This window comes from Olea europaea, chromosome 3 (genome assembly GCF_002742605.1).
Source record: "Olea europaea var. sylvestris chromosome 3, O_europaea_v1, whole genome shotgun sequence".
NCBI lineage: Eukaryota > Viridiplantae > Streptophyta > Magnoliopsida > Lamiales > Oleaceae > Olea > Olea europaea.
Window position 1 is genome coordinate 3,945,764 of NC_036239.1, and position 72,089 is coordinate 4,017,852.

Genomic DNA, 72,089 nt, shown 5'->3' on the forward strand with positions numbered 1-72,089 from the left:
AAATCAATTTCCATTTGTTGTGTCAATGTTATAGTTAAATTCTCTATATCAAGAGTCTAAAAAAAAAAATATTGTTCATCCGTATCATCTACTGTTCAGGGATATTTTTTAAAAAAAATTTATCAAAAAAAAAAAAGATTTGCTGACTATTCCTTTAAATCAAATTCTATTTTGGTCGGGTCAAATTCCAATTCAAGAACCACTTTCTTGAATTTATAAAAGTTTTAATCAAAGTTGTCCAGTTCAAATTCTTTTTGAGTCCCTAAGTCAAACAACCCAATTAGAAAAAATGTATGGAAGGTTGTTTTGGCAGTTGGAGAGATTGCTGGAGGATATGGGGGATAGGATGGAGAGGATTGAAGGGCGATGTAGAAATTTGGTTGGAAACAGTGTTAATTGGAGATTGGGACATGAAAGGATGACAATTCCACAATTTAAGGATAGGAACGATCTCGAGGCATACTTGGCATGGGAAGAACGGGTAGAATTAGTGTTTGATTGCCATAATTACTCCGAGGAGACAAAATTAAAGTTAGCCGTGAACACGTTTGTGGATTATGCAATTACTTGGGGGAATCAATTGACAAAATCTAAGTGGAGGAACGGAGAGAGGCGTATTGAAACTTGGGATGAATTGAGGACTATAATGAGGAAGCGATATGCGCCTAATTACTTTTATAAGCGGGATCGGCGTGAGCGGGAATCTAGAGAGGAGCCTAGAAGATATAGCGAAGTTAGGTATTCAAGGGAAGAGAAAACATCGTTTGTGAAGCATGTTGATCATACATCCAGCAGGAGGACTGGGTTGGATTATAAGCTTGAACTCTCAGAGATTCGTGACCTCATTAACTCTTAAAAAACTCACATGGAAGAACAAAAGGGTAAGGGAGAAAATTGTGAAGTGGTTAGTTGTGAGGTAAAAGGAGAAAGACGACAAGAGAGTGAAAATCCAAAAGAGGAAGTGGATCTGCATAAAGAAAATGAAAAAGAGTCTTCGAAAGGGAAGGAAGAGTTGGAAGTGAGTTTAATTGAAAGGAAGCCTGAAGTTGAGGAGGTCGTGGTGAAAATTAACAATTCCCTCTCTAGTTTGGTTAATTATGTTTTGCAGGTTGTCGAAAACTTGATTCCAGAACACAATCCTATTGGAATACCACCCGATCCAGGAATTGAGCTTCAATTGAATTTCTCTTGTTTGCCAGAAATTGACCTTGTGATTCCCGAGGAGACAAAGGAGTTTCAAAGGCATTGAAAAGATTTCATATGCAAAGGGCTGAGTGAAGAAGATGATCGAAAAGGCAACATTGGTACAATTGGAAGTGATATTGTTACAAGTGCATGGGCCAAGTAAAGCAAGGAGAATGCATGGATATTCATCATATAGAGTTGCTATTGGAACATTCCAAACTTGCAAGATCGAGCACTTTAAGGCGAGCACACTTTGATCTGGGTGAAGGTGATTGGGTTTACAATCGAAGGCGGTTCATAAGAAGTCCAAATTGCGTCCGAGAGGAGACGGACCATTTCATGTTCTTGCATTGATTGGAGATAAGAGCTCTAACTTCGGTCTGGATTTAAGGTCAAATCATTTCAAAGAGAGAGGGGATGATGTGATCCAAGGGGGGCAAAATTTTCGTATTCTTGTGAGACTTTTATTTTAGTTAGGATTCTTAATTTTTGGTAATTTCTATATTCTTAGGAATTCTATTTTGTCTAGAATTCTCAATTTTGTTAACTTTTATATTTTTAGAGTTTTATTCCTTTTCAAATTACTTTCTAGGTTTTCTTATAAATAGGTTATTTATTTTCATTGTATTAGGAAAACCGTGGATTATTAATGAAAAATAGAGATTTCTCTCTCGAGGCTTGAAGCTTCAAAATTATTGTTCTAGATGGGACAAACTGAACTTATCAAGAATTAATATTCTTGTGGCTTTCAAAAAAAAGGGGGTTGTGGTTTTATAATTATTTGTAATCAAAAGATCGGCATGTCCATGTGACTGTGTTGGTTCTTTGGTTCGTAATTATTGGGACTGATCCACAAAATCGGGTGAGATTCATCGTGTTGCGTAATCAAGAGGTCCTTCGCAGCGCCGTTCTTGTTGCGTTGCTTGGTTCCAATATTGTAAGTTGAGTCCAAAACCTTATTTTTGGCTTTCTTGAGATCCGATTCAATATCCTATGGGTTCCGTAGTGTTCATTGCTACGCAGGTTCGTATCAAATTCCATGATAGTTTAGATAATTCATTAGTTTTACATAGCGCGAGGCAAGATATAAACTCATTTCTTTTAAAAATATGAATGCCACGGTCACTAACATGTTTATATGGTCTTAGATGAATATAGTTTAGAAGCATGGTAATGAATTTCTTATTAGTTATATGCTACAGAACACTTTTCTGAAAGATAAAAGAATGTATACAATGAAAATATTACACATCATTTTTTCAACAGTATCTACAGTGAATGAGCATTATGGGCTTATCCATTTTTATATGCTATACAGCAACTAAAGCAAGCAAATCTGGCAGGATTTACTACATTTCTATTGTGTCCCAAGTAGCTGTGCTAGTGTTAATTCATCATTCAAACATCCATGGAAAATTCATTATGAAATACACAAATTGGTAAAAATACGATTTACACAAGCTAGCGTCCTAACGTAATGTAGCACGTTCAAGCAGAATAAAGTTAACAATATATGCTAGTATCAGTCAATCAAATACCTTGCACTAGTCCTAAATATCTCCCCTGCATTCTCCAACAAAATCTTGAGTAACTCCAACGCCACAATTTTCCCCTTCATCGCCTGAGGGTCTGCCACTGCATCTTTTGGTGGAGTCTTCATTGAAAGCTTACACAATGCTCGGAAAACCAAAAAAGCATCCCTTCTTAACTTGTTATCGATCTGAACCTCCAGATCATCGTCCCTCTCCATCTCCCTCTCCCTCTCCCTCTCCCCCTCACCATCAACCAGCTCCCCTTTCCTTCCTTCCAAAGCCGTTTTGTACATACTAATCTCCCAGTACTTTGCATCCAACATATCCTTATCCATAGAGTCCAACAAATCTGCAGGGTTTGTGCCTTCCACAGTTGATGTCTTTGTGTCAAAAGCCCCGTCATGAGACCCAATTCCAGACCCCACAATTGGTGTGGTTGGATTAAAAACCCCATCAATGTCCTGCACTACCTTAGTAATAAAACCCTGCACAAACATGGTCATGGAGCCATCCACATCCGCCTTCTCTACTGGCTCCATCAGCTCTGCCACAACAATTGGCTGCAATGGCACAGTTGAGCAATCCGCCTCCATTCTCCGAAATACAATAACCAGCATCTGAATCAATGACGCCTTGGCAGTAGTCTGATTTACCACATTTTTACTGTTCAAGTAAATATCATAACACGTCCTGACCACCTGCAACAGACAATCCCCATGGATTCGTAAGGAGACTGATGTCACCGCTGACAAAAGCGTCTTGATCACCAACAACTCAACAGATTCATCACCCAGATCGTGACATTTGCAGACGGATTCAATCAATCTAGACAATAATTTTGCATCAGGGCCATCATTGGGGTCAGCTTCGCCACGAAGGTAGCCGTGGGCAATTAATTTCTGTACAGCATCAATGGTAGGCTCGGCAACTTTAAGGTAATTGGACGAGAGGGCATTAATTAAGGGGCTTAAGAAGAAGTCAGAATCCAAGAGTGGGAGTTCTAGTAGAACCCCATGGTGGGACGATGCGGTTTCTGCATCTGATTGGGCAGATGGGGAAGCGGGGGAGGCGGGGGAAGTGGGAGAGGAGAGTAGGGGGGTTGGGTTAGCTGAAGTTAGGCGTTCAACAACGTACTTACACTCAGTGGCGAGCTTGGAGTGCTTGCGCCAGGACGCATTCTTGATGATCTTCTCGAGGGCCGGGACTAGAACGAGGTTCAAGCGGGAATCAGCTTCCGAAGAAGCCATCCCGGAATTCGATGGTATTTTAGATCTGAGATGAGAGCTGTATTTTAATAATTTGGATGCGACGGAGATGGTGGCCGCCTGGTGGAATAGATGGTGGCAGATATGGTAGCGAAGACGGGTGCGCTGGTGACGGAGACTCTGGCGGATCTAGTTTGGAAAGCGGATAAATGAGAGCAGGAAGCTGCTTTTGAAGTGCAGCATATGTGGATTTGATAACAGCCCATGGCCCAATTTTTTCTTCAAAATACAATTTTTAATAGTGATTTGATATCATTTTAACAACATAATTTTCAATAAATTAATATTACACGTAAATTCAAATTTTTTTTTTATTTATGAACTATACTTTGGCCATTATAATACTATTTTGAAATACATTTTTTAAAATAAAAAAAGGGGCTCAAACAACCCTGCAATCTAAAGTTTTAAAATTAAATATTTGATTAGTCATTGAACTTTGATAAATGACACGAGTTACTCACTGATCTTTAAAACTTATCACACTAGCCATTCAACTTTACTCTATCCTACTTCATTGGCCACCAGATGAAAACCATCAACAAAGTTGCTTATATGGTTAACGATATAATGACATGGCACGTTAAATTGGTAATAAGTAGCCATGTAAGCAATGTCAAACACGACTTTACAATTTAATTGCATAACACGTTTTTCTTTCCATTCATTTCATTACTCTTTCCCCCTCACGTTTTGCAAATAGAACAAAAATTCTAAGGCGAAACCTAGTGAATCCGACAATCTTTGTCACGTGCCACGTGTTTTATGCAACGTGGTTTAACCACAAGTGTACGGTGTCAAGTTTTGTAATATAGTATTGAAATAACAAGTGTCGAACCCACAGGGATTGTAATTTAAATTTCACTAAGTATTATAATTGTGCAATTTCTACTTTATTTAGACAAATGTATGATTGAATGGATTTAATGTTTTATGAGTGAATAAATTAAACTAATGTAACGTGAATTGGATGCGACAAAATTGGAGAATGCAAATTTATCGAATGAAAAGGCCTAAGGATTGATTTCACCTAACTTTCAATTATGATTCAACGAATTCAAATTATTCCAATTAATTTTCTCATATTTAAAAGCAAGAATCATAATGTATTTCTAACCCCCTCTCTCGAGCACCGATTAGAAATTAACCCTAGATCCCAATTCCAATATCTCTGCTCAAAATTGAAAATCAAGAATTTAATAAAAGTCCGATTCTTTTATGGAGTAAGCTTCACAGATTTATACTTTCTCTCGAAATCTATAAATTCTATGTTGTATCACTCTTATGATCATGCCTAAATTCCCATTCTCTCGAGTGCCGGAATTGACTAGCATCAAATCATCCAATTGTTGATCAGGCAATTGAAAGTATTAAAATCATGATACAATTAAATATATGTGGGAAAATCAAGGAAATAATTATAAAATCATCAAACCATAATCTTGATTCGGTTACATCAAACCCCTAGATAAATTGTTTAATTCATGGTGCAATAAATGAAAATCATACAAATTATAATAAACAACATAAGAAAAATGATAGAAAAAACTAGTCTTTTTGGTAGATCTTCAATCTTCTTCCTTGATATTGTTCCTCCTTCCTTTTGATATCTTCAATTTTTGCATCCTTCAAATTGTGTGATTGAATTCTTCAATCTTGCCCCCCTCCATCCTTCTTGAAAATAGGGTTTTTCAAATGGTATTTATAATATCTTGAAGTTATTGGATGAATTAGGGTTGAGTTGGGCCAAAAAAAGATTTCAAAAATATAAAATCTTGTTTTTCCGCACAGGCGGTGCCTTGGGCACCGCGTTCACTATTTAGTTTCAACATCTTGGGTGTTGCGGCGCCCACTTTGGGTGGAAAATGTAGTTTTCAGCTCCTTCAATATTTTTGTCAAAACTTCTTCGTCCGATGTCTGATTGAGGTCATTCAAGATGCGTTGGAAAGGTAACTCAAAGGGCTATAATTTTTCTTCAAACATCATTTTCCAATTCAATCGTTTACTATGTCAGAAATAGGTCTCAATATGAGACTGAAATTCTAGAGCTTAACTTTTCTATTGAAAATTGATTTGTGATCACATTTTGCCTAAATTTGATCCCTTTGACATCTTTCCTCATCCAATTGACTCCTAACACTCTCGGCTCTTGATGGCAAGGTTCGATACAAGTTTGGATTATTTACATTTTAGTCCCCGAACTTTGAATCTTTTACAATTTGTCTCATTCTCTCCAATTTTGCCAACTTTTGCTTAATTCCTCCAATTTCATCAATCTACATCACAATATCAAAACACATATTAAAACATTCTAAAACACTCTCAAAAGTAGTAAAATAACAAATTAGGTGGCATAAATATCATGAGTGTAGAGCACTCATCATCACGCTAGGAGTTCAACCCGCCTACCATCGCCAGAACTAAAGGAAGAAGACGCTACTAAGTTTTCGATCGTAGATTTCGTTTCTCCATTTAATCAAGTGGATGCCAAAAGGCATGGCAAAGAGCTTAGAAATTCCTTTTATGAAAATCCTTATTTTGAGCATGACAAGCCCTATCTATTGTTGTCTGGCATATCCATACGTCAAATTTTAGCTTATCTACTTTATCTAATTTTATTAATGAAGTTCCTCGATGCAAATCTGTCTCCAGAATTTGGGTTTTTTCATATTTAACAATTCCGTTAACAATTACCATCTATGGCAAGATTGCTTAAAATTTTTCTGAAAATTGGATTATCTATTTGATAACAGGATATCAATTTTAGTTAGAGATAAACCAATGGATTATATTGTGTTTAATGAACTATGTGGATTCTGAAATCATTTAGAATGACAGTAAAGAACAAGGCATTTGTCATAGCTATGGGAAGCCTGAACACTATTTGTCGGATTGCCCATCAAAGCAACGATGTCCAGAATGTGGGTTGACGTTCTTGAAATGTATGGAGGTGGAGAAGAAAACTAAAAATATAGGGTGCTTTATCTTGTGTTGTAATAGAGATTGGTGCAGAAGCATAATGAAATTTTTATAATAAGAATTAAGTAATAAATAAAACGATATTTGAACAATCATATATATATTGAATAATAATTGATTGTTGTTGAAATGTGTATAATACTCCTGTATTTATAGGCAAATTATCTCCTATTCTTAGTAGTATTAGAAAATTGAAATAAGGAAACTAGAAAACTAATAAAATTCTAATCTAATTAAAACTTCTATAAAGAAGCTATAATTCTAATAAAATATAAAAGTCCTATTACAAGATACCTAAATAGAAAATAAACTTCTAAAGAGATAAAACATATTGCGATGTACTATATCAATTTCCTCCACTTGAAGGAAGACTTGTCCTCGAGTTTTGTGTTTGCAAGGAAAATTCATCTAAAGGAAAGTATTCGTAGATTTCGACAACATTAAAAGTATTGGAAATGTTCATATTCGCTGGAAGATCAACTTTAGAAGCATTATCGTCTATCTTTTGAAGAATGCGAAAATGACCAATCTTCTTATCTTTAAGCTTATTATAAGTACCAACAGGAAAATGATTTTTTTCGAGATGGACCATCATTAAACCACCTTCTTTGAATAGCTTAAGGTGCCTACGTTGGTCGGCAGCAGCCTTGTAACAAATATTAGCATCTTCTAGATTTGGTTTTACCTCATGATGAATTCTTTAAATACGTTTAGCAAACTCTTCTGCATTAGAATTTACATTAGGAAGTCGAATCAAATCTACCATATGCCTTGGAACATTAGTGTAAACAACTTCAAAATGAGTATTCTTAGTGGATCAATTAGGCATACTATTAAAAGCAAACTCAATTTGTGGAAGGACAGCAGCCCACTGTTTTAGTTTATCTCCACTAACTACTCAAATCATATTGCCAAGAATTCAATTAGCCACTTCTGTTTGATCATTTGTCTACGGATGACTTATGCTACAAAACTTCAAAGAAGTGTCAAATATTTTTCACAATGTACTCCAAAAGCGAATTAGAAACTTTACATCTCTATCAGAAGTTATAGAACGAGGAATGCCATGTAGGCGAACGATCTCATGAAAAAATAAATTAGCCACGTAAGAAGTATCTGCAGTTTTCTTACAAGAAATGAAGTGAGCTATTTTTGAAAATCGATTAATTACTACCAAAACAAAATTAACTCCCCGTTGAGTTCGTGGGAGACCGAGAACAAATTCCATTGTAAGATCTTGCCGTATTATATCTGGAACAGGCAAAGGGGTATAAAGGCCAATATTTTGAGTTTGTCCCTTAGCTTTCTGACATATTGGGCAACGTTGAACAAAACGACCAACGTCTCTTTTGAGCTGGGGCTAATAAAATCTCTCTTCAACCATGCTGATTGTCTGCTATTGAAAAGTGGGAAAAACTATTACCTTCATATGGAATTAGTTGGCAAAAGTGCACATAATCTGCTGAAAAAGCTACCAGTTAATATGATACATGTTACCAGTTAATACTGTATACTAAAAATATAAGCAAAATGTACAAGAAAAACCCACGTTCCAGTCATCAGCTTCCTAGTGTACTGGTTTCGCGTCTCAATGTAGCTCTGGCCGTGTTTGCAGCTCTTCTGGTGCGTGCCCTGGTTGCTTTGAGCTTCGATCTTTCAGCTTCATCCATATCTTGTAAGCTATCAACCATTTCTTCGAAGTCAACTTCAACGGTCGGCACATTTCTTGCTGCTTCATGATCACGATTAGTTATCATGATTGCTAGACCGAGTGTAACACAATCCATTGCAAATTCTTGAGTAACCGAGGGTGTAGGCATGAAGTGGAACGAATTGTCCGGTGTGTTGCTGAACATGCACCCTTTCCTCTAATGGTAACCATCTTACCCTACACATGGAAATGAATTCCAAAAACATTCTTACAATCGGACATCAAAGCCATCACATTTATTAATCAACCACAATGTTAGCAATGAACACAATATCTATCCACCCATTCACTACACCGTAATTTTTGACCGCCTCTCCGAACTCAGCTGCAGAGCTAAATATCTATCCTACCTCAAACTATGGATTACTCATATTGGACACGGCACAAAATTCAAGAAATCGATATGCACACTCGTCATCTAATGAACACACTGACAATAACCCCTCTTTCAAGGGATATTCGAAGTCATCTACTTTCATGTCGTTATCCAATTGTCGTTCACTGTCCAACCCCATTTTGATACCATTGGTCAGATTTTTATTATATAATGAGTCATCTTCATCTTCCAAATCGTTCTCAGAATCAACATGAAATCATAACCAACTAAAAAATTCTACTTACAAAGCTAAGAAAAGATTATTATCAACACAGCAACTGATGCAAATGCTTACATACTGCAGTGAAAATGCTTAACATTATTTTAATTCAAAATGTTACGGAATTATGAATAAAAGCAAGAGAGAAATGGGGGTCTTAAATATCTTAAATGTGACATAAAGAAACTCAGCATTCTGGCAGCTTCAACATCTCGCATATGATTTAAAAAATTACAAAACCATAAACAAAATGAAAATTTTACTATAACAATGCCACAGGGAATATTACACGCCAATCAGTTTCGCCTAGTTCCTGAGCCCTATCTCTAATTTTTATCAGAAATTTCAGCTTCATAACAAATCATAAGTTAATATATGTTTTTCGTCACTTCCACTACCGGAATAGAGAAGATCTCGACGAATAAAATTAGGAGTCAATTACCCAAATAGTCATTGAACTTTGCAAAGAATTTCCACGAGGTCATTAAACTTTAAAAATCACCCAATTCATCATTAAACTTTGCAAAATGTTTCTACGGGGCCACTAAACTTTAAAAATTATCCCATTCATCACTGAACTTTGCAAAAGATTTTCACATGGTCACTGAACCTTTTGCAAAGTTCAGTGATAAATTATGTGATTTTTAAAATTTAGTAACCTCACGGAAATCTTTTGCAAAGTTCAATGATGAATTTGATGATTTTTAAAGTTCAATGACTCCGTGAAAATCTTTTACAAAGTTCAATGACTATTTGGGTGATTTTCTCCATAAAATTAGTGTAAGAAATTGTTGTTGACTTACCTTCAAGAGGTCCCTTCATGGACAAACCTCACTCGGTCCAACTGATTCGAAAAAAATCCTTCAATTGTATGCAAAATTCTTCGATTAGGGGATTAGCCTCAATTTTCGGGGATTTCGTTCCAATTGTAAATAGGAGGGGAGAGACCGAGAGAGTAATGAAATGAAAGGAAAGGAAAAGCATGTTATACAATTAAATTGTAAAGTCGTGTTTGGCATTGCTTATATGGTGTTGACACCGCTACTTATTACCAATTTAACGTGCCACGTCATTATATCGTCAACCACATAAGCAAGGTTATTGACAGTTTTCATCCGATGGCCAATGGAGTTGGACGGAGTAAAGTTGATTGGCCAGTGAAATAAGTTTCAAAGATCAGTGAGTAAACCATGAAATGTATCAAAATTCAGTGGTTAATCAAACATTTAACTCGTAAAATTTCTCCGTAAGCATGCCTATACATAACTTACAAATTAAAAATTTATGTGACATCTTTAAGACATTACATGATGCTATCTATGTCGGATAACAAACCGTTATATTTGGATATATATTGTGAAAAGAAAATGCAACAATTATGAATATCGTTGTTCCATGTAGGAATTAATAGGAAATTTCTTTAAAGCCCTAAAAAGTACAAAATGCACAAAAGAAGAAAAGGTGAGGTTAAATGAATATTTTTAATTCGTAGAAAATCTGACCATTGATTGAAAAAGTGTTTTTAAAATCAATGTATAAAATCATTCAATTCACGTGATGTCAAATTTGATGTACATGTATCATGATTGTTATATATATGTTTTTGTGTGCGTGTGCGCTTCTAACATACTCAATGACACCTTAGTCAAACATCAATCGGAAAACAAAATAGATCCCAATTCACTCCCATCTATCTAACACTTCTAAAAATTTCACGTTTAGCAACAAATATTTTTATTGTGAAAAGTCCTTTTTTTGGAGAAATCTTTCATTTGCAATTTCTATTACTGGGAGCAACCTCGAAACAAAAGCTCCAAATTTGAAGTGGGTCATAATTGGAATTTGAAAAAAGTCCCAAATAATTACGCAGCAAATCCCACAAAAATATACTCAGTTATTTTTGAAGAAATTGAGAAGTAAATCTCAATTGTTGGCTATGATATAAGGAAATTTTAATGATTGAAACAAACGAAAATTCACAATGTCACTAGCAAAAGAATAAAAGAAGAGAGAGAAATTTGTAACGGATGAACGGGTATTGTTTTTAGTTTACCAAGTACGATGAGATAGATCATAAAGAATATAATCATAAGAGTAAGTTATTCGTTCCAAGTACAAACACTGTGTGTGTCTATTTACTAATAGTTTCCAAGACGATGAATAGCTTAAAATCATTGCTAATTTTAATCAATTACCTGTTGTTGAAAGCAAATAATGAGTGAAATACAACTGTAGACGAGTCTTTAAAGCGAGCTCGAGCCTCGTAACAAATGTTCACTATCGCGTTCAAGCCTCCTTTGCACTGGAATGTGGTGGAGGAGCTTTGACATATTTCTGGATCCAAATATCTTGTGCATGGCTACAAAATAAGCTGCACCTTGATCTTGATCAAAGTAAGGTGCAAATATGCACACAGGTAGAGCCGGACTTGAGAGGCCTGACTCTTGAGGTAGTCAAAAAAAATTATGCTACATTTTTTTTTAAAGCCACTTCTTAACAACCTAAATTAAATTACTCATAAGCCCAAAATAAAAGTCTCAGAAGCCCTACATATTCTTAGTCCTTTACCAAACCAATTAAAATCTCACAGGTCATCCACAATTTTTTAAATCAATTGAACTTTTCCCAGTCCTCCATTACATATTTTGAATTAAAATTGAGGGTTTTAGATCTTGGGTTTCCATTGGTTTTCCTTATTCTCAATCTCTCATCAATCTTCAGTTCACCAAATTTTTTTCACTTTTTGGATATACAAGTGAAATCGGCAAGTAATAATCCTCTTTCTTTGATTGCATATAATTATAATATTCTATGAATCTGTGCACTGTCTCTCTGTCTCTAACCGACTGTATATGTGTATGTATAAATTAATTGTAATTCATATATGTAATTGATTATTAGTTAATTATGTTATTGTCTTATTGACTTATGATTTATGAATTTGCCATTGGTTTATGAGGGATTAAGATTAGTTTACAGTAGCTTTTGATTCTTTGATTGTGGACAGTAGCCTGCCTTTGGTTTATGAATTATGACTTATAACGGATTCATGAATATGGTATTACCAATTGGTTTATTTGTTGATTTTAAGTTAACATATTCCGTTTTATAAAACTCTTAGGCTATATTTGATTGCACCCCAATTTCATGAAAAATGGAAATCAAATTCTATCTTTTCAATTTTTTGTTATTTGATTGGCAAAATTTTCCCTAAAATTCGAATTCCACATTTTTTGCTACCTAAGCTAATTTCCATGTTTTCCTTGAATTCCAATTCTCACCATTTTGGTGAGAATTCTAATTCTCAATTACTGTAGCGCTTTTTTATTTTTTTCGATTTTTTTTATTTTTTATTTTTGGTTGGCAATAAAAACAAATTCTAAAAATTATTGTAAAAAAATATTTCCCTTTAAATAACAATTTTCATGTAAAACAAAGCCAAACGAAGATCAAAAGATAGATGATTTCATCTCCAATACCAGTAAAATCATCCATTTAATTGACAATTTTCATGTAAAACAAAGTCAAACGGAGATCAAAAAACACTTTTATTTCAATATTTTCCACATGGAAAATTATCCCAACAAACACAATAATTTACAATTCTCGGGAAAATAATTTCTAAACAATTCAATTCCATGAAATTCGTTTTCAATTCAATTCAATTCCATCTTTGCAATCAAACGGACCCTTATTGATTAAAAAAAAAACTGATTACTTGCTATGATTTTGGTACTTAAATTCTAAAGCTCGTCATAAGTACTCATGCGAAACATAGGTATGGCCCTTCACCTAGGCACACACTTCTTCCTCAAGAACTTGCATGCTCCACATGGCCCACTACTATCTCCGTGGCAACCTTCGGCACCACCGCAGCCCCTCCTCCAACACTGACGTTATCACAAGAGACTTTTGCACTCATCTTTTTTCTTGAAAATTGGAATAAATCCTATTTTTTGTTATCGGGAAGGGTTTTTAAACACAAAATGAAGTCTTAAAAGCCACGCAGTAAAGCAAACCCTATTAGCTTCTTCCATGAAGCAAACATGCAATAAGCCTATCATTCTTCATCTCATAAGTTTAGTGCGCAAAACTCATGTTTTCGCTGTAATACAAATCACAAGCTACCGCACAGAATTACATGCATGTACATAGACATTAATATGTAAATGTCTAAGACAAAAAAGAAAAATGAATTCTTGAATGTCTATATTTAGCCCCTATTTGGATATCATTTTTTAAAACTCATTCTCAAACCCGCATTTTATGGATACTACAACTTTTATCAGTTTTTCAATCATATGTTTCACCAAATTTTATTAAAATATACTAAAGTCTAATTTTTTTTATACAAATCTAACAAGGGCTTAGTGTTCCAGAATGCTTTAACTTGTGTAAAGAGCAGAAAATCCTAAGCCCCTAATTGGTTTAGTTAAAACTCACATTTTTAGTAGATTTTGATAAGATTGATGAAGCATATGCCCTTGTTCAATAACTATTAAAGAGTTTTATGGGGAAATAAGTTTTGTAATAGTGATTTTTTTGAAAATGTGTGGTTAAAAGTAGGAAAAAGTTTAGTTAATTAACTGATAACAAATCAACGGAGAAAATTTTGAATTTCATGGGACGAAACTTGTGATTCTATTGCGTGGATTCGAGAAGACCGTTGAAATGTAACATTGCATCATTTTTTCTTTATTTTAAGGTTCACAAAACAAGAAAAAATTTGACATTTATGTTTAGGTTTCACCAAATATGTGAATGACCTTGTTCCTTACTTCTTCACGATCATATTTTAGTGTGTTTTATATATAGGTTCAATGCATGATATATTTTATTTGTTCACCAAACCTATTATGTCATATAGTGTATGTAAATATTAGAGAATCAAATCAAACCGAAGGTCTGTGTATTCACAGTTTCCTTGAATCGAATTCGCCGTCTCACCGGAGTGCAAGAGGTTTTGATCGGTGTTCGATTCCAAGGATACAATCGATTGTCGGTTCACGCTACACTACGTTATCCGCCTGCGAACTAGCTGTGATATACTCTATCTCACAAAGAAATTATAAGCACAAGGAACAACTTGAAAGTGAGAAAAAGAATATTGTTGTTTAGAGGAAGAAGCTTGCATTTCACTTGTAATTTTCCAACCTAGAAAGACTCCTTTTATACCAATGGAAGAAAAGCTAGCTCATTAATCAAGGAGTTAAACCGTTAAACCATTTATTGATAAAGGAGTTAAAAACATGAAGGGACTTGAATTACTTATATTACAACATATGAAGAGACTTTTATTCAATATTTTTCATTACTTCTATTCAATATTTTTCATTCAATTCTAACATATAGTTGCTTAGAGTTAGATTTGGCTAAGGAACTATTTAGGTGTTTGTTAGGAGTGCCTAAATTAAAATTTAAGACTTAATATGTAGATAGAATATGGGAAATGAGTTGCGCGTCCATAGAAAGTGAGGATAAAAGTGTGTTCATCTGCTTAAATTATAATTCATGCACTAAAAAATTACATACAATATAACAATTATTTTATACTAAAAGATAAGAAATCAGTCTTTATACGAAGACAATAAATTACTTTGAAAATACTCATAATGTTAACCTTACAAGTAATTGAAAAGCATACAAGATTATTCGTGATATGACTTTCTACATTCTTGGAGTATTCACTAACTAATTGGTGTGCCATGCTACATGCCACAGTTACTTAACATAGGCTAAGTATTGATGCTCATTTAACTTTTTTAAGTTCTCAATTTTAGTTTAGGAGAGAACTGACGTAGCACGAAATAAGGAATTCAAACGAAAATTTTAAGAACACAAATTTGGAATCCATCAAAGAATGAAAAATAAACTCAAGATGTTTTATTATTCATGAACTGCCTAAAAACGAAGAAGTAACCCATTATTTATAAAGATTTACATGAAAATCTAGTTTAAAAGCACTAAAATTGAAAAGATTTTGAAATAAACTAAATGATAAAAATAACACTAAAACTTAAAAAGCAATTTTTGAGTCCTAAACGAACTCAAATGACTAAAATCTATCATATATCACGTTCTCTTTTCGAAAATGTATTATAGGTCTAAATTGGAGTTCGAATACCAAATCTGCAATTTAATGTCTTTTGGTCTTTCCCTTTTCGGTCCAACTGTTCTTCAATCCACTCGTTCTGTTAACAATGAATTTATAAATTTCATATAGAACTACGAATACGTATTTTTTGACATTTTTAATATACTATTATCTAAATTGGTGCATCGTAATGGATAATTTATGGTGTCAAAGTTCGCTATGTTCAAACATGTAATTCGATCTGTCCAAAGTTCAATTAATAAGTCTTCAAAATTCAAGACTGGTTTGCTTAATAAGTTTCCATCTTGCAGGGACGTATTAAAGTTGAAATTCCATATCAGTTAGATATTTTAATTTGGATCTCATAGCCCAATAATAATAAGTGTAGAACAATGCACAAGTAATTACAAACTTGACAAGGCCTCATAGTCCTAAACCTATAAAAGAAGCTCCTCAACCATTCACCAGAGAAAACCATAGATGATACTTTACTGAGGGAATTGGATTCAATTTGCGCTTAATACTAAACCGTTGCACCAATTTAATCTCGAGAATAAGTTATGATCTACTCTTGCAATAAAAGATTCTTTGAAAATAATTTCTTTTTTTTTTTAATTATTTTGCAGCAGGATCACATTGTTATCGTTGCAGAGAAAAGAAAAAGAAAGGTCATTCCCGTCTGATACCATATTACAAATAGTTAATTATAATGTATTTACAACACTTAGAAAGCTAAGTTTTAAATCATACATTTTAAGCTTTACCAAATATACATTGAAAACAACATTCAAATATACAGTAAGAGTTTGGACAATTATTCCAAGTAGAAAGGTAATGTGATGTAGTATAAGATGATTAACACTCCAAAACTTGTTCATTCAATTGAATTTATTCTATTTATTTTATGGTTCAATTATGTTAGAGTATTATTGGTTAGTTTATGGTGTCGTCCCTGGGTTCTTTTTTTTTGTGTTAAGTTGTGAAGTCTAATTATTGTCTATGAGCAGAGTCCCTACTTGTGGGGTAGGAAGCCCCCATCCCGGGAGGGTGCGGTGGACAAAAAATTCATTAAAAAATTAAAGAGGTTAGAGAAAATTTGGTTTACGAGTTTTCTCTTGTAAACTTCTTTTCGTCATGGTGCTTTACAACAATAGTGCAACGACAAAATCTCACATTAAAGTGAGCCTGTATAAATTTTGTGCGTTCTTAGATATCTATTTCCATACTGTGATTTTATTGTTATCGGTGGTATTAAATTAAAGTTTCTAATTATCAATACTTTGTTCATAAAATTCATAGAAAATAGTATTCTCAAAATTCTTCAACCTATTCTCAGAATTTTGCAAAATCAATGAATTTGAGTTCATGTGTTGACTGCTTTTTTCTCGTTTCCCCGCTTTTCATCACATAGGGAGATTTATTTATTAAATTGTGGAATAAGTTTTGAGTGCCAAGAATGAATAATACTAAAGGGTATAAGTGCAAATTACTTCAATGGCGGCATTAACTATATTATTCCCTTCTTGACCAAATTGAAAGGGAGGAGAAAAGAAAAATGATAAAACTAAAAAAAATAAATGTAAAATAATGGAATGAGTTAAGGGAAGGAAAAAGAGACAGTTTGGCATTCAAACCACAATGACAAAGCAAAGCAACCATTACTTTCACTTCGCAAGGACTTGACTCGAAACTGAAGGTGGAGTTGATGGCATCCACACAATTGTTTTTTGTATTACATTGCAGCGACGAATTCAGCATTCTCCTTCGCTACTTCTCCTGTTTATGTCGCTCGTGATTACGCATGTTCAAGTAATTCAACATGTTTAATTGATCTTCATAGTCGAATTTACAGTAAAATATTATTTTTTGACTTATTTTTTATTTTAATTGGCTTTTGCACTTACATTGCGCGCCTTCTGTATACAATAAAATATATTCTAATTTATACCTCTTATATAATTGTTGACACACTAAAAGTGCAGCCCAAACCAAATAGCCCAAAGAGTGAAGCCCAATTGAGGAGTCCAGGATAAAGGTCCAAACAAGATTATTGAGGAATGCGATGGAATCCCACAAACACGGTAACATCATCACCCAAACTTGCAAGACGCCCAGAATCTAAGCGAATGGAGTACCTTACGGTCGCCCAAAGCGATGACCCCGTTCTCGCCCAAACTTTCGAATCGCCCAAGATCTTAACAGGCATAAAACATTATGGTTATCTAGAATAGCAGTTGTTGAAGCAGTTATTGAGTGATCTTATCACATTCCACGATTCAAGGAGCCCAGTTGAAGGCGGTTGAACGACAAAGAGTAATGACAACAGTTAGAGACGGCAGTTCCACGACAAGTTAGCTACCATAAAGAAAGTGGGTAGTTATACAGCAATCAAATAGTTTCCAAGCGGTTTGCCACTAAGAAATAATCAAGGGAATATAAAAGGAAGAGAAGACATAGAGAAAAATACCCCGAATCAAACACTTTCAAATAGAGAATATGTAATTTTAATTTTTTAGCTTAGATTTAAACACTTCTTTTAGTACTCGTGTGCTTGCGCCCCTTGGAGGCACTCTGTTTATTTCCAATTGTAAATCGTCACCAATAAAACAGCCCTTTTTGAGACTTCGCCTCAAGAGGTTTGTTCCTTACACAATCGTCTGATCCCTTTTTAATTATTAGCGACTACCTGCGCGAAACAATAATGGAAATGAAAAAGATACTTAATAAAATTATGTTATTATACAAAATTGACGATTTGAACTTATTTGCTAAACATATTAAAGATAATACTACATATTTATGTCCATATATATGCATGTGCATATACACATTGACATCTTTAATCATATCTTATTGACTTTTGTTAATTTATTGAAGACCTATTGTTGCAGGAAAAGAAATATATGTTAATATTTATTTTCAATCATGTTAAGAATCAAGAATCACCAAATAATAAATTAATAAAACGAATTCATACCTGCGGAAGTCATTGTTGATATGAATAGTAGTTGTAATAGTAGTCAAGATCTCCCCCTCCTTGCTCCTCACAAAATATTGGCTATCAATGGGGCAAGCAATAATAATAATGGAGAGGAGAGGGGATCTAGCCTTTATATAGGAAATAATTGAGCCGTCCCATTATGACTAGAATTCTAATTAAATTTATTTCCGGCCCACATAAAATTATCACATCATATTAATTACAACCCGTAAGATGTAAAAAACCCAATTGATCATTAAATAAATTTGGCTCAAACACAAATATCATTATTAGTCATACATCTAACCTGTAAAATAAATAATCAAATATGAAGCCCATATTAGAAATATTCCAACATTCTCCCACTTGGGCAAACATTTGATTGTTATAACAAAGTTTTAACACCGGGTCAGACTACATAGATGGCCTCAATAGTATAGCTCCAATGATGACACCTTACATAACATGATCCGGTTCAACAAGAATATTAACACCAAACATGGAAGTCATTACACCAATTAAGCGATGTAAGACCATTGCAAAGCTACAAATATCAACATCTTTATCAACATGGATCCCCATCCTCCAACCAATGTGGTAGTATGTGGTATGACCTTAGCACCAAATGTGATAAAAAACTGTGTTAATTCATATCGGTCCTCATAATGTTTTGGATCAAAATGAAGTCACTTGTATCTAAAAGAGACTCATCTTATGTCTTTATATGTCATATTTCGATATCACAATAATATTATAATAAAAAGATATAAGTCAAATGCATATTCAAAATAGTTCATGGATAGGGGAAAAATATTTTATTATCGGAAGGGACTGTACCCGAAAATATATGGGTTGCCTACGTACCCCGTAAAGGGATCAAACTCAAAACGTAGTTCTTTACATAAATAACTCTCACTAACCAAAAACATCAAATGTTTCCACAATATCCATATTAATAACATGTATCTTAAAGACTTTTGGAGCGAGTCCCTTAATCAAAGGGTCTGCAATCATTGCCTCTGTATTGATATGCTCTATTTTCGTCTGCCCTTCCTTGACTCTGTTTCTAACCACCAAATATTTGATGTTAATATGTTCTGACCCACCAGAACATTTATTATTCTTTGAAAAGAATACTGCCGCACTGTTATCACAATAGATGGTGATTGGTCTTGAGATGGAATCAATAACTTTCAAGTCAGAGATGAAATTTCTTAACTAAACGGCTTGGACTGTAGCCTCATAACATGTCACAAATTCAGCTTGCATAGTAGAAGATGCCACTAGAGTCTATTTAGCGCTTTTTCAAGAAATGACACGACCAGCTAATGTAAAAATATAACCTGAGGTTGATTTCAAATCATCTTGACATCCAGCAAAATCAGAATCTGAGTATCCTACCACCTCAAGATGATTTGTACGCTGGAATGTAAGCATCTAACTTTCAGTTTTCTTCGAATATCTCATAACTTTCTTAGCTGCTTTCCAATGCTCTTGTCCTGGATTAGACTAAAATCTGCTAAGGACACTAACTGCATAGGCTATATTCGGCCTATTACAAACTTGAGCATACATTAAGCTCCCCACAGCACTAGCATATGTGATCATCTTCATAGACACCATTTTCAGCTCATTCCTTGCACATTGAGTTTTGTTAAACTTATCTCCTTTTATGATAGGTACATCATCAGGTGCACAGTTCTACATATTAAACCTTTCTAGAACATGTCATAAATAAGCTTTCTGAGAGAGTCCCAATAAGCCACGATTTCTATCACGATGTATTTCAATGCCAAGTACATAGGAAGCTTCTCCAAGATCTTTCATTCAAAATTAGCAGACAACATTTTCTTTGTCTCATGAAGCAACCGTAAGTTACTGCTGACAAGCAGAACGTCATCAACATACAGTACAAGAAAAATAAAATTTCTCCCACTAGTTTTGAGATAAATACATTGGTCAATAGCATTTTCAATAAAACCAAGAGAAGTCACAACCTCGTTAAATTTTAGATACCATTGTTGAAATGCTTGCTTGAGACCATATAAAGACTTGTTTAACTTACACACCAAGTTTTCTTTTCCTTTCACAACAAAACCTTCAGGTTGTTTCATATAAACCATTTCAGAAAGATCTTCATTCAAAAATGCTGTCTTAACATCCATTTGATGAAGCTTCAAATTGTAGTGTGCCACAAGAGCCATGATAATTCGAATTTTTTTTTGATGAAATAGGGGAGAAGGTTTCAATATAATCAATGCCCTCTCGTTGAGTGAAACCTTTCGCAACCAATCTTACTTTCTTTCATTCAACATTTCCTTTTGAATCTAATTTACTTTTGAAAATCCACTTGCTATCTACAGCTTTAGCATCTGGAGGAAATTCAACAAGATCCCAAACTTTATTCCTTTCCATGAAATTCATTTCATCTTTCATGGCAGTTATCCATTTATCTGCCTCAGTACTTGTCAATGTTTGGTTATAAGTTACAGGATCAACAATATGCCCAATATTAAAATCGCTCTCCAATAAATATGTAATATAATCACTGGGCAATGCAGATCTTCTTTCCCTTTGTGATTTCATAACTTGTGGCTTAGAAACTGATTCAATCATTGTTTGAGGAATTGGAGGTTCCTCCTGGTTCCTCGGTTCTTCATTAACAACTTAAATTGGTTGAGAACCAACTCTTTTTTGTATAACAGGAACTGGAACAACAACTTGATTAGGTTCAACAAGAATTTCTCTCAATGTAGAACTCCTACTATCTCCAAAATTGTTCTCCAAAAACTTAGCAGTAATGGACTCCACAATTCTAGTGCTACGATTTGGATGGTAAAACTTATATCCCTTAGATCTATCCGGATACCCAATAAAGTAGCCACGAGTTAATTTAGGATCTAATTTCTTTTCAAATGGATTATAAATCATAACCTCAGCTGAACATCCCCAAACTTTAAAGTGAGCCAAACTTGGTTTACGTCCTGTCCATAATTCAAAAGGTGTCTTTATAACAGCTTTGCTTAGAACTCTATTCAAAATATACATAGCAGTTTTCAAAGCTTCACCCCACAAATATTCAGGCAAATTTGTTCTACTAATCATACTTCTAACCATATCTTTCAGAGTTCGATTACGTCTTTCAAAAACACCATTCTACTCAAATGTCCTGACGTGGTGTGTTGGGGTACTATTCCACATTCTTGTAAAAACTTTGCAAAATCACCCATGTTTCGACCAGACTCATCATATTTTATTTTATTTTTTTTATTCATGGTATTCACCACCACGATCAAATCTTACAACTTTGATACCTTTCTTCACATTATTTCTCTACTTTCATTTTGAAAATCTTGAATTTCTCAATTGCATGGAATTAATCATTAATCAGGTAAACACATCCATATCATGAGAAATCATGGATAAAGATTATGAAATATTTGATCCCATATATGGTGGAAGGCAAATGTCCACTAACATCAATATGTATCAAGTCCAAAATATTATTACTCCTAGTTCAAACTTTCCTTGTACACTTAGTTAATTTTCCTTTTTTACAATCCACACAAGTGTCAAACTTAGAGAAGTCTAAACGGTGAAGTATCTCAACTTTTACTAATCTTTCCATTCTATCCATCAAAATGTGACCTAATCACTTGTGCCACAACATAATGACGATTCACAGATTAAAGCCTTTTTTATTATACATTGGTAACACACGAGATTTCATCAAAAGGAGCTGAAGAGAATTTATATAAACCATCACATAAAAGTCAATTCCTAATCAAATGAGAACCATAAATTAACTCAACATTTCCATTACCAAAGTTGAAGGTAAAATCACAAGCATCAAGTTTCGATTAAGAAATTAAATATCGTCTCATTTGCGATACAAAAATTATATTTTCCAAAACAATGGTAAAACCGGACTCCAAAGACTACTTTACTATCCTATGATTCAACCTTCACTTGAACTCCATTTTCAACGCTCAAGCTCACTTCATTCTCAATTGGCCTCCGTTTACTTGTGAACCCTTGCAAGGAATTCGTAATATAAATATTAGTCCAGAGTCTAACCACCAAGAATTCAAAAGCACATCTACAAAGGAAGACTCAAAACAAACTAAGGCCAAGAAAATTTTAAGAGTCTTTAGCTCAGATGATATATTTATCATCTTCATAACGTGCTGTCTAGCACTACTTATACCATCACATCTCATATTCATCAATTTATCCATCAGATCTCCAATTTAGACTTTATCAGACTCAATAAATTTATCTTCTATGGCATCCATAAAACCTTTGACATTTTTATTGTCTGGGATAACACCCATAATAGAGTACTCTTATCTGCGGGTTTGTCAAGTCTTTTTTTTCATTGCAAAATCCAAGCCCAAAAGACCAAGTGCTATTTCTACGTCTCGTTTCTATCTCACATAGTTATTCCCAGTCAAGGTTTCAATAGCAGACAATTGATTCAAAAAAGATTAAGCATTATAAACTGTGGAAACAGAAAATATCACTCTTAATATCATCCAAACGTAATGCATGCAATCAAATGGATGATGAAATATCCAACTAATTAATAAGGGCTATTAATTAGATAATCCGTAATTTAAATCAAAATCATATGAATTTTATTATGGTAAGAGCCTAAATGCATCATTATAAAGTCACCTTTGGACCGACAATATAACATGTTATAAGGTACTCTTAAAACACATCATATAACTAGTTAACAAAATCACATTGGCTTTCGAAATACCAACACCTTTGGGCAGAAGGAAATTTCTAAACCAAGGTAAACCCGTTAATTGTCTTATGCCATTTTCCAAAACACCACATATAATAACACATTTGGGCAAGATATTATATGCAATAAATCAAAATTATTGCGCAAAAATATACATATATTTTGTTGCAAAGAAAATCGAATAAATAATAATAAGTGTGCCACTTTGGCAGCTACTATCCATTTTCATTTCAAAATATTTCTCTCATAGTAGGAAAAACAAGAATCGTCTCAAAACCCATGAAAAATTTAATCACAGAACAAAAATTATGCAACAAATCATAATCATTAATTGATGAAAGACAAGAAATCCATATGTAATTAATATTGAGAGACAAAATTGGCAACAAAATTTCAAAATTAAATTTAATGCATAAATAATGGTAATACATAACATTTTAATGAAATAATACAAAAGTCGTCAATTAATTTTATTATTTATTCAATATATATTTTAATTGGGTCAAGTTTAAATAATTTTTTTTAATTGGGTCAAAATTGAAATCTTAAGGTCAAACCTTTTAAAAGTTTAAATTTGTTTGAAATTGAAAACTAGGTCCTTCATATTTAAAATTGCATGGTAGGTCTTTATTTAAGTAATTACAATATGACCTCCAACTGATAATTGTAAATAGGGGCTTGAAGATTAGTTATTTACAACAAGGGCCCCCATTTCCTCTACTGTGTGTTAACTGCAGAAAATGCCCAAATTTTTTTTCTCTTCTGTGGCGCCGAATTTCGTCGACGCCGCACCTGCCGGCGCTGCTTCCATAAAGGCAGCAGCACCCGGCGGTTAAAATAGCAGCAAGCTATTGCGTTTTCTCGGCGGCACTGCTGTTGTTGTCCCACCGACGAGCAGCGGAGGCCGACGCCGCCGATTGTGACTTCCAATGCCTAAAAAAATAATACCCAATAGACAACATTCAACATCCAACAGTGTTCAATTACAGATTCAAATTAGCAAGGTTTTCAAAACTTTAATATGGGTGAACACAGGTTGCATTCATGGTGGTGTTTCAAGGGCTTGCTATGGTGGTGGGGGGAGACGGAAGAAATTGGTGGTTTACAGATTTGGTTTTTTCCAAATTTCTAGGGAACGAAACGGGAGCATTCTGGGTCTATTTTCTTATGCATATACATAATACAGGGTCGGCCCTGGCCCAAGGCAAGTGAGGCCATTGCTTTAGGCCTCATATTTTAGGGGCCTCTAAAAAGCCCAAAACCATCCACTTCATTAAAAAAAAAAATTGAATTTTGCACATAAAAGAGGAAAACAAGCAGACCACCTTTCAGTTTCTCCATGAGTCCCCATTCCGTCGGCCCTGATTCCAATCGACAGTCATCTCTTCATCTTCTCCACAAATGACACTCCGATCTAGAAGGCAGAATTAATCCACAGGTTGGGTGAGATCTTCAAGTGAGAAATCCGCAGGTTGGTCCTCTCTCCATCCATTATATGATTTGTGATTTTATTGATTTTAAATTTTTAGAGGAGTGTAAATTCAATTTTTTAGGGATTTTTAGTGGGATTATTTATTTGGAATGATTATGGAATATGGATTATTGATTATTTATTTGGAATGATTATGGAATATCAAATATGGATTACCGATTATTTATTTGGATTTTGGAATGATTATGGTCTATAGATTACCGATTTTTCATTTTTAGTTTCTTGTTGCCATTTCATTACTGATTCTGTGATTCATTTTGAAATGATTTATGGATTACTGATTATGGTTTTGGTTTGAGAGAATTTACTGTTGGTTCTCTCATTTTTCTTTTGTCACGAAAGCCTCGTTTGAGAACCCTAATCCGCCTTTTCTACTTCATCTTCCCATGGTTTTTTCTTCTTTCCTCTTAGCAGTGCCCATTTCAACTTTCCTATATGTCGAATGTTTATAGTCTATTTTGATTTTTGATTCTTGAAATTGAAGTAATTAATTTATTTTTTCGACAGTAGCCAGTAGGATTTTAGTAATTAGTGGTGATGTTATTTCAATACAAGTTTTGATTTTTCGGTAGTAGGATTTTAGTGCCCTCTCTTGATATTATTTCAATACAACTATACAAGTAATGAATTCTTATTTTGCTCCATTTTTGCTCCACTTTTTCAGACTCTGCATTTTCAACCGCAACTTGGAACAGTCGCGTTGTCTACTTCAAGCACCACTGCGACCACCACTATCACCAATTTCAGAACCCTTTCATTTTGGGGACTTATCAATCAGGTTTTATCACTCTCTGCTTATTATTATGTCTACAAGAAAATTTGAATCTGGATGTGCCAAAAGAAAATGAAAGGAAAAGATTGAAAAGTTGATTAAATCTCAAGATGGGGCACTCGATAAGTTTTTTGGTAGTAGTAAATGAACAAGATGTAGTTACTGAAGAAGTGTTTAACGAGAATGATAACAAAAATAATACAATTGAGGAAATACATTGTGTGATGAATGAAGAGGTGTCTACTAACAAAGATAATGAACCATTTTCTCTCGACCTTATTGATCCAGCAAATTGAGGAAATACGAATACGAATTTAAAAGATTTAATTGTATTGAAAGGTCCTGTAAGAGAAAATGATATGATTTTTCCGAAAGATAGAGCAAATCAACACTTTTCATCCATACATTACGTTCGAAGATTACCTAATGGAGAAAAGTATGATAGAAAATGGTTGATATATTCAAAAAGTTTGGATAAAGTATTTTGCTTTTGTTGTAAGCTATTTAAGAATGATGGGATCAGAACTCAATTGGCACATGATGGAGTAAATGATTGGAAAAATATTGGTGAAAAGCTTAAAATGCATGAAGTAAGTTGTGACCACATCAATAACATGAGTAAATAGATAGAAATGGAAATAAGATACGAAAAGAGTCAAACAATTGATAAAAGTGTGCAAGAACAAATCAATAGAGATAGAGAATATTGGAGACAAGTATTACTGAGAATAATATCTGTGGTGAAAACTCTTGCTGATTTAGCATTTCGTGGAGATAATGAGAAGATATATCAAGAAAATAATGGTATCTTCTTAAGCACGATTCAAATGATTGCTGAGTTCGATCTTGTAATGCAAGAGCATGTTCGTTGAATCAAAAATAGAGAGATTTATTATCATTATCTAGGACACAAAATTCAGAATGAGTTGATACTTATGCTAGCGGGCGAAATAAAAATAATAATCATTGAGAAACTCAAAACTTCTAAATACTTTTCTGTTATTTTTTATTGCACTCCAGATACAAGTCACGAAGAACAAATGTCTATACTATTGAGGTGTGTAGATATTTCGGCAAGTCCGGTGAAGGTTGAAGAATTCTTTTTAGGGTTTTTATTGGTGGATGATACATCGGGTAAGGGATTTTTTGATGAACTGGTGGATGCTTTGAATAATTTAGAACTTGATATTGATAATATAAGGGGTCAAGGCTATGATAATAGTGCTAACATGAAAAGACAACATAAAGGAGTTCAAAGTAAATTATTACAACTAAATCCTAGAGCATTCTACAGTCCTTGTGGATGTCATAGTCTTAATCTGGCACTTTGTGATATGGCCACTTGTTATTCAAAAGCTAAATCTTTCTTTGGGGTGGTGCAACATATATACACTTTATTTTCTTCATCTACTAAACGGTGGAAAATTTTCAAAGAGAATGTAACTGGTCTTACCCTTAAGCCCTTGTCACAAACTCGGTGGGAAAGTCATATTGAAAGTGTTAGAGCGATAAGATTTCAAGCTTTGCAGATAAAAAAAGCATTACTTCAATTAGCAAATATTGATGATTCTAAGACAAAAAGTGAGGTGGAGTGTTTGGCAACATATGAAATTGACAATTTTGAATTCTTACTTGGGATGATTATTTGGTATGAAGTGTTGAATAATATTAACAAAGTAACCAAACATTTGCAAACTGAAGACATGCATATTGATGTTGCTATAGACCATTTAAAAGGCCTCATTTCATTTTTCAAAGGTTATAGAGAATTTGGTTTTGAATCGGCCATGGTAGATGCTAAAAAGATTGCAAGTGAATTAGAAATTGAACCGATATTTCGTGAAAAACGGGTTATACATAGAAAAAAGTAGTTTGATGAGACTTCTTCTGAATAGATAACACAAACAGCTGAAAAATCTTTTAAGATCAATTATTTCTTATATATAGTGGATCAAGCTCTGTCATCACTTGAAAATAGATTTGAGCAATTTCTGATATTTTTGGATTTTTATTTGATTTGAAAAGACTTAAATTTATTGATGATGATGTTTTGAAGTGTTCTTGCATTAAACTTGAAAATTACTTAAAGAATAATACGATTTCTGATATTGATGGCATAGAATTATTTAGCGATATCTGAAGACATATTTGGAGCAATTGATGTATTGGATTACATTAAAGGAATGAACTATTGTTTTGCAAATGCCTGGATTGCTTATAGAGTATTATTGACCATTCATGTCATAGTTGCCTCTGCTGAAAGAAGTTTTTCAAAGTTGAAATTGATTAAGTCTTATCTTCGATTATCCATCTAACAAGTGCGATTGAATGGATTAACTATGATTTCTATTGAAAAAAATATGTTGGAAAAACTTGATGTTAGTAGTTTGATTACTAATTTTACATCTCAAATGTGAGAAGGTTAAATCTTATGTTAGCCTAATCTTTCGGGTTGTGAAAGAAGTTTTATTTTGCTATTCCATCTTTTGAATTGTATAAAGTCTTATTTTTAATATAAAAGTGTTAATTATTTAAATATTTAAATATTGTTAGACTTGTAAAATAAATTTTGTGCTGAGGAGCCTCATATTAATTAAACACCTAGGGCCTCTAAATTCTCAGGACCGCCCTGACATAATATACGCACACATGAAATTACATGTACAGAAATTTTCACACGAAAATTTAATGTGAAGATAAAAAAAGGAGGTTTAAAACAATAACCAGTTTTCAATTATGGATTCTGATCTTAACACGCCGCTCTGATACCAATTGTTAATATTTATTTTCAATCATGTTAAGAATCAAAAATCACCAAATAATAAATTAATAAAACGAATTCATACTTGCGGAAGTCATTGTTAATATGAATAGTAGTTGTAATAGCGGTCAAAATCTTCTCCTCCTTACTCCTCACAAAATATTAGCTATCAATGGGGCAAACAATAATAATAATGGAAAGGAGAGGGGACCTAGCCGTTATATAGGAAATAATTGAGTCGTCACATTATGACTAGAATTCTAATTAAAGTTTATTTTCGGCCCATATACTTAAAATTACCACATCATATTATTTACAACCTGTAAGGTGTAAAAGGCCTAATTGATCACTTAATAAATTTGGCTCAAACACAAATATCATTATGAGTCATACATCTAACTCATAAAATAAAAATCAAATGTGAAGCCCATATTAGAAATATTCCAACAATATAACCTAAAATTTATGGCGGTAACAAAGAATGAAGTTACATAGCCCTTGCTTGATCTCCATTTTGGGGAAAATAATGCATTTTGAATAGTAAATTGATGAAAAATGTGTGGTTAAAAATTAAAGAAAAAATTTTAGATTTGCATATAATATTATTTCATTAAAGAATATATGATTGAAAATGAATTTTAAAAAAATGAATTTTTAGAAGAATGAGAATCAAATAAGGGTATAATATAAATTTATAGTGTCACTTTTATTATTGAAAAAGTTAAAAATTTCTATGTTAAGAGTTGAATAAGCTAAACTCCACAAGACTCACTTAAATTAACGTTATAGATTCAACTTGTATCTTTGATTTCTATCACAATCATAAAGCTGCTCTAACATGTCACGTACAGCAAATGAATTAAATGAGCTAAAACACAATGCACTTCTTTAAACATGAATATATGCAACACTTTATATGCTTATATAAGCATAAAAGTGTCTCGATGTTATAATCCGTGGAAGGTTCAGATTTTTAGAAGCTGATCAGAAGACTACTCATGTTCTAGTATCCTAATATTTGCCTTAATTAAACTGTGCTCTTAAAATTTCAGTTCTGAACAGAATCTTTATCAAGAATTTAGAATAACCATGTATAATTACTAGTGCACAAATATGGAATATGTATTTTAATCATTCAAATAAGTTCTGATTATTTAGAAACTTAATATACTTTAATGTATTAAACGACATGAAGAGTAATCAAATTATTAAAACTGAATTTTAATGCATTTAAAAGGGTACTCAAAGAAATCATATTGAAAATTAGTAATAGTTCTAAAGTAAATTTATGTAGCATGTAGGAATTGTCGAATGCATAATTTTGTCTTAACATGAACTGAAAGTAAAACCAGAAAATTGAGTAGAGAGGTCTTGTATATTTAATATGAGGAAATTTCATTGGGTGTCAAAATTTGACCGTCTATTATCAAAAATGTCAATTTAGGACATTTTTGACCATCTGAATAACAGCAAATACCGTATATATCCTTGACACTCTGAACGAGACGTTGTGTCACTGACGAGAGGGAAACGAAATGCACTTGCAACCCTAACTTTCCCAAATTTTTCTTCCATTTCCCTCTCGTCTCTGCCTAATTGCAACCCTAACTTTCCCAATTTTTTCTTCCATTTCCCTCTCGTCTTTGCCTCTCAGTCTCACGTCGGCCGCCTCTCTGTCACTCATCGGCTCCCCCTTTTCTAGCCAGATTTTTAGCTTTTCGTCGCTGTTTGGAGACATCGGGTTTGGCTTCTTGCAAACTATAATCATTCATTGGCACGGTGGTCAAAAGCAATGGTCGACGAGCTGGTGGCCTCTCACATTCACGACCCCGTGCGTCGATTATTCCGCCGGCATCTCACATTCAAGACCCCGTCTAGCCGCAGCAGTTAGAATAGGTACTACACTTGGATTTCGTTCTTGTTTTTGTATATATTTCATTCTAAGGCATTAAGAATTTTGTTTGTGGGCTTAATCGTGTGATGAATTTATTGGAATGTTTGATGCTTAGATCTGAAAATATGTCTATGAATGGGAAAATGTGTGTTATTTTAATTTGTTATTTTGATAAGGAATTCTTTATATTTTTCTTGGAATAAGTTGTGAATTTGTTTCTTGTCTTCAATGAGTCTTGAGATGGTTGAAGAATATGGATGATACAATAAACACTTGTTCATAAAACCTTTAGTCAGTCTGCAATTTTCTGATTTCCTTGTAAATTATTGACATTCTTTTCGGATTTGCTAATGAAAATGTAAGTTGTACATCTGAGAATCCTTCCAAATTACAGTTTGTATACAATATTCTTTTCTATTTTCAAGTGCAAAAAAAAAAAAAAATATAGTAACAAAAAATTTTGGATTATAGTAGAATTCTTGCACGAGAATTTCATGGAGGTGCTACCATGGTTGATTATTCTATGCACTAATACTTACTTTGGAGTCTGCTTCACTCATTCAGAGCATCAGAAGACAGAATTGAATCACTTTTGTATTGATTGTAAAAAATATATATATGTTGTCACTGTGTTTTGACTCATGCTCTTCACAATTATGTTAAGGTTTTATTGGTTACATCTCTTGTTAATAAATTTAGTCATGTAATTAATTTTCGTGTTGTAATTTGTTTATTGACTTATGAAGCTGTACCCAATATATTGTATTTAAAGGATTTCAAAAACATTTCCTGGGGTCTTAAAGTACTTGTTCAAGTACATGTTTCATAAATGGTGATGTATAGTTCTTTTTATTTCGTTTTGCATTTTTTTCTCTCTAAGCCAACCTAGGGCCTCATGTATTACAGAGGCATTATTGAGAATAAAAATCAGCCGAAAACCCTCCCCAAGAGCCGTCGAAAACCCAGCCACTAACTGCAGAGGACGGTGAGCAGTAGAGGTAATCGTAGACTTCAGAGAAGTAGGTAATCTGTTAGGGCCCCTTAATTTCTCTTTCATCTTGTGTATTATTTTACATATCGTTTTTTCTCCATTGTTTTTTCAGTAAAGAATGAATCTGAAATGCAATACTTTGTGAATTTCTGTAATGTGAAACCCCCATTTCAATGCTAACCGTCTTTGACTATGAAGAATGCTCTAAATGTAGCAAAGAGATTGTTCCTTTTTTATTGAAATCTGTTTAGAATTTGTAATGTTTAAAATGGTGATAAGCTTTTGCGAATAGTAACCAATTTGCTTGTGGTGGTTTGACAACTGTTGTGGTGATACTCGTATACTTTATATTGTGCATTTGGATGGAAATGTTGATAAATACTTGGCATATTTGTGGGCCTAGACCACGTTTGTTTTGGGCATTCACATTTTGGTGTTTCACATGTTAACCTAGGATCACATCAGTAGCATGAGTGGAGCCTGATTGGAAGATATGTTTACTCCAGGAAGAAAATCATTTTAAATATTCTTGATACTTGCCTGAATGATGTGTAGATTGCTGAACAAATGTTTTGCTAAATAAAATTATCATAAAATGATCAAAGGAGCATGTGGAAGATACAAGAAGCACTCTACTGCTTTTAATATTTTTGGCATTTCAAAAGATGACATATGTATAATACGATAGTCTAAATAAAAAGAAAAAGATGATTGAGTACACACTAAGCAATATGAGGAAAATATTCTTACAGCTGACATTACACGGTATTTGTTTATAGCTTTTAATATGAATACAGCCATTGTTGAAACATAATCCTGTGTATAGTTTTCGTTGCCCAATCCATGCTAACTTGGGATACAAAATTCTTCCTCCTGTCATGAGTGGTTATACCCGTGCATTACACAATATGTCTCTTATGCATAGTCGCAAATATCTTCATTGACCCTTCACACTTTTGTGGTTTTAATGTTTTTGTTAGTCGTCTGCTGTGGAAATAACCTTGTTTCACTAAGTGCAACTTTTGTGGGATGTTGTTGTTCTCTACATGTGGGTGGAAATCTTGACTGACATTGGCATATATGAGCATTCAATGTTTTTATTGCTTGTCTGATGTGGAAATGACCTTGTTTTCACTTGCAATCCATATGTTGTATTCGGATGATGAAGGTTCGAGTGTCGACAATGAATGAAGTGGCCGGACTTCCGAATGTGGTGCATGTGTGAATCTGAATATGTGTAGTTCCATTTTTGTCAAAGATAGATCTGGTAAGCTAGTTACGCAATATTCTGCATGAGCACCTCCCTTGTGCATGTTATGTTTTGTTAATACTTTGGTATTGGACCAACGATCGACATTTTCCTATAAATAGTTTGTCGAGAATGATAGATGAACTATCGAGATGTCATGCAATACATTCATGTCTGTAAGTGTCCGTATTTTGCGCCTTTAGTGAAACATATGTTGTCCTGTATGACTGTCATGTGTACTGCAAATGTTGTTATTAGATAAGGGCAATGAATTTTATGGACTAAATAGGTTGGTCGTGCTTATTTCGTTTTTCAACCCTAAATCGTCTTTCAAACACGAGTTTTTATGCTTAGTGATTTTTGTGTTGTTTTGTAATAGCATTCCTTGATTAATTTGTTGAAGTAGCCAAGGCAGACAATGCGTAGAGCATGTTCATTTATGTTGTGAAGTAAAACACGTCGTGTCCGGTCTCGAAACGGTAATGGAATATTGTTCAAATGTTATGGTTGAAAATTACTATGTAAGTTGATAATGTGCTGGGGAATAGTATATTCATGCATGCAGCGTAGTTTTGGATAAGTCAGATTGTGTAGTTTGTAATCATCTGTCAGGATCGACAGTTAAACTGTCGACATGTTATCCATGAAACTCAACTGCATGGTTCGTGCTTTGGTTGTGAGCATGTACATACTAATATCTACAAACGAGAATATATATATATATATATATATATATATATATCTGTTTTGTACAAACAACATCGGGGGAAAGTTAACATACAACTTCAACCACTTTTAGATAAAAGCCTATTTAAACGGGCCGTGTTACAATGGGATTCGAAAATGCGGTTCGATTATGACCGACTGTACCACAGCGAGTGTATTTCCTCTGTCATGTGGTGAACTCGTATCTGGATCGATGATGTCGTGTGGGTGGTCTACCTGGAGGATGACGTACATTAGGTGGCAGAATAGGTGTCCTCTAATTTTGTTCGGGACCATCCAGTCCATTTCACGCATAACAGGATAGATTGCTTCACTGTAGGCACCCCTCCAGTATTCAGATGTGTAATACGGTGAGCATAAATCGTACAATAACTTACCTCGCAAGCAAGCAGCATGAGTTGCATGAATGCATGCATATGATTAAGTTGAAATTCATGACAAGTGCACGTGTTATCGGAGAAGTTCATGATATCCGTGTAATTGTATATTTCAACCTGCGTTAAGTTGTCTGTCAAGCCATGAGCTCGAAGCCTTGTACGTACTTTAAACGTTGCCTGCAACTCGTTCTCCATCCTTGATAACAGCACAACAGTCATGTGGTTGCATTGGTTCAACGTTCGTAAAATCACTTCCTTATAGTCTGTCGAATGTGCTCAACCAAGCACGTGATCGGCAATGACCGGGCGTGCTCAACATTGAGTTCAAAGATTGTGTGTTGTTGTTTGTCAAAATGTTGTATCGTTGGCCAAGGAATAGCGCTCGTGACCAAAATGAGAGTCCTGCTCGCTCCAAGTATCCGTAAGCTCTTTCACTTACCCTGCGGATCTGACCTGTAAGTCTTTCGAACTCTTCCAGTCGAGAAGTTCTTGCAGCTCGTTTGAATAGGAATATTACACTTGCATTGTTGTACCGCTGGATTGAGTTCTTCTCCAAATGCCAGTTACAGTACCCATGGTGAGACAGAGGAAATAGGTAAACAATGGAATTACAAATACTATTTTTCCTATCGGAAACAAAAACCAATTCATCTGAATCGCCTCTAAGCTCTTTCAAGTTCGATATAAACCACATCCACGATCTATTTGTTTCAGCATCGATGATCCCCCATGCTAGGAGATAAATCTGTTTGTTGGCATCTTGGCTGTTGCCAGCAAAAGCGCACCCTTGTATGGACCTTTTCAAGTGACTACCGTCAACACAAATAACTGGCCTCAAGTAGTGCATGTAACCGGAAATGCTTGCACCGAAAGCCAGGAAGAAGTAATGAAACCTGTTACGGGAATCAACTTCTATGTATGTTACTGTCCCCGGGTTACTCTCTCCTACGACGTGACAGTATGACGATAGTTTTTGAAAACTATCCATCGGTGTACCGTGTAGCATATGTAAAGTGGTCACCTTGCCCCTATGTGCTTTTTGACAATTTATTTTCACACCAAACTCGCGTTCCATGTCACGTGCAATAGCGGTAGGATCGTACGATCGGTATAGATTATCCAATCTTCCCAAAATATGCTCGACAATTACAAAAGTAGTGGTATGTCGACGTGCATTACGATGAAAATCTACGGAACATGTGTGCACATTGTTGAATTTACGGATCATGAATATTACAGATTGCTTTACACTCGAAGCACGTAACATCCATTTGCAATTATCGTCTGCGCATATAACAGTTAACATTTTGAGGGTTGACCAGCTGACCTTAAAAAGGAACTTGTCCTACAAAGCAAGAACACGAATTTTCGAGTACATCTCTTTCTTGCTGAAGAATATTTGCCGTTCAACAAAATCGGATGTATTCACACTTGTAATCCATTGGTATGTATCCGAACTCTGGGAATGTGATGACATTCCCTCGTCAACGTCTGCAATATTAGCACCATTTGTACCATGTAACAGGTCGTCTAACATCTCATCATTCTCATCTAATGGTGCAGCCCCAACGTATTCAATTGGACTATCGGCTACACTATTGTTTGGGACACTAGGCTCATGATGGATGTCATCGTGTTGTACGTTATGGGGAACATCCGCTGCTCCAAACGAAGCCTCATGCAAATTTGTATCCCTCCCCATGTCAACACTTGGCAGATCAGTTTTAGAAATAGTAACGCAGAGAACAATTTTCGTATGAACAGATTTGTACCAAATCAGGTCTTCATCTTCACGTATTTCGGTCAACAGTAAATTGAAGTTCGGGACTTTGAACTTCAATTCAATTTCGATGCGCGGATTAATAACACCAAGTTTTTCATTCAACTGTAACAGAAATACGGGTAGTGTAATACTTCTCGGCACTAAAATGGAAGTGGTTTTGTCCCCTGTCCACTTTCATTCGTCATCCACGTGAATGAACTTTCCCCCATATGACACAATGAATCTGAAATAATTGTCCATACCTGAAAGATTGGCATTACAACAATAAGAATATTGCACAATGATTATGTCTATATGCAATAGCACGGAAGTGACACTTTCGAATATTTACCCATGCAAAAATATAAGGTGAAAAGAAGGGCGTCAACAGTTTTCAACTGTTGATTTTGATAGTTCAAATGTCTAACCCGACAGTTTCGAAATGTCGAGTTCGACAGTTCAACTGTCGAAACTATCTAGAAGCTTCAGACGTATTTGGTACCTTGTTCGAAACAGTAATGGTTATAATGAATTCTCAACTACAACAACTACATCATCACAGCATCTGTCCAAAAATAAATGATTGAATGCTTAATTAAATATGGAATGTCATACTTAACATTTGCCCAAATCTTTTTGAAATTTCTTTTTGGTATTTTCTCCCTTGAAAAATATTTCACAAATCAAGAACATCATGATTAATAAGGGTTTCAAAACCATTATTAACTTTGATGATCATGTTGTTTTTAACATTTAAAAAAGAGTGAGCTATTCGATAAAAATATAAACAATTCGTAATAACTAATATCTTCAAATGACTAATGAATATAATAGTTGTGTTTTCTTGATCAAGGAATGAAGAAGAAGGATGAAATGAGGGTTTGTTGGAGAAGAGATTTGGTTGAATGTTAAAATAGGGTTTCTACTTCTTTTATCTTTTCTAATTTTTTTTGTAAATTCGTATTATACAATAGGATATACCTATATCCATAGATTATAATATATAAATATAAATATCCATGATTATAATATATAAATTTAACTAATCAAACCATAACATTAATTGGATTGGAAAGTTAGCATTAAATGCTCCTAAAAAGGGGAATGAATGGTAAGTTGGACATTTCTAGTTGAAAAAGTGACATTTTTGATAAAATTAGGTGCACACGCAAATTTTTGGTGCATTTTCAAAAAAAAAAATGACATTTTTGATAATTTCCCTATTTATATTGTCGTTACTGGGTTATAAATTGAGATAAAAATAATCAGACCAGTGAGTTTAGTATTGCATTGTAAATGTGTTAGTAGAACTATTATTTTTTAATTATAAAAAATTGAATGGTTTGGGGCAGTTTAAGCAATTTTTTACCATCTAAAGCTAAACTAAACTTCACGGTCTGATTGTGTTGCAAGTTCGATTTATTTCATTTTTACATTTACATTTAGTTGTTTGAATTTTCTGCTTGCAGGGTGCATAACTGAGTTAGCTCAAGTGGATTTTTGTTCTTGCTTTCTCATTTCTTGGGTTTCGTTTTTCCTTTTCCTTTATTTGATACATTTGTAGATGCAAAACAACATTGTTTTGTACATGAACGGTATTGTTTCTATTTATTTTCATTGTGTTTTCATGCAATTTGGTTTTTTCTCTTCCTGATTATCGTGATTGCAAAATTTTGAGTTAATAATCTCGGATTTTTAAGATTTGGGTTAGGGTTTTTTTTTTTTTTTTGCTTCTTGCCTTTGATTTGAGTTATTTTGAAAATTAAGTGTTCTTTCTTCACTTAAATTGTTTATTATGTGAAATTTACGTTAAATTTTATTATTTTAGAAGTTATACATATTTTTAAAAATTTTCATTTACCTTTCCATTGGAACATGTTGATTTGCTATTTGTTGGCTGATTTATCTCTAAAGTTTGGTGGTGGTGGAGGAAGGAGGAGGAGAAAGAAAGAGATATTTTTCTAATTTTCAATTTTTTAATGATTTGTTTGGACTTCGTTCGCACTTTTTTTTTTCTTTTTGAAAAAAAAATGAGAGTACTATGATTCAATTAGTTCATTTTTTTTTATTTAAATATGAGGGTATATTCATCATTTTACAATTTTTTATTGAGAAATTGGATAAAAATTGATAGAAATAATGTTTTGGGCAGTCAAATGTGTAATTAAGGATGAAAATACCAAAAAAAATGAAAAGTAAAAATGTTTTCAACAATAATTGTGATATAGGGGCATTATATGCTAATTATCCATATATCAACCGATTGTATTTTTACTTCCGAATGCTGTTTTGTCATTCACGTCTTCTTAGAAAAATTTATATTGATTTGACGCTATTGTAGTTAGTTAAGATCGTTCATGTCAGTTTTTAAGTATATGATTTGATGAAATGTTTTACAGATTTGTTTGACCTGAAAATGGAATATTGTTTATTTTTAGCCATAAGAAATGATAATCACGCCTTGTGATTTACGGGGAAAGCTGTGACATTTATTTTCATCTTTAAGAAAGGATAACCACGAGGAATTGTGTAGAGCACGAAGAAAATAAATTCGAAGCCGAGGATACAAATAAGTTTTTTTAGTTGTTCTTTTCTATATTCAAATTTTTTTATTCCCTATTTTCCGTTATGCTTCACAGTACAAGTATTAAAATTTCTTTCATTTACGTTTCAACACAAACGATTCATTTATCGGTAATTTTTGATGTACGTGGAGCGTTTTTATTACTTACATCATAGGTTGCCACAATTTCTAATAATCATATAAATAATCCCAAACATGTTGCAAGCAGCTTTCAAAATGGTTCTACCGAAATAAACCCACTGATATATAGTGATGAAGCGATTTGTATTTTAAAGCACGTTATGAAGGACTGTTAGAATTTGGGTGTGACTCGAATTCCTTATTGAAATAATTGTAGAGTTCTATTTTGAAAGCCCTATTTGGGAGTTGAAATTTATGTTGGACTTGAAGATATCAAAATAAAATTTTTTTTGACATTTTGTTTCATGTACAACTCTATTTGTAGGGATTAGATTGTTCCCTATAAATACTAGTGAAGCCAAAAAGCATTATTGCTGATTTCTTTGTACTCTCTCTCTGGTTGTTATTAATAAAATATTATTCCTCTACTTAAATCTTGTTTCTGTGATTGTGATCGTGTATACTTCATATTGCTCCATAAATCTCAAGGTGGTTCTCCATTAACTGGTGGTTTATTGCCGTTTCACCTCCAACAAGTGGTATCAAAGCACGGGCCGTATGCTTGGCTGAGGTTTTCTAGATATGGCTGCTTTGAAGTATGATATTATGTTGCTGGATTGCAAAGGTTTTCTTTGTGACAAGTAAAGATGAGAGCTATTTTAGCGCAATTGAATTTAGACGATACTTCGTTGGGTTTCGATAAGATGCCAACAACATAGACAACATAGGAGAAACAACGGAAGGATCGGAAGGCTCTGTTGCCAATACATTTTCATCTCTCCAATAATATTCTTCAGGACATATTGAATAAGAGAACATCACTTCTTTGTGGTTAAAATTGGAGTAAGTGTGCATGACCAAAAGTCTTACTAGCAAACCGTATCTAAAGTAGAGACGGTATTCGTCGTTTTGGGACACGATTTTGTACAGTGGTGACACACTCACCATCGACGATGTTTACGATACTTTATTATCAAAGGAGAAGATGAAGCATCTGATTGGAGCTACATTTAGGGATGAGGAAGCTCTAGTGTCTTATGGTGATCGATGGAGGGGTAGGTCGGGGGTGAATTTCAGCAATCAGTATTGCTTCCATTGCAGGAGGAAGGGGAGGAAAGGATATATCAATAAGGATTGCAATAAGTTGCAGGCTAAAGGTAATTTAACTGCAAATTGTGGAAGGCAATCAAAAAATTCAGATGAGACCAATATTGTAAGGACTTTTCGGATGGCGGAGATGTGGTGTTAATCGTATCTGACATGAAATCTAAGCCTGACAAGGAATGGATTTTGGATTTAACGTGTTCATTTTATATGTGTCCCAATAGAGCTTTGTTTGAATCATATGAGACGGTATAGTAAGGTAGAGTTGTCATGAAAAACAACCAGTCTTGTAGGGTAACTGAAACTGATTGAGTCAAATTGAGGTTACAAGATGAAACAGTTAGAATTCTTGGCCAAGTTCGACATATTTCAGACTTAAGGAAGAATCTCATCTCGCTAAGTACCCTGGATTCAAATGTGTACAAGTTTTCTAGTGGATGCGAAGTGTTAAAGGTCCGAATGGGTCCAGATTGTATTGGAGATGGATAGAAAAAGTCTCAATTGTACATCTTGTAGAGACGTGTAGAACCAATTAAGATATCTAGACAAATTTGGTACAGTGGTGGACATTTAGTTTGATACAATACCTTTTGTGATTGGCTCTGGGTCGGTATAGAACACTACTTGGGTCGGTGTTGGTGATTCTGCTTTGTCACTAGTTTTAGCTGTTACATCATGTTCAAATGCAATGATAGGACTCATTAAGCGTAGGTACAGAATTACATATGTTGTTATACTTTTGGGTTGTTTGAAGCAAGCTATCAGTTCTAGCCAAGGCCTTTAGGTTTAAGTATTTGGTGTGGATTCTGCTACTGGTGTGTGCTTCGATCTTATTTGGTCAATTTTGAATTTCTTGTTGAAATTTTGAGAACTTAGTGTGTGGATTCGGGTAATTCTTTTTAGGAATTTTGAAACTTGGGATCAGGGTTCAGGTATCGCTTGTGGATACCTAGTGGAGGAAGATGTTTTTTGTAAGGTGGAGAGTTCGAGTTACTATTTGAAAAGTGCAGTTTATTTTGTTGCAAGCGGACTTATTTTTTCAGTTGGAGAAATTTTGGAGCTTTATTCGTTACAGTGGAACTCACGTCAAAGTGGAGATTTTTAGAATTTGGGTGTGATTTGAATTCCTTATTGAAATAATTGTAGAGTTCTAATTGAAGCACACATCAAGAGGAATTCTAATTGGAATGCTATTGTGAGATTATATTCAAGTTTAATTGTCAAATTTTAGTTAAAGTTCTATTTACAAGCCTTATTGAGAGTTAGAATTTGTGTTGGATTTGAAGAGATCAAAATAAGAAAACTTTTGACATTTTATTTCATGTACCATTCTATTTGTAGGAATTGGATTGTTCCCTATAAATACTAGACTCTTTTTCTAGATTTGTAAAGCTAAAAAGCATTATTGCTGAGTTCTTTGTACTCTCTCTGTGGTTGCTATTAATAAAACATTGTTTATCTGTCAGTTTCTCTTCTTGTTCTTTACTTTAAATCTTGTTTATGTGATTGTAATATTGTATACTTCATATTGCTCCATAAATTTTAAGGCGGTTCTCCATCAACTGGTGGTTTATTGTTGTTCCGCCTACAACAAGTACTACGTCAATTAGGATTGGTGAAGAGAAATTACTTTGAAGTAATATTACGTTGCATCTTGTTTAGAAGTATGTCATCTCATGTATGTAATGATGAATGATAGAGTCATTAAAATAGTAATTTTCACTTTGCGAGTGATGAAAACTAAGGCAACAATATTATTTCAAGCATTTTAAACCTCGGCTACATATTCTTGTGTGTTTCGTCCGGTAATTCCTTTGGTCACACCATTTGTAGCTTTGTTCAACACTTTCTTTGTAACTCTCTAAATGTGCAAGGAAATAATATATAATACTAACTTTCTATTCCTTTATTTGGTTATATTTTCTATTACATGTTGACACACTTGGCCAACCCATTGGGGCCTACGGTCCATTCATGCCGAACCACGTGCCACTTCAACTGAGGTGGTATATATGCCGATGCCCTCATACTGAAGCCCTGTGAAAGTGGCGAGGCTCTCATGCCAAAGCACTATGAAAAGTAGTTGAGGCCATGATGCAGAAGCACCATGAAAGTGGAGTCGAAGCCCTGAAGTGGAAGTATTATGTGAAAAAAAGAGGCCCTGTTGGCTGAAGCTTAGTAGCCGAGGTAGCAACCTCTGGTTCACAAAGCAGCACCTTCTATAGACACTTCTCCCAAGATATCTCCTGCACAAAGATTTTACTTGAATGATTGATAAGACGTTTGTCATAAGTGTAAATGTTAAGTCTTGTCACTAGTAGAGGCAGTTCTACCAATCAATAAATGTATAGCAGGTTAGGTGCGGCTGATGCCTACAATTTGACATGTAAATTGTCTGGATGAGACCACGTGTACCCCGAACCAAGGGTCACGATTCAACTGGTGACACTATAAATACGCCCCCATGTACCCCATACAAAGGCTAATGCAAGAATCAATACAAGAAACCATACTTTACTCAACTCTCTCTCTCTCTCTCTTATTATCTTGCAACACAAATGTGTTCATACATATTCAGATATACATTTATAAACATTGATTGGTAATTATTGTACAATCGATCTACAATCATCTCGCCGAATTTTGAACGTTCTCGTCCCGTGTCGTTGAGCTACTCCTACGTCCTTGATCTATCCGTTTTAGACCGTCCACATGTTTTTGCGTGTTGGACTTTCGCTTACTTGTGTGCGGGTGGGTCCGGTATCTGTTGGCAACATTTTTTGGGGTTAACAGATTGGCGCCATCTGTGGGAAACTATACAATAACCACGAACAACCTTGTGGTGAAGGCTTGTTGAAGAGGAACATTCAGGCACCCCCTTGAAAAAGGATTTGTTTTTGGAAAAGAACAAGAGGAAGCCCCACAACTTAGCAAAAATTTGAAGGTCAAACATAGAAAATGAGTTCAAACGAGGATACGCCCCCCAGAAGGGTAAGAGAAAACGCGGGTGTACCCCCTCCAGCAGCTCGACACCGACTCCACCACCACCATAGACGAGGTGGAATGCGAGTAATAGCCCGGTTATCAAGAAAAATGGCCGTCATGACAGCCAACATGAGAGACATTACTAGCCAGAATATGGCTATGAGGGAACCCATGGCCCAAATGCGAGGTCACGGAGGCTTCCATATTTCTCCATACGCCTAGAAGGGCACTACCAGCAAGAAGATGAAGTTCAAAGCCAGAGAGTTACCTCGCCGGACTATAGCCGAGGTAGAAGTCCATTTGAAAGGGAAGTGGAAGTTGATATTTCTTCCAACTACGCTTCTGGGCGACCCACCGAGGTCCCTTTGAACCATAATAACTTCTCACCTCCATATGAGTAAGAGCAAAGACCTAGGAGGTCATGTAGTGTATTTGACAGAATCAGCCCTGCAGAACTGAGGCCCAAGCAGCAACAACTTCGCGAGCCTTGGACAAGGCCACAAGCCCCACCTCCCATGCCTCAGAAGCCGGAAGAAAGGCATGAAAATGCCCCCCGTGTTGAATCGCCTAGAAATAGGCGCCAAAGGCGGGAATAGGAGGCTTGGAACCATCCCGGAACCTCTCACCAGCCACCGTGATATGAGGCCGAAGAAAATGATTTAGATGGGCGGCAGAGGTTAGGGATGTCAATTGGACTCGTGAAAAAGAGGCTCATGGGCGGCTCAGGCTCGTGAAATCACGAGCCCGAGCACGAGTCGAGCGGACCTTGTCGGGCTCGGCTCGCCCATGAGCGGCTCATTAAAAATAACGAGCTCGTGGCTCGTCGAGCCAGTGACCGTTTTGGTCACTTTTCAGTGACCGTTCGGGTCACTGAATAAAATTCAGTGACCAGAACGATCACTGAATTTTATTTTATTTTTATTTTTTTTCTCCCCCCTCCCCTTCTACTATAAATATCCCCTTCCCCCCAAAAAATTTTTTCATATCAATTGCTCTTCCAAGATTTTAACTCTCTTTTATTATATCAATTATCGAGTTTTTACTCTCTTGTGCTGCAAAATATACAATATCAATTCAATTTTTACAGTTTATTAGTTACAATTTCAATTCATCCAATTCCCAATTCTCACAATCTCACTACATTTATATTCATCTAGTCAAGATTTCATCATAAACAATCACAGAAATGAATCGATGTTCATTTGTTGAGAGCTTGTTCGATACAGGATGTGAGCCACATCATGAAGAATCGCCTAGGACACCGCAAAGTCAATTTTCAAATGAATTTGCCGGTCTAAATGACATACCGATATCTGAAGATGTTCACATTCACGGTTAGGGAAGCCACAATCCAATTGATTTGGATGATATTAACGTTCCCGAAGCAGAATATGAAAATGAAGATCAGCAATTAAATATTCCAGATGCGAGGGGAAAGCGAAAGGCCAAAAAAAAGCAAAATGTTGGGATCACTTTAAGTTGATTTCAACGGGAAAAGTCGTTGATAACCTTGCAGAATCTAAAGCAGTATGTAAATACTGCCAACAAAGATTGGCATGACAAAAAAGAATTGGTACCACTCATCTCAACCGCCACTACAAATCATGTGTAGCCAGATATGGACTTCTTCCAACTGGTCAAACACAATTGCAATTTGACAGTCCAGGCGCCGATTCTAGAACTTCACCCCTATCCACGTGGGTGTATTCAGAGGACGATACTCGAACTGGAATGGTGAAATTTGTTGCCGCCACTGAGTTACCTCTGGCTATTGCAGACAACCAACACTTCGTCTCGTTCGTGAAAGAATATCTACAACCGATGTACGTTGGGATAAGTTGAAACACTCTTCGTGCCGATACAATAAATTATTTTAATAATTCAAAACAACAATTAATTATGGATTTGCAACAATATGGGGGTGTTATATCCTTAACTTCTGATATATGGGAAGGGGTTAATAAAAGAGCATATATAGTTGCAACCGCACACTATATAGACCCACTTTGGTGCATGCATAAGAAAATTATTACTTTTAGAATTATTGAATTTCCTCACAATGCTAATAATATATATAATGCTATTATCAGTATTGTTAGAGAATACCATTGTGAGACTAAAATTTGATCTTTTATTTTTGATAATGCTAGTGTTAATAAGGTAGTCATCGATAAATTGTATAGGAAGCTTCAACCTGATTTTGGTGGATATTTGTTTCATATTCGTTGTGTGTGTCATATCTTGAATTTAATTGTGCAAGATGGTTTAAAATATATAAAGGATGAACTTCAAAGGATTAGGAATGCATTAGTATGTATTACGATCTCTCCTAGTAGAAAACAAGTATTTGAAATTTTTTATGCCGAACTAAGGGTGATGACTGCTAAAACATTTGTTAGCGACGTAGGTCATAGATGAAACTCTACATACTTGCTATTAAAATCATGTGAAGGTTTCGAAAATTTAATAACTGACTTTTATAACAATAGATATGTTAGAAGTGATGACAATGGTATGTTAAATGAATCCGATTGGATTTTAGTTTTGAAAGTTAAACGATTTTTGATATCTTTTTATGAGACCACAAAAATTTTATCCGGCGTTTATTATCCCACAAGCTGTATGGTGCTTGAACGCCTTTATATAATTGTAAGAACATTCCATAAATATAAAAATAATCATGCTTTTAGTGAAATTTTAATTGCTATAGAATTAAAGTTTAGAAAATATTGGGAAGAATTGCCTATGTTATTTCCTTTAGCATGTGTAATGGACCCCTGATATAATATTCTGAGAACTAAATACGTAATTGATCAAATCAATAAAGATTTAATACTTGATACACCTATCACCTATAAGAATTTAGAGCAAATATTATGTGAAATGTATGATTTATATGCGAAAAGAATGAGTGCAAATGTTAGTCGGGTACCCTCTGCTGCACCTACTCCTTCTGCTGAAACTGAAGAAGATGCTGCGGAAATAATGAATTTATTTCAGGGCATTAATACATTTAGATATGATGCAACTGCAATGTGTTCATCTAGTGCCATGTCGTCTATATCTGCATCTCATCAAATATCGGTCGAAACTCAAAATGTGATGCATGTCGAATCAATTGATTATTTCAATCATAATATGCCAACAGACAGAACAATTAAAAAAATTTCAGAAGAAGTAATTGAATTTTGGCGAAAGTATGAAAGACGTTGGCCAATTGTTTCTACAATTGCGAAAGATCTATTAAAACCTCCGGTTAGCACTGTTGTTTTGGAGCCTGCTTTTAGTGCAAGTAAAAGGGTTTTGACCGATGTCAGGAGCCGACTGAAAGAAGATGTTTTGGAAGCGTTAATATATGTGAAAGATTGGCAGAACGCTCATTTTCGACTACAAGATAAATACGCTGAAATAGCATGTCGTCAGGTAAGTGATATTTAATTTAATTATATTAATCAAAAATTTTTTATTTTTTAATCGTTAAATTTAATTTTTTTTAAAAAATTGTAAACGTTACAACAAGTTGTTCGTATACAATTTTTAACTCCTCCTACTTAAAATTGATGTAGCCCGTCCCAAACCCGAATAAAAGAGGATGGTTTACATTTTATTAACTTTAAAAAGAAATCAAAAAAATATATTTTTTGTAAATATATTTCAAAAAATAATTTGTTTTCATTATATAAATATTTTATAGTTTATAAAAAATATTATAAATTACAATATGATATAAATAAATAAAATAAAAACTTATTTTCGTTAAATTATTTGTATTTTTTAAAAAAATTTATTTTTAAAACTCTATTCTTTATTAACGTTAAAAAGAAATCAAAAATATATATTTTTTCGTAAATGTATTTCAAAAAATAATTCGTTTTCATTATATAAATATTTTATACTTTATAAAAAATATTACAAATTACAATATGATATAAATAAAAAAAAATAAAAACTTATTTTCGTTAAATTATTTGTATTTTTTAACACTTTTTATTTTTTAACATTTTTTATTTTTAAAACTCTATTCTTTATTTTTTTTTTAAAAAATAGGCGAGCCCACTTGCCGAGCTCGCCCAATTTCAACTAGCCGAGCCCGAGCTCGACTCGCCACGAGCTGAGCCATTGCCAACCCTATCAGAGGTCCTGTGACTTGGACGATGATGATAAGAACCTACCATTCTCGAGAGAACTAAGGAGTGCCCAAGTCCCGAACCACTATGTTATGCCCAACATACCAAAGTATGATGGAAGAGGCAACCCTAAGAAGCACTTGAACGCTTACAAAACTCACATGAGCCTAAGGGGAGCCACCCCAGCTGTGAAGTGCAGAGCCTTCCACTTAACACTTAGCGGAACAGCTGAAATTTGGTATAGTAGGTTACCACCCGGGGGTATAAGAAGTTGGCCCAAATTCAAGACCACCTTCTCGAAGAGATTCGCTGTGAGCAAAGAGGGAGAGGCTCCCATCCAATGCCTCCAAGACATAAGACAGGCACATGGGGAATCCCTGAAGAGCTTCCTATCACGCTTCACTGATGAGATGACATACTGTGTGCAAGTCACCGATCGTGAGGCGTTATCTCCACTAAGAGGAGGCCTGAACATGAACACCCTGTTTTGGAGGGACGTGCAAAGTCAGGACCCCACCACCTATGACTCCCTACTCGAGATGATGAGGCGGGAGATCATCAATGAAGAATTGACTGAGTATAGGAACAAGGCAAGTAGAGGCCTCCCACTTCCTCAAAGACACGTGCTAGAGGGCCAACATCACACTTGATGGATTATCAAATGAACCAGGCCGGAAATGAGAACTCTGGGCGAGCACTTGCCACCACCACTCTGAACGCAATCCCGACCTTGGCATATGAGGATATCAACCCAGTCACCGACACCCAGCGGATGGGAACTCCCCAAGGATCCCGCAGGGGAGAGGCCAAGGCTGGGGTTCGGGACCTAGAAATAGGTCAAATCTGAACCCTTCCAGATACTGTATATACCACCGGTCCTATGGCCACGACATAGCAAATTGTCGAGACTATGCTCACCGTACCCGGCAGGAACCCCCCAGGGATAGAAATAAATCGCCTCATGTGAACAGGCCCCCACCTAGGTATGACAATCGACCTAGGCGAGAAGAGGCCGCTCCCCGTCAAAGGGATGTTTCCCAGCGACGAAGAGAACACGATGTAGAGAGGCCCAGGGAAGCGTATAGACACCGAAGGAGTCGGCAAACTTAGGATGAGGCCCCTATCCACGAGGTGGATACCATTTTTGGAGGCCCATATGTCGGCGGTGAAACGTGGAACGCTAAAATGAATTATGCTCGTGAGGCCAAGCGCCCCCCACTTACCAGCTATATTGTAGGCCACAGCTCCTGGAAGGATCAAATTCCACCTATTGTCTTTACCCAGGAGGACATTGAAAGGGTTCACTACCCCCACTGTGATGCACTTGTAATGAGAGCGGTCATAGTCCGGAATGGGCTCAAGTGAATGCTAGTTGACAACAGTAGCCCTGTCAACATCCTGTTTGGGTCTACCTTCGACAAGATGATATTGGACCATAAGTTAACACCCACCACTACTCCCTTGTACGGATTCACCGGAGATAGCATCACTCCGAGAGGAAAGATCACCCTTGCAGTAGAAATGGAGGAGTCTCCCCGAACCACAATGAACTTTATGGAGTTCCTCATTGTTGACAGTCGATCAGCATACCACGAAGTAATGGGTAGGCCAGCTCTAAAGGAATTGGGAGCTGTCATCTCCATCCACCACCTATGCATGAAATTCAAGACAAAAAATGGGATGACAACAGTGAGAGGCGACCAAAGAGGCTCTAGAGAGTGCTATCTAAGCTCCATCAGAAAGGTAGAGCCCCGGGACGTCCACGTGATTATTGCCGACATAGTCATGGTTGATGTCCCAGGTGATGCTCCCTCCGAACCGAAAGATGTGGAAATGATCGATGCACCACCCATGCCGAAAATATTGGTTATCGATGAGAAGACCCCCGCATAATTGAACACGAACCTCAAGCATCCCTAATTGAGGAACTTGATAGCTTCTCGGTGGACCCCCGAGACCCATCCAAATTGTTGAAAGTGGAAAAGGGCTTGTCCAATGGTTTGAAGGAAAAGATCGAGAATTTCCTAAGTAGGAACCTTGATATCTTTGCTTTGAGGCATGAGGACATGGTAGGCATAGACCCTAAGGTCAATTGCCACCATTTGAAAATTGATCCAAAAGTTGCCCCACACAGACAAAAGAGAAGAGCCCTTAACCCTAAGAGGTATGAGGCCTTGAAGGAAAAAGTTCAGAAGCTCATCCAAAATGGCTTCATCAGGGAGGCCACCTACCTGAGGTGGGTCTCCAACCCGATTTTAGTGAAGAAACACAACGAAAAGTGGAGGGTATGCATCGATTTCACTAACCTCAACAAAGCTTGCCTGAAAGACAGCTTTTCACTCTCAAGGATTGACCAACTAGTAGATTTCACAGCTGGGCACGAGTTGTTGAGTTTCATGGACGCATACTCCAGCTACAAACAAATTCCCATGCACCCAGCCGATGAGGAACACACCTCTTTTATCACAGACAGAGGCCTTTACTACTATAAGATGATGCCCTTCGAGTTGAAAAACACCGGGGCCACATACCAAAGGCTCATCAACAAAATGTTTGTGGACCTCATCGGCAAGACAATGGAGGTCTACGTAGATGACATACTTGTGAAAAGTATGGAAGCGGGGGACCACGTGACGCATCTCAACAACACCTTCCAAATCTTGAGAAGGTATAGGATGAGACTCAACCCCCTCAGGTGCGCTTTCGGGGTCACCTCAAGAAAGTTCTTAGGATACATGGTCAACCAACGAGGAATTGAAGCCAACTCTGAGAAGATTGAGGCCCTATGCAAGATGAGGTCCCCCCCAAAAGAGGTACAAAGCCTGAATGGACGAGTAGCCGCACTTAGTTGCTTCGTCTCCAAAGCTACAGACAAATGCCTCCCATTTTTCAAAGTGTTGAAAGCTGGGAAGAAGTTCCAATAGAACGAGGAATGTGAATAAGCCTTCCAGCTCCTAAAAAGACACCTAGGGCAGGCCCCCCTCCTCTCCAAACCAAAGCCCGGTGAGATTCTTCAGCTGTATTTGTCTGTGTCCAATGAGGCCATCAGTCCGATTCTAGTCCGGAAAGAAGGGGGACCCAGCTCCATGTATACTATACAAGTAAAGTGCTACTATTGCCGAAAATCCATTACCCCGATATGGAGAAGCTCGCTTTGGCCTTGATCACGGCTTCCAGGAAATTGAGACCCTATTTCTAAGCTCACACCATACATGTACTAACAAACTTTTCCCTGAGGAAGGTACTTCAAAAGCCTGATGCCTTAGGAAGATTATTAAAATAGGTGGTGGAGCTAAGTGAATTTGACCTCGTGTTCAAGGCTAGGGTGGCCATCAAAGGCCAAGCCTTGGCTGATTTTATGGCAGACTTTGCCAATTTACCCGAGGTGGATGAAATCATGGAAAATGCCAAGCCCCCTACATGGAACTTATTCGTCGATGGATCGGCTGAGGACACTGGTTCGGGTGTCGGAGTTGTCCTCATCAGCCCAGAAGGTCACAAGCTGAACTCAGCTGTGAGGTTCAGATTTAAGGCCATCAATAATGTAGCAGAGTATGAGGCACTTCTTGCGGGCCTCAGGTTAGCTAGAGAAATGCAAGTGAAGATGCTACTTATCAGTAGCGACTCCCAGCTTGTCGTCAACCAAGTAAACGACAACTTCTCTACCAGAGACAAAACCATGGCCTCCTACTTGAAAATGGTGATGAACCTCGTCCCATCATTTGAAAAGTTTGAGTTGATCCAGATCCGTCGTGTGGAGAATGCAAATGGTGATGCACTCTTCAAACTTGCAAGTAGCAAGGACTCCGAACTACTCACAATAGTCCCAATAGAACACCTCCTCATACCATCAATCGAGGCCACCAATGTGATGTGGGTTACCGGGACTCCAACCTAGATGCAACCCATCGTGGCCTACCTAAAGGACCAGGTACTTTCCGCTAATAAGCAGAAAGCTTACAAGCTAAGGAGGATGTCAGCTCATTTCTTCTTCATCGATTATATACTCTACAAGAGGAGCTTCTCCTCTCCACTCCTCCGATGCGTGGGATGGGAAGAGGCTACGTACATCTTAATGGAAGTCCACGAGGGAGTGTACGATAACCACTCTGGAGGTCTATCTTTGGCACAAAAAATACTGAGACAGAGGTACTATTGGCCTACCTTGAAAAAGAACGCCCTCCAGTTTGTACAAAAATGTGACAAATGCCAATGATTCTCTCCTATTCAAAGACAACCATCGCAAGATTTGACTGCGATCTCCAGCCGCTAGCCTTTCTTGAAGTGGGGTGTGGAACTCATAGGCCCTCCACTGAAAGGCAGAGAAGGCGTGAGCTTTGTAATTGTGGCCATTGATTACTTCATGAAGTGGGTTGAGGCTGAGCCACTGGCAAACATCACAGAAACAAACACTTCCAAGTTCTTGTGGAAGAACATTATATGCCGATTCGGGATTCCCTACTCAATCGTCTCAGACAATGGTAAACAGTTTGACAACAAGAAGGTCGAAAGTTTGTGTGAAGAACTTGGCATCAAGAAGCACTTCTCCACACCTCACCACCCGTAAGCAAATGGCCAAGTTGAGGCTGTGAACAAGACTATCAAACATGTCCTGAAAAGGAAGCTTGATGTGTCAAAAAGAGCATGGGTGGATGAGCTACCACAAGTGCTTTGGGCAATCCAAACCACAACCAGGACCCCCACAGGGAAAACACCTTTCCTTATGGCATACGGAACGGAAGCAATGAGCCCCGTCGAGGTCGGACTTCCATCTCCTCGACGTCTACACTTCAGTGAAATAATAAACGACAAGCTCTGGAGGTTCGACCTCGACTTCATTGAGGAAAGAAGAGATGACGCCCAGCTAAAGCTTGCTACATATCAAAGAAAGATGACGAAATACTTCAACTCAAAGGTGAAGAAGAGGTCTTTTCGAATCAACGACCTGGTCCTTAGGAGAGTCTTCCTCTCCTCAAAGGAATCAAGCACCGATACCTTGGGTTCGAATTGGGAAGGCCCGTATAGAATCAAAGAGAAGATCCAACCTGGGACGTATCGGATTGAGGACATGGATTGCAAGGCACAACCCTGTCCATGGAACATTGAGCACCTTCGAATCTATTATCAATGAATGTACTACCTCGCTGGATGATCTTTCCCAGCTCATGTAACATTTCCATAATTTAATAAAATTCTCCATGATTGAACTCATCTCGCACTGCGTCGTCACCTCGGAGGAGAGGTCAGCGTCCCATCTTTGGGCCACCTCGCTTGAACTCCGAGGCTCACGCCACTTGCCTCCCTTTGGTGAGGTTGAACGCCACTGGGAAAAGCCTCAACGTGGATGAACCATCCACCATGTTGAGAAGCGTCGTAACCTCAGAGGAGAGGTCAGCGACCCATCTCTGGGCCACCTCGCTTGAACTCCGAGGCTCACGCCACTTGCCTCCCTTTGGCGAGGCTGAACGCCACTGGGAAAAGCCTCGACGTGAATGAACCATCCACCATGTTGGGAAGCGTCGTAATCTCGGAGGAGAGGTCAGCGACCCATCGCTGGGCCACCTCGCTTGAACTCCGAGGCTCAAGCCACTTGCCTCCCTTTGGCGAGGCTAAACGCCACTGGGAAAAGCCTCAATGTGGATGAACCATCCACCATGTTGGAAAGCGTTGTAATCTCGAAGGAGAGGTCAGCGTCCCATCTCTGGGACACCTCGCTTGAACTCCGAGGCTCACACCACTTGCCTCCCTTTGGCGAGGCCGAACGCCACTGGGAGAAGTCTCAACGAGGATCGAACTTCATTTCCTATGTTCATAAGGTCCAACCACTATGGGCTTCAGGCAACTCGATCAGATATAGCAATGTCCTCAATTCAGCTAGAAGACGGTCCAGTATTAAGATTTATTCAGGTTACAGTTATTAAGCTTAAGCGTAATCTACTTGCTTAAGTCCAATATCAATCATGGTTCGTGTGGCTTGAGTACAATCTACTTAAGTGATTAGAGTTGGCATATTAAGTCAAGGTTATTAAATTTATCTATCAACCTTAAGTGTGATTACTTAACGAGGCCAATGCACTTGGAAGAACAACATTGAATGAAAAAGATTATAATGATTTTCAATGTTACAAAAGGAGGGATTGAGGCCATTACATCAAAATTGACTGAAAAGTAAACTATCCTAAGCCTCGGATGATGGCAGAGGTGCCTCGATGGCAGGAGCCTCCACAGCTTGAGCATTAGAACTCTCTTCTGCCTCCGCTGCCTCATCCCCAACCGCTTCATCAGTTGGGGTCTGAGGCACTTCATCCACAAACTCCAACCTCAGCTGTGACAAATCTTGATTTGGGAAGAGTTCCTCAGTCCTCTCTATCATTTCAGCATAGGCATAATTCCTCCAGTAGACGCTGAAGCTCTTGTACTCCTCTGTGTTGTGGAAGTTGGCAATGTAATCTTTGACTGTCTCCTCCCTCGCCACATTGGCCTCTTCCCTCACCTTGGCCAGTTCATCCACATACCACTTTATTTAGCCCTCCAAGGATTTGTATGCATCTTGGGCCCCGGCCAGCTGCAGATTGGCCTTCTCCAAGGCCTCAGCAATCACCTTTTGGTGGTCATTGGAAACCTCCAGTTTCTTGGTAAGGGAAGCCACCTCGCACTGGGACTCGTAAACCTCTTTCTTCAAGGCCTTGATCTGGGTCAAGGCAGTCTCCAACTTGGCTGCATCTTCAAATTTTTGGGCCTTCACTTTCTCTACGTCAGCCTTGACCTTCTTCAACTCCTCTGCAAGGGAGGACACCTTATTTTCCAAGGATTAGGTCATCGTCTGAAAATCAGTAAGGGCCTCCCTGCACTCCAACGCGAGGCCAAACATCCTCACACTTTGGCTCACAAGAGCCCTTGTCAGGTCGATCGCGTCACAGGAAGAGGCGTGCAACTGCCACCGATTCATCCAAAACTTATAGAAGCTCTCCATAGCGCTTCGGATCTCGGCTGGCAGAGCCTCCACCACGCTGGGGCCAGGACCTCCTCCCTCCCAACAAGGAAGCTCGGCGATTTGCCCTGGACTCTTGTGGGCCTCTGCTTGGCAGCTTCCTCATCTGCCTTCTCAATAGCCCTCATCGCCGCAGCATCCTCGGCCTCAACACGCCGCACCATCTCAACCTTCACAGTTTTGGAAGTGGCCTCTAGGAGCTTTGGCTGAGGGTTTTCTTTTCCTTCATGGGACACAGAGGTCCTGAACTTCTCTGATGAGCTGGTGACGTGCACCAGCTTTCTCTTCTTCGACTCTTTGGGGACCTTCTCCTTTCCCTGAGGCTCCTTGGCCTTTTCCAGCCTCTAAGGGGCCCCCTCCTCAGCAACTCTGGAGCTGCTTTCCTTGGAGAGTCACTCAACCTTACCCTGAACCTCCTTAGCACCGCTTGACCCCGGCTTCAGGGGCCTCGCCGTCACGTTGGACGTGGCCCTAAGGATAGAGGCCATGTTTGGGGCTGGGTACTCCCTCCTCTTGAACTTGTCTGCAAACTAAGGAAGTGCATCAGCATTGAAACAAAAAGCAAAAATGCACAAGTATACAAGCCTCTTACCTTTAGAGGCCATCAACTTAAAATCAATGAAGTAGCGGCTTCGGTCGATGAGGTGGTCGAAGTGCCGAAGCTTAAGAGGTCTCTTGTAGATGTCCTCTATCACTTCAAACTCCTCCTTGCTCAAATCGAATCTCGTACTACTATCTGCACAGCAACCCTCAACAGTTAGAAAAATAAAGTTTGGAATACAGAATGTAAACGACTTAGGCTAGAAAACTCATGAGCTTCTGGGTCAGTACTGTGCAAGCCAAGGCTGTGTCCCCCTCCACTGCCTGCTACCTGCCCTTCACCCAGAAACACGACTTCTTCCACCCCTTGATGGAAGAAGGCAGCCTTGCCACAAATGATGCGTGAGCCCCCCAAGGAGTTAAGTAATACCACCCCCTTGACTCCTTACCTATCACCCTAGGCTGGAACAGGGTCATGAAAACGTGGAGAGGCATGTCCTTCCCAAGCGACACTTCCTTCTACAGGAAGTACGAGCCAACCAACTAGCTCCACCCATTTGGCAGAACCTGGGTCGGCGACAACATAATGTTTCTCAGCACTGCCCTAAAGAAGGGATGCAGAGGAAGACGCATACCTGCCTTAAACAAGTATTCACTCACCGTCACGCACCCCGGCCTCGAATAGCAGGCGCGCTCATGAGCTTCGGGTAATAGCATTTCCACATAATGAGGTACACAGTACCTCTCCTTGATTTTCCCCAGCCTTTTCAAAGTCATATTTGAAGGCACTCTGGACGCCCCCCACTCCTCACTATAATCTACTGGCTCCTTGGTCATAGCATATTGCTCAACCTCAGAGTCCCCTCTATGACTTTCCCCCTCGCTGAACGATGCAATTGTTACTAATTCCCTACAAGGTGGACTCCATATCAGAATGAACTCAATGCAAAGGATTTACTGTGAAAATACATATGGGAAATGACTATGTAAACGAAGTAAAATCAAAAAATAAGAATGAAACGCCGAAAAGGATTTACTTTTTGGACGCCAGAAAACTGGAGTTTTTAGGATATCAGATTGCAAAGAATGAAAGTCCAGAAAAATGGGGGTCTCTCGCCTTTTATAAAAGGCCAGAACAAACCCCAACCATCTGATCAAGGCCTAGTGAATCTGAACCCTTCATTCTAAACCAAATCCGAAGCGTTGAATTCAAACGATTTTTTCAAACCTACACTTCAGATTCAACCGTGTCCTCCAAGCATCTCCCCAAACGCGTCTGCTTCTAGAAGCTCCAGCTGTGCTCATAATTACGACTTTAATTTGACGACAGCGGACGCCTTAGAAGTTGAACGGTCCAGCCACCTTTCCTCGAAAATATACGTAAAACATCAAATCATTGGCACAACTACCGAGGAATAATCATTACCTATGAGCCTCAATTTTCAACCTAGCAAGCCTCGCAGGTTCGGTTTCTCTACCTACCTCGGCTTCATCACATTTCAGCCTAGCAAGCCTCGCAAGTTCGGTTTCTCAACCCACCTCGGCTTCATCACATTTCAACATAGCAAGCCTCGTAGGTTCGATTTTCTCAACCCACCTCGGCTTCATCACATTTCAGCCTAGGAAGCCTCGCAGGTTCGGTTTCTCAACCCACCTCGGCCTCATCACATTTCAGCCATAGCAAGCATCGTAGGTTCGATTTATCAACCACCTCGGCTTCATCATTTTCATCACTCCTCAACAACAACACATCTCTAACTCCAACCATGATATAAATATCTATACTTAGACATGGGGACTATTATTTGGGGTACAAAAAATTTCAAAAATTTCTTTCAACTTAACTGACTGGCATTACTTCATCAAAGTCCTCGCATTACATGAATGACTATACTTTAATTTGGGGGACTATTATTACGTGTTGACACACTTGGCCAACCCACTAGGGCCTACGGCCCACTCATGTCGAACCACATGGCACTTCAGCTAAGGTGGTATATATGCCGAGGCCCTCATGTCGAAGCCCTGTGAAAGTGGCCGAGGCTCCATGTCAAAGCACTATGAAAAGTAGTTGAGGCCATGATACAGAAACACCATGAAAGTGGAGCCGAAGCCCTGAAGTGGAAGTATTATGTGAAAAAAGGAGGCCCTGTTGGCCGAAGCTCAGTAGCCGAGGTAGCAACCTCCGGATCACAAAACAACACCTTCCATAGACACTTCTCCTAAGAGATCTTCTGCACAAATATCTTACTTGAATGATTGATAAGACATTTGCCATGAGTGTAAATGTTAAATCTTGTCACTAGTAGAGGCGGCTCTGCCAATCAATAAATGTATAGCAAGCTAGGTGCGGCTGATGCCTTCAATTTGACATGTAAATTGTCCGGATGAAGCCACGTGTACCCCGAACCAAGGGTCACAATTCAACTGGTGACACTGTAAATACTCCCCCATGTACCCCATACAAAGGCTAATGCAAGAATCAATACAAGAAATCATACTTTAATCCACTCTCTCTCTCTCTCTCTCTCTTATTATCTTGCTACACAAACATGTTCATACATATTCAGATATACATTTACAAATATCGATTGGTAATTATTGTATAATCGGTCTACAATCATCTCGTCGGACGTTCTCGTCCCCCGTCGTTGAGCTACTCTCACACCCTTGATCTGTCTGTTTTAGACCGTCCATGTGTCTTTGCGTGTTGGACTTTCGTTTACGTGTGCGCGGGCGAGTCCGATATTTGTTGACAACATTTTTTGGGGTCAACATTTTCTTTTACCGACTACAATTGCAATTTAATTGAGTGTTTCCATTTGTTGTTAATTTAACTTAAGTTAATCCTTAAATTTCAGCTTGTACGCATGATAATAGTATTAAAGAACTAATTCTTCCAACATCACGCAGTGCATGATCGTCCACCACTTTTACTGAAACATTGGTTGTTTGCCGTTGTGAAATGCATCATAATTTCCGTGAAAATTATTTAACTATTTATTTTTCATATTTCATTACTTAACTTCAATTTGTATCGACCAACAAGTCGACATAACATTTTTATATGGCTTCAATAAAAATCTCAAAATTGATCACAACTAACATCATTAATCCTAATAGAGCGGTAAATGTTGGAAAAATGTTGTGCCAATACTGATTCAATTGAGATCATATACTTAAAGATTCAAACATACACAAAATCCTAATAGAGCTTTTACAAAATGGATATATGGTTCTTATGGATAGCCTACCAAACTCTATTAATCCTCTACTTCTTGTAAACATGGCCAAAATGGCTTTAGTTACACACACATAACTAGTTTTTGCGTTACTTGTCATTCTTCCTTTGGGAAAAAAAATAGAAAAAAGAAAAAGATGAGACATTTAAAGAAGAAATAAAAGCAAATTTTGTTCAAAAATGCTGTTTGTACAACATTTTTTTTACAGCAACTTTCACACTTTCTCATGAAAGTTGGGTCCATGATTATTTTAATTTTGGACCCCACCTACTTGTATGTGTCTGTGCCGTGAAAAAAGGTGTACTTGTACAATTAGATGTGGGCGCGGGTCGGGTCGGTTCGGTTCTAAAGAGAACCGAACCAAATCAAAATTTTCGGGTATCTAGTAAATGGAACCGTCGGGTCCAAATATAATTATGGAACTATTCGGGTTCAGTTCCGTTCCGTACTATAATTAAATTTTTTAACATTTATAACAACGTTATATAAATACAACTAATGACACATTTAATGGTTTTGGAATGTCAAATATTAGTAGACTACTTTGTTCAAATGATCGTTACGGTCAAAACTTCAGTCGGCGAAGGTCACAGCTTCGATCAGAGGTCACAAATTCGGCCAACGATTGTATAAATTTTGAAATGTCAGCGAGGCTACGAGAGTGAGTGCGAAAGTCGAGACAGCGTTATGTAGTTTAGTGTAGGTATTTAGGGTTATTTAGTGGGTTGGATCTTGTTGGGCTAAGAAATGAAACAATAAAATGGGTAATTAGGCAAAAAAATTAAAAAATTAGAAATGAAATAAATTATTGGATCAAAATTTTGGATTTAGAAATTGTTAATTTGTTTAAAAAAAATTAAAATTAAAATAATTTGATTTATTCAATATAAAAAAAAATTAGAAAGATTAGATTCTTATTCAGTTCTTCGGTTCTTGGTCTAGAATCGAACCGTACCCGTCGATTCTCAATTCAAATATCCGTTCGGGTATTTAATTTGATAAGAAACATCAGGTTCGATTTGATTCGGTTCGGAAGATTTACCCATCTCTATGTACGATGGTTCAAAATTGTTAAAGGGGAGAATGATTAAGGAATGATAAAATTGTTGTACAGTAGGGGGATGGTTGGTCCAAGGCTATAAAATTTGGGTGACAGAGACAGAGTAGGGTATTCTTGGGAAAATACGTGCAATCACTTCAACTTTGATTGCTGAGGCGTGGCTTGTCTGCCCAACACCACCCACAGACCACTCTTCAACTATTCACTCTGTTGAAGCTCTCGACCATTCCTCTCATCAAGTGCTGCGATCTGCGAAGAAGAATAATGTTCTTTAGCATCATTAATGATAGTGATCAGTATCTATCCAATTCTAGCTCACGTATTTTTTCGATGAATCAATTGTGTATTAACTTTATTAAATAATTCAACGTATCATTGTAACATAGTATACACTGATGTGAATCTTGCTATGCTTAATGGGGCTGGTTCATGGAATTCATATAGGAGATACTTGGCAATTTCTGATTGGAAGATGGCCAAAAAAAAAAAATGAACCACACAGATGCTGCTACAGTAGCACTTGTAAAAAAAAAATATGTGAAAAAAACTTCAGTGGACTTTGCATTGTTTGGCCCCATTAATTTTCATTTCATTACATTCCATTTTTCTCTCACCTATTTTCAATCATACAATCTTACATAAAATAATATTACACATAAATCGAAAATTTTTCCTTTTTTTTCAACCACTCAATTTTAAAAAAAATACTATTCCACTTATTTCATTTCCAGGGCTTTGCATTTTTTTCAAATAGATATTTTATAAGCCTCTGTTTGATCCCTATTAAATTAAATTACATTACATTTCATTTTTCTCTCTCATATTTTTAACTACTCAATCTTCCATAAAATAATATCATACGTAAATCGAAAATTTTTCTTTTCTTTTCAACCATTCATTTTTTTAAAAAATATTATTCCCCCAATTTTTATTTTCGGGTAATGGGCAGGGGCTAAATAGGGTTCAAAAAATTCAACATTGGACTCCGTGCTAAGCTATGTCTATGCATTAATTTCCTTTGACAAAAAGTTAGCTCCTTTCCACGTGGCATTCCTAATATATTAATTTTCCAACGAAATATTAGAACAAAATTGTGGGACCACCACATTAACATCAAGAAATTCATTTTTAACCTCCATTTGGTAAAATTTGTAAATTCATATACAAAGTATCAAACTTCATTTTTTTTACTATATATTTAAATAATTTAAGAAGAAAAAGATACCTAGGTGCTGTCCAAATCCCGGCGCCCCTCCAATAGGTGCTATTTTTAACTATTATTTATTTATCTATTTATAAATTATTGGCTTTAGTTTGCAACATAAAATAAAAATATAGATCCTAGAATTAACCAACAACTCCATCAATGATTTTGGTACAAAAGAAGATCAACGATCACTGATTAATCACAAATCATGTCTCCTCGGTAAAGTAAATCCCCCCATTTATTCTTCAATCAATCAAGTGAGTGCCCGTTTGGTACGAATTAAATTCGATTTTAATCTAAATCAAAGTCAAATAATCAATATTAATCACATCTTTCATGGATCCCACAACTTTTTAATCACACATTTCAAAAACTTATATTACAATCTATTAAAAAATTTAAAATTAATCCCTACCAAACATCCTCTGAACAACTTTATAATTCTAATAAGATTCAATTTTAGCCCATGTTTCAAGATCATTATTTTCAAAGAATGGTGTTTTGAATAATGCATTTTTTAAAGAAGATGTAATTAAAAAGCAAGAAAAAATTATGAATTTATGTACAAAATATTTTATTATGTGAATATGTGGTTGAAAATAAATATGAAAATTAAAGAGTTTTGTTTTAAAGATAAACAAACATCGGCTTAATATTTTTTTTTTGGCTAAAGTAAAATAAGTAATTTTTTTATGGCTTTGTTTTGTCTTATTACGACTTGTGTTCTGTGCTCCAATATACATATAGTTTTAATTAGTCTTCTCAAGTGGTAGTATTTTTACCTGTTAAGTAATTTTGTCTCAATCTTATTTCATTATCTTCCGCTTCAATGTAGAGTTATATACCTAGCTAATATCTTTAAACTTTAGAATGCAGAAGGTTTCTAGGGTTGCAGCGTAGGCAGCATTGCCTTCCGTTTCTCAGTAAATATGTGATGGAAAAGACAAGAGAGAACTTACATAAAATAATATTACACATAAATCGAAAATTTTTCCTTTTTTTTCAACCACTCAATTTTAAAAAAAATACTATTCCACTTATTTCATTTCCAGGGCTTTGCATTTTTTTCAAATAGATATTTTATAAGCCTCTGTTTGATCCCTATTAAATTAAATTACATTACATTTCATTTTTCTCTCTCATATTTTTAACTACTCAATCTTCCATAAAATAATATCATACGTAAATCGAAAATTTTTCTTTTCTTTTCAACCATTCATTTTTTTAAAAAATATTATTCCCCCAATTTTTATTTTCGGGTAATGGGCAGGGGCTAAATAGGGTTCAAAAAATTCAACATTGGACTCCGTGCTAAGCTATGTCTATGCATTAATTTCCTTTGACAAAAAGTTAGCTCCTTTCCACGTGGCATTCCTAATATATTAATTTTCCAACGAAATATTAGAACAAAATTGTGGGACCACCACATTAACATCAAGAAATTCATTTTTAACCTCCATTTGGTAAAATTTGTAAATTCATATACAAAGTATCAAACTTCATTTTTTTTACTATATATTTAAATAATTTAAGAAGAAAAAGATACCTAGGTGCTGTCCAAATCCCGGCGCCCCTCCAATAGGTGCTATTTTTAACTATTATTTATTTATCTATTTATAAATTATTGGCTTTAGTTTGCAACATAAAATAAAAATATAGATCCTAGAATTAACCAACAACTCCATCAATGATTTTGGTACAAAAGAAGATCAACGATCACTGATTAATCACAAATCATGTCTCCTCGGTAAAGTAAATCCCCCCGTTTATTCTTCAATCAATCAAGTGAGTGCCCGTTTGGTACGAATTAAATTTGATTTTAATCTAAATTAAATACAAATAATCAATATTTATCACATTTTTCATGGATATCATAACTTTTTAATCATACATTTCAAAAGCTTCTATCGTAATCTACTAAATTAATCCTTACCAAACATCCTCTAAGGACCTTTATAATTCTAATAAGATTCAATTTTAGCCCATGTTTAATGATCATTATTTTGAAAGAATGGTGTTTTGAATAATGCATTTTTTAAAGAAGATGTGGTTAAAAAGTAAGAAAAAATTATGAATTTACGTACAAAATATTTTATTATGCTAATATATAGTTAAAAATAAATATGAAAATTAAAGAGTTTAGTTTTAAAGATAATCAAACATCGGCTTAATATTTTTTTTTTGCTAAACTAAAATAAGTAATTTTTTTATGGCTTTGTTTTGTCTTATTACGACTTGTGTTCTGTGCTCCAATATATATATATTTTTAATTAATCTTCTCAAGTGGTAGTATTTTTACCTCTTAAGTAATTTTGTCTCAATCTTATTTCATTATCTTCCGCTTCAATGTAGAGTTATATACCTAGCTAATATCTTTAACCTTTAGAATGCAGAAGGTTTTTAGGGTTGCAGCGTAGGCAGCATTGCCTTCCGTTTCTCAGTAAATATGTGATGGAAAAGACAAGAGAGGAGGGGATGATTAGATGGGTTGTTTCATGTCACACGAGTGGATCGCACGTGCTGGATGGAGGTTATCCATGTCCATGGCGGTTGAATTTGCTGTAGTACTGTGACCGCAGTCTATGTTTGCTTCACGCAATCTGATCTCCCCCAATTTCTCCATCTACCTTTGCCGTGGCTTTAAAGTTTGTTCTTTGCACCAAATCCACTTTCAGCTCTTTACCCCACCCACCCTATTTCCTATGGATGTCAACGAGTTGACTCGCTAATCGAACAAAAGTTCGACCCAAAAATTGAGACTCGATTCGAGCTTTCGTCTCAAACCTTATCGAGCCTACTTGGCTCATTTTTTTTTTTATATTTTTTTAATAACATAGACAGCTGTGTGCTACTTTCCCCTCTTTTTTAGTCGGCCCGACACCTCGAGCCTTCAGTCGGGCCAGCTCGAACGTTTTTTGGATTAAGCCACGGATGGCTCGAGCCGACAAGCCAAATTGCCATCTTTACTCACCTCCAACATATTTACATTTTTTTGTCCTATATTTTTTTTAAAGAATGACTTTTTTATTTTGTGATTGAGTTGATAATTTTGATCTGAGATTCTACTTTTTACCATTTATAAAGTCATCGTACCCTTATGTCGTGAAAGCTACAGTGATCCATAGAAAGATGGTGATCCCTCGAAAGTGAGGAAAATGCAAAAAGCGAAAATCCCATCTTCAATTTTATGATCCTCTTTGGGCTCCATTAAATGTGATTTTGAGAAATAACATATTTTAGAATAGTGATTTTCGAAAAATACGTAGTTAAAAAAATTTAGATTTAAGTATAATTTTATTTTTTGGAGAATATGTGGTTAAAAAAAAATAAAGAAAATTCATTTTGGATTAAATGGAGCCCAAACAAGGGCTTCTCTTAAAGAAAAATGCATTTTGGAAGTGTCTCTAGGTCGTTCTAACGCTTGTTTGAAACAAAATAATGATTGACCATAACTATCTCGTTAAAATTTAAAAATAGATATTAAAGGACCATTTGATATTATTTTTTCTTCTTATAGAATAGTTTTATAGAAAGCTACATTGAACCAGTTTTTCTCTAAAATAAGTATTTTCAAAACATTAAAAAAAGAAATTTTTTAAATAGATTTTTTGTTTAAAATAATTAATTTTTCATAAGCTCTGCTAGATGGGCCTTGAAGCATTTGGAACACCCAAAAAGATTTTAAATTGCCTTTTCGAGAATAATAAAATGTTAGCATTACCTAATATTAAGTCTCGAACAAAATAACAATTATTAATGAATTGAAATAATCGAAATAAGAACAAGTAAACAATAAATATTTTAACCACTTGTTTGAGTCCCATTTTTTTTGGGGGGGGGGGGGGGGGGGGGGGGAGCATTTTGAATAGTAAATTGATATAGAATGTGTAGTTAGAAATTAAGAAAAAAAAATTTGAATTTATGTGTAATATTATTTTATTAAATAATGTGTGGTTGAAAATGAATTTAAAAAAAAAATTTAGAATAATGGAGCTCAAACAATTCTTTCCTTTGGAAAGAATTTATAAATGATTTATATATAAATAGACAGAAATGAGTGATGAATGAGTAAATAATACTTATAAATTTATCGAAATATGTGGTTGAAAACGAAATTTTATCGTTTACAAATAATACTTAACATTCACAAAAAATATATATTCAATGATAAAATTTAAACCCCGTTTAACACCGTTAAATTACATTTTATTTTTCCCTCTCGTATTTGCAACTACGCAATCTTTTATAAAATAATATTACACGTAAATTGAAAACTTATCTTTCTTTTTCAACCACTCATTTTAAAAAAAATATTATTCCACTCATTTTCATTTCCAAAAAATAAGGGCCAAACGGGGGCTAAACTAGAAAATAATGTTTAGTATTTAGCTCCCGTTTGATTGCTTTTAATTTACTTTAATTCATTTTTCATACTCATTTTCAATTTCACATTCACACAATACAATATTCTACACATAAATTCAAAAAATTTTCTTATTTTTTAATCATATATTTTTCGAAAAATACCATTCAAAACATAATTTTAAGTTTAAAAACCGCCAAACTGGCTTAAGTTGCAAGAGGAAGTGCATTATTTTGAGTTGAGATCTACTATCGATTTTTGCTATCTTAATTGTTGTCCACCTAATTATAAATTGACACATCATGAAATATTAAAGTTGTCACCAATTTTAATTTTTTAACCTCAACTTAATTTTAGATTTTCACAATGTATTAATTTGAGTTAATTGTTCCAATGGTAACTGAATTTAAGTCCATATCTTTGATTGGTCACTAAAATTTAAAATGTCTAATTTTAATCACTGAACTTAAGTTCATATCTTAGATTGCTCATTGAAATTTAAAATATCAAAATTTGGCTCTTGAATTTTGAAAAATGTTGTACATTATTCATTATAAATTCGATATTTTTCAAAATTCAATATTTATGTTAGTGAGTAACATATAGCGTTTTTCAAAGTTCAGTGGTTAAAATTCGACATTTTAAATTTCAATGAGTAATCAAAGACATGAATCTAAATTCAGTTACTGAAATTTAACCAAAACTAAATTTCAGTGACCAATCAAAGTTATAGACTTAAATCCAGTGACCATTAGAACATTTAATTATATTAATTTATAATTGTATGAACAACAAATGAGCTAGTTTGGTGGAGATTTTGATAATTGATTTTTTGACCGTTAAAAATAAAATGGATCGTACCTGTAAGAGAAGAATTAAAAATGACGGCTAAAATAATAAAATAACGATTTCCTACCAGCGCTGTACAGTATAAATTAGCAACAAATATTAACTCCATTAATGGGTCAGTTATTTATAGACTAAAAGTTCTTAGGGGCTATCTAGAAGACTATAACAATCATCTGACCCACGACCAAAAGTTTCCTCAATTTCTTTTATGTCACAATAAGCTAGTAATTAACAAAGCCAAATAGCGAAAAAAACTCTCTCTATCTCTCTCTCTCTCTCCAAATCTTTAATTCGCCATTTTCTGCTCCCACAAAGCAAAGTTATGGAAAACCAGAAAATCTTAGTGATGAGTGGTGGTCAGAATGGGAGTGGTGGTGGACCTTGTGGTGCCTGCAAGTTCCTTAGAAGGAAGTGTGTAAAGGGTTGCATTTTTGCACCATATTTTGACTCGGACCAAGGCACCGCTCACTTCGCCGCCGTGCACAAGGTGTTCGGAGCCAGCAATGCTTCCAAAATGCTTCTCAGAATTCCGCCGCACAAACGCCTCGACGCCGTGGTTACTCTTTGTTATGAGGCTCTTGCTAGGGTTAAGGATCCTGTCTATGGTTGCGTTGGCCATATCTTTACTCTTCAGCAACAGGTATGGATGCATCCCCACCCCCTAACCCCCATATAAACCAAATTTAACGGCAATCCCCCATCTTTTATTACATTAAGATATGAACAAGAAGAAAAAAAATGGTAAAATTAAAGGAAATTTCGACTTGCACTGCTTCTGTCCCTGCTGGAATGAATACAAACTGCATGGTAATTTTTTCGAACACGTTTGACTACTGCACTTTGAGGTCGTATATCTCGTACCTTGGCCAACATGCACCAAGATAGAGAAGTAAGGAACATATTCGTCTTTCTTAAAGAGAAGTCACATAAATATAATTTTTGATTTGAATATGTGCAGAAATTGTGGTGTGATGATCCTGAATTTTGGGTCCGAAGTTAGCTTAGTAAGGAAATTATTAAATTAAAACGATGAAGAAAATTTCTTAATCTTTCTTTTACAAAGTGTCAAAATATCTATTTTTAATTTTGTTTATGGAAGTTGACATTAATAATTACAAGCTAATTTACTTTCATAGTTTGCATACTTGTTGCTTGTTGGAGTCACCAAGTAACTCTATGCACTCGAAATATTCAAATGATTGATGTTTTAACTTTCTAGCTCATTCACAATTTTGAGTTTTATATTAATATTAGTGAAATATATAATTTATAATAAGATTTTATTTATTTTTTATTTGGTGATCGTCATTGATATTCTCTATAAATAAATTTAAAAAATAAGCTCTTAGTATGTTTAGTTATTAAGAATTTATTTACTTTATTCGGCACCATGATACATTAGCAACAATAGGAAATTAAAAATGTTCTCTCTTTAATACAAGTACGACGTAAATCAAAATTAACATTAAGTTTGTCACGTTGTAGTATGTTACTTTAGATCGTTCTGCCAATTTCCAATTATATTGGGAACGAAAGTCATTTTGTTATTTTTAATTGTTGTTTATATTTTTGCTGGTTTTGATAATAATTATTTATGATTTCAAAACGACTTATTTTAAAAATTGAATACAATTTCACACTGTTATCCATAATTGACAGATAAACTTCAATGGCGTGTTGCCTTTAATTAGGTAAGATACCAATATTAATTTGAAATTGACTTGACTTTACAATCATAGAGATGATAGAAAGTTGACTAAATGGGACTAACTTAGCATTCCAATACACAATTTGCGCTTTGTTTATTTAATTATGAAATTTTAAGGGCTAGTTAGCTTAGCTAAAAGATTACTTGTAAGTTAAATTGGTACTTTCTAGTAGCTCAAACTTGAAATTAATTTAATATACAAATATAATTCTGTATTTAGCCAAGTTATATTTCTTTCTAAAGAACTAGTGTAAGATCTTATTTGATAGGGGAGTGGATTTTAGGTTCCGTTTATTTCCCATTTTTGTAAAAATGAGAATGAAAAATATAGCAGTTACAGGCCTCATACAAAACAAAAGATAGAAATTCAAATTTGATGGCTTGATGTGATGGATAACGATCATATTTTTTATTTTAATGAGAAAAAAATAGTAAACGAACGGGAACTTAATCTAAATCAAAGTTATTAATTAATTTTAACCACATTTTTTATTGAACTCACAGCTTTTAAGCTTTTAAAGACATATTTCATTGACTTCAATCAAAATTAATTAAAAATCTAATTTTTAGTCCTGGGGTTAAATATCGTTGACTAAAGCCAATGTATCATTTAATTTAAAATTTTATTAATTAGGTTGTTAATTTATTATATTTGATCAAAACCCTGAAAGACTTTTTTTAATTTATATTAAACATAATTTAGAAGTTTCTTTATTTTCTAACAACTTAAACTTTTAAAGTTTTAAATGAGATATTAGACACGGTGATATTAATCTTGTTATGGTTTTAGGTTGTTAATTTGCAGGCGGAGTTGGCGTACATTCAAGCTCGCATATCAACTTTGCACCGGCTTCCTCCACCACCACCTCCTCAACCACCAAGTCTTTCCTCTTCCAACATTCAGTCCTCATCGGGGTTGGTGTGCAGTTCTAACATAATGACTCATTTCGATACCTCCCAGTCCGAGGAAACATCAACAGAAATGGCAAGCTTTTGTAATGCAGTTGATGAGGGACTTGAAGATGGTGATCTCCAGTCCCTTGCCAGGGACTATGTTTCTAGATGCTTAAATGGAATTAAATTCAGGCCTTCCACTTCGCAGTGAAACCCTTTTAACCAAATATTCGAATAATTTAGAACCTTAATGAGAAGTAATTACATTGTATCTTTTATGGATTAGTCTGAATTCTGAACTTGCTTTATTTTGCATTTACCATTTTGATCATTTGATGCTTCTCTATATTGACAGTGTGCTGCTGCATATTTAACTTCCCCAAGTGTTCATATAGTGGCATGGAATCATCATTTTTAGTAAATTTGTGTTCTATTTTTCAAGATATTTGTTAAGTTGGTACTGAATGAGATTGTACGTCAATCATTCATGGTTTCGTCTAACTAATTAATCCAGATCTTAATTAGTCTTTTCAATTTTCAAATCAGAAGCTAGAACATTGTAGCATTTACAAGTACAATTGTTATATATTTATCCCACTCTATCTATCTCTATTAAAATTTTAAAAAAAAATTACTTTTTTTCATTCATGTCACATTTCGATTGAGCACACAATTAGTGCTCATTTATGGAAAAATTTACCATTCCCTTAATCTTTATTCTATGTAATTCTCTCCTTATTTAGGCGATTTAGCCCTCGTTTGGCTCCCATTCTCCTACTAATTATTTTTCTCTCTCTTATTTTCAACCACACAATCTTACATAAAATAATATTATACGCAAATAAAAAAAAATCATTCTTTTTTAACCACAAATTTTTAAAAAAAATAATATTCTAACCATTAAAATTTGGCAACAATGGGACCAAACGGGGGCTTTTTTTCTTATTGTATAGCCTAGAATAATGGGATTGTATGGTCAGTCTACTATATATATTGATACTTACCAATTGTTTATAGGCATTGCATTCTTTCACCTAAATTGTTTATGGCATCAAAGCTCTCTGTCAACTGAACAGAGTCTGATCTTGCTACAAACCCAGCCATGCCTTTTACAATGGAAAAAACTCAAGAATCCTCCGGAACACAAATAGCTTTAGAAACTGTTCCTGAACCAATGTTTCCCTCAACACCTGTGAACACCAAATAGCTTTAGAAACTGTTCCTGAACCAATGTTTCCCTCAACACCTGTGAACACCACGACTCAAAGTAGTCTTCTCCCTACCAATGGAAATATGATATCTCTTAATGCCTCTTCTCAGATTCCATTTAAGCTTGCAAAGAATGGCGGAAATTATGCATCTTGGAAGGCCCAAATGACAAATCTCCTGTTTGGTTATGGACTCCTTGGTTTCGTTGATGGGACTCATCCATGTCCATCAAAAGCTGACCAAGGATATCTCCTCTGGACTCGTCAGAATTGTCTTGTGCTCCTTGGCATTCAGGTCACTATCAACAGCGCAATCAGCCCAACGATAAACAATTTCACCACATCTGTAGATGTCTGGAATAAATTAGAAACTAGTTACACTAATTGTTCAAATACCTGAATGCTTTCTATTATGTCCTTCCTTGTGTCAAACAAGAAGGAAGGAAAAATCGTGACGGCCTATATAAGCAAGGTTAAAGGCCTTTTTGATGATCTAGCTCTCATTGGGCACTCCCTAAACGATGCTCAAAGCATGTCCTACACTTTAAATGGCTTGGGCGATGAGTTTAAAGAATTGACAGCAACAGTTCACGTTCGTGATACTCCTCTCTCTTTCGAGAACCTCTATGATAAATTACTTGATGAGGAATTGATAAGCAATCATGGAGAGTCATACAAAGAAGAATTGCAAGTTACTGAACAACTTACTCAAAAATGGTCCAACTATAGAGGTCGAGGTGGTCAAGAAGGATATCAAAGTGGCTATAATAACACTACATACTGTTTTGATAGCAACATGAGTGGACAAGATTCTCAATCTAACCACGTGACATTCAATCGGCAACAGCCTCCCTATTGCAGAGGTATATACTATTCGAATTTTCCATCATACTCCCCTCAATGGAATTCTAATCAGCAACTAAGAAATCAGGGCCAGCCTCGCATTGTTTGTCAACTATGTGATAAATCGGGACATAGTGCAAAAGCCTGTCGCCCTAGTGGACAGCCATCTTCCTACTTCTCTTGGCCTCAAGCAAATTTAACTGAAGGACCATCAAACCACACCAACAACAATTGGATACTTGATTCGGGTGCTACAAATCATGTGACCTCTGACCTATAGAATCTTTCCATGCACTTAGATTATGTTGGTAACGAGGATGTTGTAGTCGGTAATGGTAAAGGAATCTCTATCTTTCATGTTGATTCCTCTTCGATTGATACCCCTATTGCCTTCGTTACACTAGATAATGTTTTGTGTGCACCCTTGATATCAAATAACCTTATTTATGTCTCTCAATATTGCAAATAAAATAATACCTCTATTGAATTCTTTCCTAACTATTTTCTTGTAAAGGATTTGAATACGGAGGCATCCTGGGCTAAAGGCCAGAGTAGGCACAACTTGTATGAATGGTCATCCACAACTTGACCTACCAAGAATTCAATACTCGTTCTTTCCGCTTCCGTTGCTCTCTCCTTTCAACAATGGCATCAGCGTCTTGGTCATCCCTTTCTTCCAATCCAGAAGAAAATATTTGCTAGTAATGAAATCCTTGTTCCAAATTATCTACAAATAAAGTCTGTGACTCTTGTCTTTGTAACGAAAGTCATAAACTGTCATTTAAAAATTCTTCTATTAGCTGTGATAAACCAATTCTATTTATCTATTATGATATTTGGGGCCCTACACCTGCACCTTTTTTGGGAAATTTTAGATATTATGTTGTCTTTATTGATTATTTCTCAATATACACATGGTCGTATCCACTGAAGCCAAAATATGATGTAATTACTGTTTTTGAGAGATTTAAATAGCCAATTGAAAATTTCTTTCATACTACACTAAAAACCCTATACACAGATGGTGGTGGTGAGTACAAAGCACTTTCTCACCTTCTATCGCAATGTGGTATTCAACATCTCACATCTCCACCTTATATACCCAAACATGTTAGCTCCGCTGAATACGTATTGTAGAAACTGGCCTAGCACTTCTCCACAATGCAGCCATACCTCTACATTTTTGGTCTTATGCCTTCCAAAGCGCCACCTACCTCATTAACCACATGCCCACTCCCGTTCTCCACAATGATACACCGTGTCACAAGTTATTCGGTCACGAACCCAAATACACTTCCCTTCGAGTCTTTGGTTGCCTATGTTATCCTTGGCTTCGACCATACTGTTGGGAATCTACTTATACATGCATAGCGGAAAATTAAAATTATTTCGATTTCCACCGAGGATTCCTTTGTATTTAGATAGAAATTGTGATAAGATTATACCTTTTCCTGATCTGCAAACTTCTTTGCTATTCTTTTCGTTCTAGCAATCTTGATTCGCCACCCACAGCTGTCCAATTGTCCAGCCTCCAACGGTGATCCACACAGAGAATAAGATTGCAGCTACTAAGGTTTTTCCTCTTGTGCCAACAAGAATAATGAAAACTATATGAATTGAAAACCTTAGCCACGCATTTATATAAGCCCAAACAGGCCTGGCCCGACCCGGTCCGGTCCAATATTTAATTAATTCATTTAATTAAATTCGGTCCGTGAATTAATTAATTCGGGCCTATAAATAAACAAACCAATTAATTAATTTATCCAACGATTATTAAATTAATTAATTGACAAATTACAATCTTCCAATTCTCTTTTGTGTGCGACTCATCAGGTTCCCGATCACGATACCTAACGAAGTAAAATATTATTTTGATCTAATCAAAATTGATAAATTAAAACACCATTTTTAATTTATCGTCAATTCACACTCGCCGTCCCAGATTGACATCTAGCAATGTGTCAGGGCAATACATGTGACGGAAAATGTCACGTGATATGACAAAATCAAACTCGTTCGTTTACCGTGAAACTATAATCTCTTCATCTATATGATCCGATCAATTACGAGATATGAAAGTGTGTCAATCTCGATTATCAATCATATCTTTCACTCCACTATTAAGTCAATATAAGTCGAAAACTCATTTTCGACTTGTGAGTACACCTTGGCCAGGGATTTCATCATCGACTTGATTGAATGAAACGCAGATCATAATTTCCTACTATCTAAGAGTGACGAATCCTTTATTGGTCAATCACAACCTTCATATGATTCTTGACGTACCCGAACGATGTCGTATTAGCGGCCCTTTGCAGAGCAACATCCAACAATGCCAAAGTATGATTGTCCTCATATAAGGTACCATGACGACCTCAAGTCAAAGGACCAATTCCACTACCGAATGTTAGAAATTAACCACTGACACTCAGATAGTTATCCATGTGGAATCTCTCGGTGGGTCTCCAATGTTTTGTTCTATAACAAAACATCCACGTGTTCATTTAAGTGTCACCACACTTTAACTTGTGAGATCAGCTACTTACTTCACAAGTAAGGAATTCCATACGTGATGGTCTATCCGTAATAACGATATCCGTATCTCGTTATTACTTACGACCACAGATGATTTAAGATTCAATCATATATAATTTGTATCTCACAATCACAACTCCTTGTGATTAACAAATTACCAAAATTTGAATTTACGGACTCTATTATTTATTTAATTGTCTATTAATTAAATAATAGATCCACCATTAAATTGCATTAATTATATATCAAAAGTATTTATGTCCAAAGTTGATTGGACTTAGGGTATAATACTTACACATACAACACCTATAAACTCAAACCCCACTCTTGACCATGCGTGTATCTCGATTTTTCACTTTCTTATCATGCTTTTCTTTGTTTTGACACTCACTCTAAATGCCTCTTTGTCTCTAGGCACGTTGTATTCTTCGAACACCTTTTCCTACAAATCTACGTCACATCCTGATCTATGTCTCTCACGCCAAACCTTCTCCAAGTTTCTCTCTACCTTTACACGAAAACATTTGGTTAAGGTCAAAGCACCAACCGATGACTCTACTGATTCTATTATCTTACCTTCCTCTGCACTTTACTCAATTCCTACAAC

The 72,089-nt window shown here is 35.8% G+C and overlaps 3 protein-coding genes and 1 pseudogene across 3 annotated transcripts; 2 read left to right on the forward strand and 2 right to left on the reverse strand.

Annotated features, from left to right (window-relative positions):
* Positions 1-4,149, reverse strand: part of LOC111377176 — a 20,604-nt pseudogene extending 16,455 nt beyond the window's left edge.
* A 21,842-nt stretch (positions 4,150-25,991) lies between these two features.
* On the forward strand, positions 25,992-27,674 carry LOC111377183 (zinc finger MYM-type protein 1-like). Its single transcript, XM_023000246.1, has 3 exons — positions 25,992-26,163; positions 26,380-27,209; positions 27,480-27,674. Exons 1-3 carry the CDS (start codon positions 25,992-25,994, stop codon positions 27,672-27,674), a joined length of 1,197 nt encoding a protein of 398 aa, XP_022856014.1.
* A 5,939-nt stretch (positions 27,675-33,613) lies between these two features.
* LOC111377190 lies at positions 33,614-34,663 on the reverse strand. Its single transcript, XM_023000256.1, has one exon. The coding sequence runs from the start codon at positions 34,661-34,663 to the stop codon at positions 33,614-33,616; it is 1,050 nt and encodes a 349-aa protein (XP_022856024.1).
* Positions 34,664-64,447: 29,784 nt separating this feature from the next.
* LOC111382782 (LOB domain-containing protein 19-like) lies at positions 64,448-67,201 on the forward strand. Its single transcript, XM_023006821.1, has 2 exons — positions 64,448-64,931; positions 66,790-67,201. The coding sequence occupies exons 1-2, from the start codon at positions 64,614-64,616 to the stop codon at positions 67,102-67,104; spliced, it is 633 nt and encodes a 210-aa protein (XP_022862589.1). The 5' UTR covers positions 64,448-64,613; the 3' UTR covers positions 67,105-67,201.
* The last annotated feature ends 4,888 nt before the right edge of the window (positions 67,202-72,089 follow it).

What these genes read in the sequence shown, in the direction of transcription:
- LOC111377183 (XM_023000246.1), top strand. Translation starts at nt 25,992, where the DNA reads ATGGAAATAAGATACGAAAAGAGTCAAACAATTGATAAAAGTGTGCAA. An exon ending in GATATATCAAGAAAATAATG is followed by an intron (nt 26,164 to 26,379) that starts GTATCTTCTTAA and finishes ATTGCACTCCAG; the next exon opens with ATACAAGTCACGAAGAACAA. An exon ending in CGATATTTCGTGAAAAACGG is followed by an intron (nt 27,210 to 27,479) that starts GTTATACATAGA and finishes TTGATGGCATAG; the next exon opens with AATTATTTAGCGATATCTGA.
- LOC111377190 (XM_023000256.1), bottom strand. Translation starts at nt 34,663, where the DNA reads ATGTTAACTGTTATATGCGCAGACGATAATTGCAAATGGATGTTACGT.
- LOC111382782 (XM_023006821.1), top strand. Translation starts at nt 64,614, where the DNA reads ATGGAAAACCAGAAAATCTTAGTGATGAGTGGTGGTCAGAATGGGAGT. An exon ending in TCTTTACTCTTCAGCAACAG is followed by an intron (nt 64,932 to 66,789) that starts GTATGGATGCAT and finishes TTATGGTTTTAG; the next exon opens with GTTGTTAATTTGCAGGCGGA.